This window comes from Falco biarmicus, chromosome 4 (genome assembly GCF_023638135.1).
Source record: "Falco biarmicus isolate bFalBia1 chromosome 4, bFalBia1.pri, whole genome shotgun sequence".
NCBI lineage: Eukaryota > Metazoa > Chordata > Aves > Falconiformes > Falconidae > Falco > Falco biarmicus.
In genome coordinates, this window is record NC_079291.1 from 22990450 (window position 1) to 23053530 (window position 63081).

General features: G+C 41.6%; 3 protein-coding genes across 4 annotated transcripts; 1 reads left to right on the top strand and 2 right to left on the bottom strand.

The window, feature by feature from the left end:
- Positions 1 to 42701: 42701 nt before the first annotated feature.
- C4H7orf25 (chromosome 4 C7orf25 homolog) lies at positions 42702 to 46946 on the bottom strand. 2 transcript variants are annotated; one of them, XM_056336426.1, is made up of 2 exons: positions 46586 to 46946; positions 42702 to 44285 (listed from the first exon to the last, which is right to left on the bottom strand). In XM_056336426.1, exon 2 carries the CDS (start codon positions 44267 to 44269, stop codon positions 43001 to 43003), a length of 1269 nt encoding a protein of 422 aa, XP_056192401.1. In that variant the 5' UTR covers positions 44270 to 44285; positions 46586 to 46946; the 3' UTR covers positions 42702 to 43000. The 2 variants fall into 2 exon arrangements, with proteins under 2 accessions (XP_056192401.1, XP_056192400.1); XM_056336425.1 differs by lacking the exon at positions 46586 to 46946 and adding an exon at positions 46374 to 46539.
- A 1810-nt stretch (positions 46947 to 48756) lies between these two features.
- PSMA2 (proteasome 20S subunit alpha 2) lies at positions 48757 to 55131 on the bottom strand. Its single transcript, XM_056336427.1, has 8 exons — positions 55014 to 55131; positions 52653 to 52729; positions 51896 to 52028; positions 51353 to 51475; positions 50884 to 50965; positions 49723 to 49796; positions 49231 to 49288; positions 48757 to 49148 (listed from the first exon to the last, which is right to left on the bottom strand). The coding sequence occupies exons 1-8, from the start codon at positions 55052 to 55054 to the stop codon at positions 49032 to 49034; spliced, it is 705 nt and encodes a 234-aa protein (XP_056192402.1). The 5' UTR covers positions 55055 to 55131; the 3' UTR covers positions 48757 to 49031.
- Positions 55132 to 55324: 193 nt separating this feature from the next.
- MRPL32 (mitochondrial ribosomal protein L32) lies at positions 55325 to 60609 on the top strand. Its single transcript, XM_056336739.1, is given in 4 exon segments — positions 55325 to 55557; positions 55820 to 56001; positions 56589 to 56747; positions 56750 to 60609. Coding segments are annotated over 4 exon segments (561 nt in total). The 5' UTR covers positions 55325 to 55433; the 3' UTR covers positions 56846 to 60609.
- The last annotated feature ends 2472 nt before the right edge of the window (positions 60610 to 63081 follow it).

Sequence of the window (63081 nt, forward strand, 5' to 3'; positions counted from 1 at the left end):
TTCTGAGGCACTAGGAGAAATTAAAGCTCTTTCATAGAAGCAGAACTAACAAAGATTCACTTCTTATAGGCTTGTGCCTTCTCTCAAACCCCACTCACCTGCCCTCACAATACCACTGCTGGCAAAAGGGAGGATATACTTGGGCTAGCCTGCACCTTGCTGCACTCTGATTAGCCCCACAAGACACCTGCATGGGGGGGGAGGTAATTATCAACCAAAATATGTAGATGAGTTCCTATCTTTCCCTCAGAATTTTATCTCATCTGGGGGCTCTCCCCTCACTCCAGGCTTCTTTCAAGAAATTTATAAGAGATTTTGAGACTTCTGCTACTCTTCCAGGTCTAGAAGAAGCTGCACAGAGAACCTAAAAGTTTCTGAGAAGGGACAGGCAGACATGTGCTTCAGATATGACACATTTCTTTAAGAAAGCTAAGTTTTATTACGTATTGAAGAAACTCTTTTCACATTTACTTCATGGCCTGCTCACAGTCAAATAAAATGTTAAAGAAAAAAGATGTTATACATTGGGCTTCAAATCAGAAGCTATGTTTGAACCTTCCCAGAAAGCTATCTAATCACTTTCATGCTGTTCAGTTGTATGTATCCACAGAAAGTGACCTAGGATTCATCTCTTCTGGATTTCCTTTGTACCAGAAGAAGAATTTGCATTAATGAGGACACAGGGCAGCAATATGTCCACCTCTTCTGCCCCACAGCTTAGAAGTCCCTGAGCTATAGAGGCAGCTACCACCCTCTCACTACTGACAGCTATATTAAAAAAAAATAATAACCCAATAATATACCAAGGATTAGCACATGGTCAATGGTCCAGCCATACGGGCACACAGAATTTTGCAAGCCAGCCAGCTTTAGAGCCTGTTTTTAAAGCAGTCATCTTAGGGCAGCTGGAGACAGTATTAATGTTTGAAGTAAGTAATAGTTTGAGTAAGCTGCTGGCCCTATGCCATACTTTTTACACCTGTATATATAGCAGAAAATCAAATTCACTGTGTCCAGTACGTCTCACTTCGTACCTTTCACAAGCAACACAGAGAAATTAACATCCACCATACAGGTCACTTCCTTTCTCAGCTACAATGAATTGATTCATTTATCCAGCTCTCCTAATCAACAACTAGCTAATGTACCAGCAGACAGACTGAGGTTTCTATGCGCAGTGCTGACCAGATTAATTATACAACCACACCTTTAATACTCAAGCGTTTGCTCTTCTCCCCATTCCCTGACTGACCACAGCCTAAAATGCAGATAAAATTTAATTAAGTTTCCAAATGGTCTAATTCAGTGTATGAGACTACCTGCACTTTTGATTCCTGCTTTGTTTCTCCTCTCTCCCTTTTTATGCGTTGTATCCTTCTAAGAATTACTGGGCAAAACTCTCCTTTGCAAAAAAGTGCTAGGCCATTGGGATAGGATTAAAATCACATTACTCCAGGGCTGTTGCAGCTGAGTCTGTGAGTTTACAGCAAACTGCTGTTTCTTTTCTCACAGCCCCACAGCCAGGACGCTGCCGGCATCCCTCTGGTGAGGCACACGCTTTGCAGACGCATTGGCTCTGGAGCCCCACATTGAGCACCCATATGGTATTTAAGCATTACAGACAGAAATGAGAGAGCACTGCTACTCCAAGTGACCTAGTACCTGTGAAAGGCACAGGGTAAAATGACCTGCAGAGAACAAAATTCCTCTTTATTCACCTCATGTACAGCCAGACAGCTCTTTGTTTACTAGGACCCAAAAAGCACCTCAACCCTGACCCCCAAGCGGTGGCCTAGGAGGAAAGCTTGCTGCAGGATCCCCTTCCCAAAGGCAGGTCTGGCTAACCCTGTGACAGCAGCACATCCCGACCTTGACACCAGCCCCTGACTTACAAAGCCCACATATTGGCCACATGGGCTACAGCATGGCCATGGCTTCATTCCTCTTCTGGGACTTGTGCTGGATCCTCCAGAGGAGTCCCTGCAGCAGGGGGCAGCGGGCGCCCCTCATCCCCTTCCTCCCTCTCTCCCCTTGAGGGTCGCAGGGCTGTTCCTCGCACTTTTTACCTCAGTGCCAGCAGCATTCTGCCCTTTCTTAGCTGCACTGTCCCTGAGGTGCCCACTGTGTGCTGCAGAGGTGCCACTGGAGCCACCTGGAGCTGACTGTGTCCAGCACGGGGCAGCCCCAACCTCTACTGACAGAGACCCCTGTAGCCCCCACCAGCAGCTGGGCCTAGCCCAGGGCCAGGCTGAAGAGCAACATGGCAGATAGCACCTTTTTGGGGACAGGGGTATCATCAGGCCATTAGCAACAAAACCTGGGGAGCAGAGGGGTCTCCGGCAGCTCAGGCCAAATGCAGGCTCCTGCCTGAGGCAGCCTGCAGCCTGTCGGCACTCAGGTGGGTTTTTGGAAGATATGGTTAGAATCAGCACATATTCCCCTCCTTTCCTACCCAAAAGGTCAGTACAGAGCTTTCCTTACCATATAAACAAGTTATTTTGGAGAGGAAAGAGAAAACAGTGTGGTAACTTACTCTGGTGTGATTCAACTCCTTGCGGAGGTTTCTGGGAAAGCAGCCTTGCAAGAAATTTGGCTTTTTAGGGCTGAAGTAACAGGCAGTAATCAAAAGCAAATTAAGATGACCATCAAGCTAAAATAAGATGCTCCAAGCCACAACACCAGCAGCTCTCTGTGCAGGGACTGCAAGGCTGCTTGGTACCACACCAAAATCGGCTCATCTTCATCCTTCTGACTGCCAGATTCATCTCCCCTCCCAGCCAAGGCAACCCACCGAGTTCATGCCGTGCAAGCAGACGTGCACAGGACTGCTTCACAGCAAAGTCAGGCCTGGAAATCATTCCTCCAGCCCCAAGAGCAGCTACTTGAGCACAAGCAAGGCCATGTGGAGGGTGGAAATAATCTTTCCTACATGCTGTTCCTGGGCTCCAGGTAAAATCAAGTTCTGCCATTAGGGGAGAAAAAGAAACAAGACCCTAGCAGAGGTCATTGCTATAGGACCTCTACTACCATGCCATGCCGGTATGGATGTCATACACAGCTCTGTGCTGCAGCAGCCGGCTTCCCTCTCAGGTGCCGGTGGTCAGCAAAGCACCCAGGTGCTAACTGCTGCATCTGCTGGAGGTTTCCTCCCCTCCTGCCCCACCAACTTGCAAGCCAGGCACAAAAGCAAAGGCAACTGCCCTTGGGAAACCCTGTAAAAAAGGCACAGGAGGTCTCACAGGTGCAAAAAGCAGAGCCCTCTGAAGGCTGCTTTCCAGCGTTTGGCAGCCCTCAGCCCCCTCCCGCTCCACAGCTTGTCTTTGAAATGGGCTGATGACTGATTATGGGAATCTTCCCCATGCAGTACCCCCACACCATGACATCTCAATCATACTTCCATTTCTTTTTAAAGTAAAAAATGGTTTTCCTGGCCCAGTATGTTTATCAGTTAGAGTCTGAGCCAGTTATCTGCACAGGTTTACGGTATGCAGCCTAGAACCATTAGATTTTTATCACATCTTATGAAAATCATACACAGCTTACTCTTGTAGCTGTATATTACAAGGGAAACATGTACAGAGAGACTAGTTCTCCCTAGATTACTATCTCTGAATTGATGCTGTATGAGGCACAACTGCTTTAAAGGTTATAACTGATGTAATTTTTGCCATTACAGGTAATTTATGGCTCCTGTGTGTCTGACTTGTCAAATCATCTTAGAGAGATCAAACAGGGTCTGTTTGTCATATGCATTTATCTAACACTTGTTCCTCTGCAAGCTTCAAAACGCAATAGTTATTCTTTTCTTGGGTGTCAATTTTCTCCAGTATATCTTGCTTCTTAGTCCTTGTAAATGTCCTCCTAATGCAAAATGCAGGGGTGCTTCAGCAGCAAATATGAGCAATGACTACCTCTCTACCTGTATTTTTAAAAGGGAGAATTTTGTTCTTAAGCGGTGCTCCAGTCCTTCAGAGAGGTCTGAAGTTAGGCACACAGATGTTTTGAAGCTCCAACTGTGCCTCAAACCTTGGTGCGTCATTTTCCCCTCAGCTTTGCATAACTCTGAGATGATTTCTGCCGCTGAGAAAGAAATGCTTCATGAAAAGTCCCAGAGAACAAAACAGCCTTTCATTAGGTAAAGCAGGGGGATAAAACCATAGCTGTGTACATCCTCAGCCCCTGCCTGCACATCAGCACCTGCTTCACTGCAAGGCTGAGGAGTTAAGGCCAGCTCTCGTGTCCTGCCAGGTCTCCATTCTGCTTCCTTGTCTCACTTTGCTGGAAGTCATATTCTGCTTTACATGCTTGAGGGTAAATCCCAATCATGCATAAGCTGCAAAAAGTTGTGCTCGTTCATTGCTTACTCTGCACAGGTTTGACAGCAAATGGAGCAGGCATTAGGGCAGGCAGGGAAGTGCAGGAGGGTTCAGTGGCAATGCCCACAGGGCAGCCGAGAGGAACACGAAGTTCTCAGCCTTCTGCCCACACCCTGCTTTCTCCTGTGCAGACTCCTTGGGATTACAATATCTCAGAGGGTATGGGCAACAGAGGCAAAATGTTAGCCAGATAACTGGAGAGAGGGATGAGAGGCACACTTTTCAAGAAGCCTGGGGATTTTGAGAAGTGTCAGTGTACATGAATCTTTCCAGCAGAGCTGAGGAGATAGAAGAGGCTGTGTAAAGGACTCGCTTCATTCTGATTCCCCGAGCACGAATCAACTGGAAATGAAAGGATGTGCCTCTGCATCAGGCACAGGAATCTCTGGGCTTACAGAGGGGGAAAGGCACAAAGGAGTTCATCGGCAATGTGGCTTCAGCACCACGTGACCCCACTACATTGGCACTACTGGTGGGGAAACAAGCCATAGGGGGGCTGAGTAAAAGGAGAGTCGCCAGTCCCTGCTTCCCTCACAGCACTGCAATGCACCCTAGCAGCAGGGGACAGCGCCTGCTCTGCTCCATGGACCCTGCTGCCCTGCTGTGCACTCATGTCCATATGCGATACACCACATGTCAGTAAGGTAAAAAAGGTAAGGAGCGGAGCAGCATTCAGACACACTCATGTTTCACATTTATGGACCTTTTACCCGTTGTACTGTCAAAAAGCTGCATTTCTTAATCGCTATGAAGTGTGAAGTGTCTGGAAACACACAGCACGCTCACTAGCAAGGGAAGAACTTCAGAGGAGCCTTGCCAGTTTAACTCTACATTAGGTTTTACCTTCCCACCAGGTACAAAATGGAAGGACATGCTTAAGCTGGCAATATGATAGGAATCCTAGAGATAGATAAATAAATAAAATAAAACAGTAAATGTATAGGTACTGTTTCTTTATTCAATAATAAATAAAGAGAAAATAATAAATTGTAATTTAAATAATAAATAAAAAGAAATAGAATTAGAAGAACTATAATTTGTTGAAGGTGAAGTCCTTTGAGTAAATTAGTTGAATTGGGTACCTTCACTGACACATAATTTTTAACAGTGTTTACAGTACAGAAGTTTTGTGCAGCAAATGGGAAATATTCTGAAAAAGTACAAATAATCCTTCAAACCATATATGAAGAACAGAATTTCAGCTGCAAACACACCAGAAACCTAGGGTTCTTAAGATCCAGTGATTTGGCCCAATAACACAGAACATATCTGAGAAATGCCAGTCTTTGACGCAGAAACACCTAATGCCTGCAAAAATATTCCTCATATCAGGGAAAAATTTGGTGTTGCCAATTGCTTGAAATGGCTTTAATGTAATGTAGAATTAAAGACTGACAATCTTACATAGCAATAAACTGAATCGCACCTGCATCTTATAAATGATTTACATATCTTTCTACAGGAATCACACAAGTATGTTAGTTGCAAAACATCACTGACAACCTCTTAGTTTATAACCGGCACCCTGTGGGAGACACTACCTGGCTCTGTGGACATTCTACATCCACACCTTTGAAGCTTTCTAGACTATTTGAAAAAAATTCAAGTATTTATTCAGAACTCATTAAAAGCCTAACAAGTGTTATAATAAATAATTTGCTTCTTCACAGATTAATTTTAACACTGACTTATTTTACCACACTGATAAAATCGATCTCCATCTCAAATATTATTCAAGCTACCTCAGGATATGCCACTTTTTTTCCCCCCAAGTTTGTTTTTTTCTTTTTTCTTTTCCTTCCAGTGTCTTAGATGAGGATCTCTCTGTATCTCGGCCCCAAGCTTCATGCTATAGCAGTCTTGAATGGCATATCAGAGCCTATTTCTGAGTACTGGAACAATGTCTCTGACAATATGTGTTAGCATTCTGGCCCCTTCCTCTAGACGAAATTTCTATGTGCTTCAGACAATAGACAATGTTAGGAGAGTTGGACAGACACTAAAGAGCAGTATTCATCTGATCTCGGAAGCCATTTTGGTACTGCAAGCAGAAGATGATAGAAGGCAGAAATACAAACTAGAAAGGAGCTGTAAGGCTGAGGATTTTGTGAAACAGGAAGAATATCTTAGTTCTTCCGGACAGACTGACACATTCAACAAAACAAAAGGCAAAGGTAACAGAAAACAACAGGCCCAAGAATCATGGGTTTGAGCCATACTAGTCAAAACATCAAAATGTATAAAGAGTACAAAATAATTTCACTTCCTCTACCTGCACAATGCCTGCCTCTACAACAAAACACCAAAGAAAAGAAGAAAAAAGAAAAAAAAAAAAGAAAAAAGATGCACAAGGAAGACTTGTTCATTTGTGAGCATAACTACAGCTTACTGAATCTATTAACACTTGCTGGAAACAATCTAATAGGAAAATGAAAATATGTGGTTTATAAAAACATACTGAGGAAGGAGCTAGTGCTCTCATTCAGATAGAATTGATTAAAGGAAATCCTTGTATTATGTCAGACGGACTTTACTACTGTGATAGCTGAGCACAACAGTCCTCGATAATGGACTTCATGCATATGATAGAAATACCAAGTAGATACAATGCAGTTGATACCACTGGCTTTAATTGACAGCATTAAGTTTCAGAAAAACTTTACCAGTTTTCACTCCAGAGAACTAAAGATTGAGGACTACCCGCAATCTTATGGCTGGGTGCTGTGCTGGTTTGTGTTCAGGATAATCACCACCAGAAAGCCTCTCTTAGATGTTTTACAGATATCAACCATACAAAATATTGATAGAGAACCTTAGTAGCATGTGGCATCCATACCATAAGGTTTTTTGATAGCAACAACTTCAGAAGCAGAAAACAGTCCCTCTTATTAAAAGTAATTTTTTTTGTTCACCACTGAAATATTTACAACTTCTCCACAGACTGACAGGCCCAAACAATTTACTCTCTAATCCTCCTACAATTTACAGAAATGCTTTGTACACTATTACTGCCATAACCCTTTGAGAAGCTGAACATTAATTTAAGTCATGGGTATACAGGAATTTCAGCTGCCTTATTCATTAGTAGTGGCAAGGGCTCATTTTCTCTAAAAACATCTTGACAATTAAATCTACTGGAAAAATATACTTGACTTCCTGTAAAATAGTACCTTTTAAAAAAAACCATTTCCATGAATTAATCCACGCTGTGAAGGTTAGAGACCTTACTCTGAAGGCACTTTTGTTTTAAATCAAGGGCTTTCAGTCTGTGCTTGATGGACTTATAATACTCTATGTGGTCCAAGACAGTTGACTAAAATAAGCTATTTCATATGTGCTACTCAGATCTATGTATGCAAAAGTTTATAATAGGAAACGTGTGAATCTGATAACCAAAAGAGTAAAACTTACTGATTTATGCCATCAACTGGAAGTGTTAGTACATTTTACAAATCAATGCCATCACATTAGTCCCTGCCACATCAGCAATAGTTTATTGGTAAAACAGACAGTGCAGCCTCCACCAAGCCATGCCAGAATCACCATCTTGTGAGTTACTACTACATCGGAACAGGGTAACAGGAAGCGGGGAAGACAAAACGGCAAGGAAAGGCAGTATCCTGTGGAGGAAGTCCTCTCTGACTAAATCTCAGCTGCTATCAGAACTGGGGAGGAAAGCAGAAGAGAAAAAAAGCAATAGGAGCCACAGCATGTGTTTCTGGGAAGAAGCATTCCCATTTCATTCTTTAGGTGAATTGTGACTTGTCAAGTTTGTTATCTCTACTAAACTGCAGCTATTTTGTTACCTTGATCTCCTGCTCCTTTCCTTAATCCCACGTTTTTGCTGGCTTTGGTCCATGTGTCACAATGGTTACACCAGGAATGTCCCTGGCAGTGACCCTCCTCTTTACCCAGTGAGCATCTATGCTGTTGAGCATCATTGACCTGCCTGTCTCAAAGGGGATCTACAGGAAAAACCCTAAAATTAGCAATAAATAATACCATCCTTGCTAAAAAGACTCTTTTTCAAACCCACCCAGCCAAATATAACCTAATAAGTGTCTGAAGTATTAGCACAACCTTAAAGAGTTTCTACTAAGGGGAAGAGACTTCTTAGCAGTCTTGCTGGTTACTCATACAGTCATATTGAAGGGATACAGTGCAGTCCTTTGCACAAGCTAGTTTGCACTCACAGCTTCTTCCAGAAGCGTATGGCCATGTCACCCGGAGATCCAACACAGGCTGTTAACACTCATCTGAACTCAGTAATTATGGTAGGTCTTCCTGCCCTCTCCTCACACTGCGGCACGTTACATGGTGCAAGCACATCCAGGGCATCCCCTAACTCACAGGGCAAATTCTGCTCTTGGACCTCGACTGGTAGATCCCAGCGTGCTCAGAACAACTGTGCCAATGGGGAATTTAAACTTTGTTACACTTCTTTTCTCCAAATCTCAGTTTGAGAATAATTCCTTGTTTTCACTTTGGAGTGGTACATGTTCCACACAAAACCTATTGCCTCCTTACATCCACCAAAACTGGAAGAATCATTATTTACACTGAATAGACAATCCCTGGACATTTTACATCCCATTCATTTCAGCATGACATTCCCGTGAAATAGTACAGTTCCCATTTGGGACTGAACAAGTTTCTCCCTGCAACTGGCTACTAAACAATGACACTTCTCCCACTTAAACTCAGAAAACAAAGCCAATGCAGCGACTGCCTAGAAACACACTTGAATTCCACAAACCCCTTCCCCGACACCTATTGGATACAAACCCCAGAGGCTCACAGAAGAAATATCAACTACTCCATCCTGAAATTTTACACATGTGTTTGTGTCTCATATTAACAACATTCAAAAGAAATTCCTAATCATTCTGAGGACTGAATTTCTTAAACAAAAAATGGAAAAAGGAGAATATAAAACATGAAGCAATTTTTAGCCTACAGAGAAGCACCCCGGAGAGAGCTGTTTCCCCACCAACAGAATTTCAAATCTAAATACCAGTATTTCTATGCATTCGTTGTTTGGATGCTTGAAGGCGAAAGCTTAATAGAAAACTGACTGAAGTTTGCCCCTTTTGCCTCACAGTGAACAAAAAATATCACTGCCTGTCATCTTCTGTGTCTGGCTAGTCACAGGCATCCAACCACCAGGAAATAAACTGCAATAAATCATGAAGCTAGGTTAAAAATCCACCTGATTTCCTGAATTCCAAGCATAATAAAGGTAAGTGGGATTGTCTAGGTATTTCAGTTTTCAGCTTTTGTTCTTTTGACCTCTAGGGTTCTTCACTTTTCAGTTTTTTCTCTGCAAGTCTGAGGACTAATAATTTCTTCAGTAGATCTGGATATTTAAAAGGCCGGCTTCCTATGGGTGCAAGAACTTCATTACCACCCAGTTAAGCTGTATACAACTGTTTCTATTTTGTTGTAATGTACATTTTTGCATTACAGAGATCCTCCAAAGATTTATTACAACCTCCCTGTTTGCTTCAAGTGCTCTAAATGGTTTGGCTGAATTTCTCTTCAGGGATTTCTCGCAGGGCACAAATTCACTCTCTGTGGGAGCAGTGTCAGGGAGCAGCATAAGCAGGGCTGTCCCATGAGTGGAGATGAGCCAGCAGCTGCAGGGGACCCAGCACAGGCCATGCCCTCCGTGATAGGGTGCAGTCCCACAGGGTTTGAACATAGGGCAGAGCCAGGCAGTCATAGCAATGCATCCTATTGACAGCCTTGGACAAGGCAATCAGCCAGTTCCAAGGTCCATCCAGCAAACAAGGGTAAGAGGTAGGAATGGAGGCAAGACTACAACATGGGTCTGTCCAGATGGCAAGGTCAGAGATTGAAGTGCCCACAGCATAGCTCAGGCAAGGACTGAGTGCCAAGCCCTGAGCTGAAACAGGGCTCCTGGGCAGAGGGTAAAAACTGGTTGGGGCCAGTAAGGCTCATTAGTGCCCAAAGGACCCTGACAGGCACAGGCTTCGGGGGAAGCTCAGGCACAGTCCTGACCCCATGAAAATGAAAGAAAATACTGCAATTGACTTCCATGAGGTCATGATGTCTTTCTTTTCCAGGTCCTGTGGCATGCACCTCAAATGCCCTGGGGTATCATATCAAATAAATAGATAAGAGAGATAAAAGTTAACCAAAGCTATGCAACACTCAAAGCACTGCATAGTCACAGCTGTTAAGGATATTAGCACTGTATCAACCACTAACAAAATGAAAATTGCTGTTGTGTTTCTGGCCAGCACTGGAAGGTTTTGAAGCTTTTTTCTAAGGCTTGCTGCCAACAGTGCCATGGGAGTGCTAACACACTGCCATTTCATTTCAAGGCTAATATTGAAATATATTAGAAGTCTGCATTTATACAGAGCTATAAAGGCCAAAGAAAAGATCCCTCTTGCTCTTGGCAAGTTTTGGATCAAGTAGCAGATGCATGATTTTCATGTGCAAGAGTGATGTTGCCCTCTGCTGGGTAACCCACAACCAGATCAAAGACCTTGCTCTGGAATATCAGCAGATTCAAGCAAAAGCACCCCCTTTTTTTTTAATACTAGAATATTTGCAAATACCAGGTGATTTAGGTTTGCCACACCCCAAGGACAAAGAAGTAGCCTCTTTTTACAAATGAAGAGACAGAGGGTACAGGAAGGACGCAGTTTCAGTCTTCATCTCTATGTAGAATCAGTGCAGAATCAAGCCCATCCAACTTTTCCAAGGTCGTGTAGAAAATCTGTAAGACAGTTAAATAACAATAAAAGAAAAAAAAGGAGGGGGGACAACACACGACTACTCCATGCTTCATGACTCCCAAGTTTTAACCACAAGATTGTAAGAAAAAACAATCCTTCAAATATTTACATTTGGTCCTTAAAACCTCCTGACACCAATTATATACTGCAGGCTATGTCTACATTAATTCTCACCTATATTCATTTATTTGTTTTTCCTCCTTTCATGGAATCAGATTTAATTTTTCTTAAGTAACAGATAAACTACTAGTGTCTATATTATCAGCACCCTATTAAGAGCAGGAATCCAGCTCGATGCCACTGGGACGTTGTAACATTCCTATCTCATCAGCGATCAGACTAAGGTCTAGGGAGTGAAATTTATCAAATCCCATTGTACAGTGTATCTGGAAGGATGATAAACATGGTTAAAATTCATTTCACCGACACAGGTGCTTATGTGTATTTGATGTCCTTTTCCTTGGAATGGTTAGACAAATTGCACGGTTCCCTAAAATGAAATTCAGTCTTGGATTTTATACAACATGCCCTGATAATACAAATCAATATTTTGACAAAACATATTTTTGCCTGAAGATGAAGTATAATGTATAATGAAATACATTTAAGTACTTCATAATTTATCCTGAGAGCACAATGCATTTGACCAAATGTCATACATCATTCCATAGAAAACTAGGTGGAATGTATAATCTATACTCCTTTAAGAAGCAAGTGCATTGAGAGAGTACTCAATATTCAGAAAACCTTTAAAATTAAGCATCTGTGTGCAACCTCTTAAAGATGTGCATTGTTCTACACGATTTAACTGCAAGATCACGGTTTTTTTTCAAATGCATCATGTTCTCTAATTACTTTCATTTTTAAGATGGAGTACATTATCTTCCGTGTGTCAGCTTGCTCTTGCCATAGACCTCACAAAGCTTGTTTAACACATATACTATAAGGGGAGACAAAAAACCCCCAAGAAGTTTCTGTGGACCTTTAGCATGCTGTGTGACTCTTGCCCAATGTCTATGATGAATGAGAGGCTTTCCTCTGGAATTCCCATGTCCTAGACTCATTTGGGTATTTACCCTCTCAGAGCTCTCTCCCTATAGACCCCTTAGCAAAAATTTCACAGACAGCAGTGGCACAGAGAGAAATTTAAAAGTTGGTAACTTAACATGTGCCAATTCCTAAATCCTGTGCAGCCCAAAGACATCAAGAACATTTAGGAGCCCAGTTCTTCATTTTGCAGGGAGATGTGACAACCTACGTACCTTAATGGGTCTTGGCATCAAGTACTATCTGCATGGTCAGGTAAATATATGAGTAGGGATTTAGCCTTTAACTGAAATATGAGCCAGACGAGGTATTATTTAATGGGAAGCCTCAGTAACTCACCAGACAAGACTCACTGACACAGAAAATAAAACAAGCTATGTATTTTGCTTATTAAGGTCTGTTCCATGTAACATGTCTTATTGCAGTCTTATTTTCTGCTCTCTTGGCTGAAACAAGCCTGGCCTTTAGTCTTTACAAGAGGTTTATCAGAATTCAAGACCTAAGTGCCCAGGCCATGACCATTACATAAGAATTTTTCCCACTGAGGCCAAGACATGAGCATGTTCAGGCAGTACACAAAGATCTGTTGCTGAAACGTTTCCCACTTGAAATGTAATTGTTCTCCAGTTAGGAAGTAACCACTGAAAAGCAAAATCCTACAGATGACACATTGAGTTTTATGCTCACAGAAGGTTAATATATTTTCCATCCACAGTGGAACTGTTTGTAATTTATAGGCAAAAATTCAGCCTTAGTGTAAGCAAGTGCAATTCTTATTGATCTCAATAGGAGATGCACTCATTTATAGCACGACTGGTTTTGGCGTCATGCCTGTTTAGTATGAGAATGAATAATATTACAAGGCAGGGCATAGGTTCAGTATGTGTTGAAAGCTTTTGCATGTGAATATTAAAATAGCCTGTCTCCACAATAGCAACTATTTTGGGCTGGAGAACACAACGTGCCAATCTGAGTTGCATAATGCTTTGCATATCTCAGGGTTCGCTACTCTGAATAGTTCCATACTGAATGGCTGCTTAATCTCTCTGGTACAGTTACTGTATAGATCCTCTATCTAACAGCACGATGCAGTGCTTTGCTCAATAGATGAGTCCTGTATTCACTCTCAAAAGCACAAGCCAGCCTGCAGGAGAGACTGAGGCAGAGGCTTCACTTGGAGAGCTTACACTATTTTGGTATGAGTTTAAAGAAAAACACTCACATTTTTTACACATTTGGTTTTCATTTGTTTGAAACAGTTTTGTAGCCTAATAAAAAGACCTACAGTTTCATAGAAGTAAGTTAACTGGTTGTCTTTGGGCAGTAGGAGATTTTTTCATTTATTACTGGGTTATTTTAAGGTTATTAACTGCAGTCAGCCCATGAGCTCTGTTATAGAACTGATTTGATTTAGGATTATTTTTTTTAATTACACTGTGTTTTATTAAAAAAAAAAACAAATGTCAGGGTGAAAATATTGGATCTATGGCCTTTCGTATTACACCACTTTGGCATGGAAGGCAGAGCACTGTTTGTAAGTCATCACATTGCCCACTGCCTGCCTGCTGCCTGCCTAGCAGCAGCAAACATATCCAACAGCAACAGAGATGCAGGGTGCTGGTGTTCCCATTCAAGCTCTCCTTCCAGCAGCAGGAAGGTACCTAATTTACCAACGCACTTTCACCTTCCAGCAGAAAGAAATCTGACAGCCTGATCTCACCTTCCAGCACTCAGGCCCAAGGGGAAGGCAGTTTGACTTGTCTAACCTTGTGTTTTGGCAGGGGGACAGTAAGGGAAGTAACCTGTCCACTACCGCCTTCCCACCAATAATGTACAGACCTCAGGATGGCCATAACTTACCCAATTAGCCACAGCACCTGCCATCCCCAAAATATACTCTGAAAATTTTCTGAAATGGATGATCACAGAACACAGCTGAGGAGTAAAACACAAGCATTTTTCTAAAGCTCAAGGAAACACACACATGCTGTACTCTAAATATGTTTACATTACTGTCTTCTTTAAGACAGCACATAAAAGTCACTATGTGTAAGCATAAAACACTGGCAGCTAACATTCACCTCACATGGTTACACAGGATAAAAAATATATTGAAAGCTTAATTTCCAAAAACCTAAACTTTTTTAATTAGACTTTTCCATATAATGTATATTATCTCAATAAATTCACTTTACAGTTATGACTAGAGTGGCTATTCAATGTTAAGCTGTATTAATTCAACTGTACATCAAGGGACAAATTAAGATGAGGACATAGTCCAGATAAGTAGAGTAACAGCCCTGGGAAGATATACAAAAAGCTGAATGTTTTGTTCAAACCCGTAAAGAAAAGAAAGAGAAGAGAGAAAAAGAAAAGAGGAAAAAGAAGGGGGTGGTGGGGAGGGGTGGGATGGAGCAGAAGAGAAAACAGAAAAGGAAAAGAGGAAAATGAAGAAGGGGGGGGGGAAGGCAAAGTCACCCAGGGTCTCCTTAACACGGAGTTCAGCCACTAAACCCAGAGTCATGGATCTTTTTTGCTCCTGCCTAATACAACCCATTTTTTGGTGCTGCTTTCTCAAATCCTGTCCTATCAGGCAGCGTCACTGTCACCTCTCAGTAGCGTTCAAGGAAGCTGAAGGGATTTAGTTCCTAAGCCAAATTCATGCCTTTGAGTCACACTGGAGATGAATCTAGAGGAGCACTAGACTAAAGTGGGAGAATTATACAATCCCTGAGACCACTCTCAATTATACCTAGATGTTTAAAAATATAAAGGGATTTTGAAGTCTAGATTTTGCCCTGGCCTATGGGAGGCAATGGAGAGGGTCAGAAAGGACAGAAAAGACCTATTTTAGATGAGAAACTGAAGACCTATTTGCCTTAGTTTTAAGTGATGATTTTTTTTTCTTCTAATGAGAAGTTACTTTAGCTAAGTAAAAGGGCAGAAGGCATACGAAACTCATACCCAAACCCTGAGACCCCTCTCAAGTGAACAAGCAACCCTAAGGCAGATTATCCTTGATATCTCAGGGAGGGAGGGGTGTGTGTGTGGTAAAAACATAAGTGACAGAGGGTTCTTAGTTTGTTACCAGAAGGGTGGACTCCAAATCTACTCTAAACATGCCAAATACACCCAGCGTGATAGGCAGCAAGCTCTACAGATCTGCAAATGAGTATCGGCCAAGTATACATAGAATACAGAAGGCAAAATCTCAGCAGCTGGAAATCAATGCAAATAGGGCAATCTGCACTTGTGGATACTTGGGGCTGTTAGGGGTAGGTTGAAAAGTGAGCTATTACACATAGCATACACGGTGTCCACAAATGTCATGTGGCTTCGACACACTACAGATTAGTCTTATTCAGAGCTAATTACTCATCATGTGGATCTGAGGGAATTTCCTGTATAAACATAGTCTGTTATGCTGAAGAGCCTGCTCCTTGTCCCATCAAAGACAACAGCAAACTTCACTGACTTCAGCCAAGCAGTAACAAGGTTGATAGCTGCAGGCTTCCTTAAAGCATAAGAAGCTTTAGCTGTGAGTGAAAATCAGGACTTGCTGTATGATATACTGAGCATGAGACAAAAGGATGTTTTTCTTTGCTGGACAATGGAAGCCCTTCTTTTATAGCAACTGAGTTCCGTATCTGATCTGTCCAGCCAGAGTTTTAAAAAAATCTCACACATGCATGTCACAGCTATTGAATGATATTGTTTAAAGCTAGAAACTGTGAGCTGTTAGTCTTTAAAGAATAGGCAGACAGGCAAGAAATTCCACCGAGTGATTTATAAGCAGGTGGAAGAGAAAAGTGGAAACTTCTGTGAATCTTGGTCACCATCCAGCATAAGAGCCTTATTTTGATGGAGGGCTCCCTCTTCTGGATTTTGATTTCCCAAAGTCCAAACCAGTTTATTTTTTCCAATGCAACTGAAAGGTGTTTTCAGCTAGAGAACCGATCAAGGAGAGAGCCTCCATGTGCTCTCGCAGCCCAGCAGTCCCTCTGCCGCATAAACTGAGGGGCTCTGGGCTTTGGGCAGTGCATCCAACTGCACCTGCCCCACAGACCTGCCTGAGATAGTGGGAGCTGCCGCTGAGGTTTGTGTTTTTAATTTGCATATTGAAATTAATAGATGTCCCAGGCACAAGATCTAAACGCAAGTTTTGGAGAACTGTATCACTAAGAAATAGCCTTAGTAGTTACAGTTCCTGGGAACTCTACTTCTGGACAAGAATACCTTCAAGCTAAGCAGCTCAAAAAGAAAAATATCTATTTGGCTGGAAGTTCTCCAGTGACATGAAAAATAGCCTTTTAGTCCCTTATACAAATCAAAATAGTCTTACACGAAAAATCCTCCCTAATCTGTGGGGAATTTCCTCCCCCATAGGAATTCCTTCTAAAAACAGACACTTCCTGAATGGCAGGTGGGACTGCTGGAAACTGAAACTGCAGCTTTGAGTAATTTACATTTCTTAAAGAGAACAACCTTTTCAGGCAGAAACTTGCTTCAGTGAAGATTTTCCTTTAGTACAGCCAGTGTTTAAAACCCCAGTGCAAATACATCTATAAGACCATGCTACAGACTGTTACTGTGGCCAGAGGGGAATTCATTATTTCAGAATAGGGTAGGAATGCAAGCAAAACTCTGAGTTTTGCTGGAAATGAAATAATAGCAATAATAATACATACTGCTTTGTGGCCTGAGAAAGAGTCACATCTCTGATTTTAGAGAATGAGTGCAACTGTGTGTTTTATTTAAACAGAATCATTATCCTATTTGAAGTAAATTTAGCAACAAGGATGTGACAAAAGCTATGTAATCCTTTGTCAGAGAATCATATACTGTTCTTCCAGAGAGGTGGCAGGCCTTTGCCATCTAATGTTGCTACTGCCCACAAGACACTATTCACCTAGACCAGCTATTCCCTGGCACTTTTTTCCTGCAGAGTAAGCAAACAGCAATCAGCTCTGCCAGCATTTGGGGTCTACAAGATCCACAGGCCATTTACAGTGAGCTCCCAGACCAATCTGCAAGCCCCTCAGACCTCAGTTTGGGAACCACCAACTCAAAAAGCCCCATCTGATGCCAAATGCCTCCTGCCCTAAGTGCTCTGCAGCTACATTGAAGGAAAGAGTGCCAGCCCCAACAGGTTTGTCATTCAAAGAGATGAGATGTGTAAAGGTTATGAAGAAAAACAGAAGGAACGTGAGCTGCTTAATGCCAAGCAGTGAACTGGATGGAAAGGCAGGAGCAAAGTGTGGGCTTCTTGGGAACAAGCTCAGTGCTCTGCACAGAGCTACAGCCCTTAAACTGAGGCCACACTCACAGAAGGGGTCATAAAAAAGCATCCACCAGAACACAGCTACTTCAAGCGTATGTAGAAAATGATGCTTGGGGTAAGAGGTCCCCACAATTTCCAGCACTATGAAAAAATACAGGCAAGAACTTTAAGCCGAGTTCCTAACATCTAATTTATGTCATCACTCTTAATAAAGGTGTTGCTGGCTGGTTTTTTCCCTTTCTGCTGAACTGAACAACTATAAGTCTGAGGAAAATTGCCCTGTAGGGTTTGTGGGTTTTTGTTGGTTTGTTGTTTGGTTTTTTTTTGGGGGGGGGGGGCGTTGTATGGGTTTTTATTGCTATTGTCATAATAATGTGAACGAGAAAAGTTGTGTTGTATTCCTATTACTTGGCTTTGCCAGGAGAAAGATGACAGCAAATTTGACCAGCAATGTAACAACACAGCTCTTGATTCTGAGAGAATAATTAAACAAACATATAAAAAGCCCCACAGTTTTCTTCCTACAGTGTTGCAAATAAAGAAATAAGCTCATTTTCAGACTCATAACTTGGTTGTGTTACAACAGATTGTTTCTGAGAAAGCAAGCAAAGGTTTTAGTCTCTTCCAGTGCACCCTAATTTATCTTTAGTGAGGCTTTGTGTTTATCTTTCCTTGGAGCAGAGTTGCACAATACTACCAACTTTCACCAGGGCTTTGTGCTGCAGTCCTCCTGTGTGTAAGAGTATCTGCCTGGGATGCACAGACCCTAAAGTTGGCTCCCTCCAGAGCAATGACAACATTAACTATTTGACAAGCTCTGTAACACACAATATAAAAAAAAATAATCTTATTAAAACCAATAAAACAAATTAATGGGCATCAGTCACGTGTTTAACTCTCCCACAGATAAAATTGGAGAGGACATTCTTCATCTTTTTCTTTCAGGACATCTGCCTCCATCTGTATTTCAGGTCAGCCAGTTTGCTGACAATGCCTGGTAATACACACCTCACAACAGGAATCAAGGCAATTCTTAAAATTCAGTAGTCCTCTCTGCTGGTATCTCCAACTTCTGACCAAGCTGAGTTTCTGACAAGAAATGAGGTTCCCAAAAATAACATGCATTCCACATCACCTCTCTGGGAAGCTATTGTGCTGCTTTCCTCCTGCCCTTCCCCAGAAAAGGACAAGGCACTGACATGGGAAAATCCTACACCATATCCATTAGATTAGCAGGGGGGTTTATCATCACTATTCCTGAGAGAAACACAGGAGTTCCATTCTGTCACACCCAGAGAAGCATCATTCAAGAATACAGTGTGGGGTTTTGCTGGCAAAAAACTTCAGGCTGGCAAAAAGGCCCTTTTAGCTGCAAGAAGAGCTGTTGAGTTGTCCCTTATTCCTTACAAGGTTCCCATTAGCTATGAGAACATGTGCCAGGGAGAGGTGGTTACTCCTTCCACATCTCTTCACAAATCCTCCTAGTTCTCTATGGCTATTAGTGGTGATGTCCATCCCCACCCCTGCCCCTGGGTGGGCTCTCACTTTTTCCCGTACCATCCTTGTAACAATTCCGTCTTCATTTCTTCTGTTGTACCCTCCTACAACAAACTTTGCCAATAGTTCCTAATTTCCCATGCTTCTCTCCTCCACTCCCGCAGTCATCACCAACATTGTCTCCTGGTCTCCACTGGTCTGTGGCTACATCCTCTCTGTTGCTTAGAGACCCCTTTCTGCTCTTCCCTCATTTACCTCAGCAGGGTAGAGCAGGGCACTAGGAAAACAGAAAGCCAGAGAACTAGGAATACTGTCTTTTATGCCCTATATACCCAGCATCACCAAAAGACATGGGCCAAACCATCAAATACCATCTACCACCATCTGCATCCGCAGCACAAGGGCTGTCGTGGCCCCAGAGCATCACAGCAATGTTATTGCTTCATCTTTGTAACAAAGGTAGGGATTTGGGAATTTTTTTTTTCTAATCTATTTTATAAAATATGACAAAATAGTAGCTAATCTGTAGCTTTTTTTTTTTTTTTACTCAAAACAGGTACTGATGCCACAGGAGCTAAAGGAGCTGCTTCAAGTTATTTGCAAGATGAAGTAAAACTGTCTCTCACTCTACTGCAATCCTACAGCCAGAAATGGGGCTACTGTTCTATAGTCCGGCAGCAAACCTAGGACATAGGAGTAACACAGAAACTGGTGGGAACAACCCTGATCCTTCAAAATGGTAGAGTGCAGGGATATCAGGACACTGGGAAACAGAAGGCAAATTTAATGGTGATACAGGAAGCAAATGGGGAGGGAGGTGGAAGCAGTAAGCAGCCAGCAGAACAGCTGCATGTTAGAAAGCGTATATGAGGCTTGAGTGTAACCCTGAGAGCAGCCATCCCTAAAACTAAAAGAAAAAAACCAAACCCAACCAAAATTAAAAACAAGGCAAAAAGCATTTTATTACATCTTGGGATTTTTTAAGGTCTGAGTTACAATCTCTGAACACAGAAAATCAGTAGTCCTATAGCCATGTACTACACGTACCATCCTCGCTAGTTCAGGTATCCACATGTTGTAAGGTGTCATGAGAATAGGAATGGCTTTAGCTAACAGATTCCTTTATGACTGAGGGAGTAGTAGGTCAGCATCAACCTGACTTTCCTCACCACCTTTCATTGGACCTCAACCAACACAGAACTCACACAACAAAATGAAAGACAAAAAACCGTGGGCTACTGTATGATCTCCAGGAGGGGGGAAATAAAGGGACACAAAGACGCAGTGAGAATTGTTAAGATATTTAAGAGACATTCTTCAGCTCACCATTTTAGAAACTTGAAACAAAGAATGCGCATTCAGTCCATGGACAAAACCCAGGCACAGGAGAAATATCGAGTCACAAACCAGTACATTTTGGAGACAACTGCATTTTCCATTTCAGACACCAGCATTAGAAAGCACTGGGCAGAAATCTCAATAGCAGGGTAGAACACGGAAATGTGCTTTTGTTTCCCTCAGAGGAGTAACTCTTAATTCTGGAGATGAGGGCTAACTCTTTCATCCCTGCTGTGATCTTGGCTTTGCAAAACTCTTCTGCTGCTTGCAGCAATGGAACTAGTTTCCAAAAAAATGCATGGTCTCTCTTACAGTTGATGTATTAGTACAGATGAATCCAGCATTCAGTACCAGACCTGATCCTAGGAAAGGTGCCTAGCCTCCCTCAGTGGGTATGAGAAGTTTCCCCTGCTGAACTGCCCTTTGCTTATATTTCTATACATTAAGAACAAGTTCAGCCAGGGACTTCAGCATGCTTTATAGTAGCTAATAAGATTGGACTTACTGTTTTCCACCCTTGCCTGGTGGCAAGGCTGGTGGTGCTACACTTTAATTCCCATTCTAATGGAGAGAAAGCACAATTTGCTAGGCAAGGTGTGAAATGCAGAAGGTTCACCAGAATATTAATTGCCTGTAGTCACCCTTAATTCCCTTAAGGTGGCCTGCACCAATTCTACTAGCCACATAAAATCTTGAGACTCAGTCCCTGAAACTGTTCCTAGCCACTCTGCTGCTTTCTGCCACCCTGCTTAAAGCCCTTTAGGACACTCAGGCCAGGCATCTTCTCTGAGCTATGTTCCAATATTCCCAGTTACCTCGCAGAATCACATTTTGAGGTAAGAGTATGACATAGCACTTAGAACAGAGATATTCACTCTTTACCACCTCTTTAATTTCCCCCTAAGCAGTTAGCTACTCATTTCAATAGAAAGATTTCTTCCCAACGGGTGAAATGAGGAAGTCACTTCAACAGTACCTGGTACAGTGAAAAACAAAGCAGAAAACCTCTCCAACTTCCATTTTTCTTCATCATCTCTGTATTTTGTGCCTTTCAGCTTTAAAACCAGCTTGCAGGAATGCTTCTGGACATCCGTCATACATCTGGACTTCTATCATTATGTCTATCATACACATAAAATTACATTCAAATATCACTACGGACATTGTATAGTCAACCACTCCATCTTTAGGAAGTGGCAGATCTATGATTTTCCTGTGTGATGTTTATACAGGTCCTCTGAGCCATGCAACTACACAACATAAGTCTTCTGCTTCACCCAAAGCCCATGACATACTGTTGAAATAGAGAATGGCTATTTGGCTTTACCACTATTATTCAGTTTGTGGCATTAAAAGCACACCCTTCCCACTGCTGATTAAGCATGGGATTAATGAATCCTAACAGGCTTTCCAACAGTACTCATCGCTCCCTTGTGGGAGTCCTCCAGCACATCATGAAATTCCCTAAAATACTTGCAACATGTGTGTTCATCTCTCAGTTCCACAGCTGAGAAATAGGGAGGTATTGAAAATGTACAAGTTATCACAGAGATCCAGAATTGTAAGTACTGGATACAAAGCACAGACTTCTTTCAATTCAAGCACTTTGTTAAACATGCTTTCTGTGCATTGGAGGTCATTTCTGTGCATTTCTGCAGGTCAGCCCTCAAAGGTACCTTTGGCAGACATAAGGAAAGAACCTTAGTTTGAGACAGATGTGGCTGCATAGTTATGACACCAAATCTTTGTCTCCTTCATGTTCCTACAGATTTCATACAAGTTGCAAACAACAAAATTGTTATTCACTCACCCCCTTGCCATCAGGTAATAAATGAGCTCAATATCCTGCAGTAAAAATAACCTGTATAATGTAATTTAAATGATAGCATTACAATCAGGAGTCAAAGTGAAGTTGCAAGGATAAATTCTGACATCTCATAACTTTTGACTTTACAAACATATTAATGTTTTATGAACAGAGTTTTTTCTTTATAAGTTTCCTACAAAATGAACAAACCAAAAATACCAAAGCTTCTTTATGTGGCACCATACCAGCGCCTATAAGAGCACAAAATTCAGGTGCCGCACAAGCCACTCTCACTTGTGCTACCCAAGGGAGAGAGAAGCAGTAAGAAAACCTCCTGCTAGTGCTACAGGAGGATGAGAATGTGAGTTTCTCAGCCATTTCCAAAAGTCAAAGATAGAAATTCTGGGTTCTGCCCTGGGTGTTAATTCAAGAGTTCACAGACCTCCTACCCGGGGTCTCCCACCATTCAGTTCAGCTTCCCCACAGGGTTACCTCCAACCTGTCCCTGTCTCAGTCCTTTCTAAGATGGGGACACAGATCAGCTTTCTGGGAGTGCATGACTTTTTTTTTTTTTTTTTTTGCTAATCCATACTCTTTTCTTTGATACTTTTCCCAGTTCGGATTCAAATTTCTTCTCCAAACTCTCAGCCAATTGCTCTCAGTTCATTTCCCTGGACCTCCAGCAGATGAAGTCAAAAGACATACTGGTGGATCTCTGACTTGAGAAAAGAATCAGGTGACTTAGTTCTGCCCACATAACCATCAGATAGCCTTTCAAAAGGACAGTGACAGCAAAGGTAAAGGCTGGGATCTGGGCACCTTCTGGAAATCCAAGCAGGGAATGAAACGGAGGCCAAGAAATCCACAGTAAAAATAGTTTTTAATAAGCCTGAAAGGGGAAGGAGAGAAAGTTTCCACTGCTTTGAATAAATCAGACGCTTGCAAATCAGAGAACTACAAGTGGCCCAGGTAATCACCTGAACCTTCTCTTTTTTTAGGTATTCATTACAGAAATTGCCTCCAGAAAGCCCCTAAAAACTGTGTTTCCCAGATACAAGGCTTCTGATCTGCATGGGTCTAGAGCAGCTGTTTGTAAAGGGCAATTCTACCCAAGCAGCATGTCTATGGTGTTGAATGCAAACCAGTAAGAGCAAGAAAACAGTCTTATCCCAAAACCTAACCCTCACTCATATTTGCTTGATGGAGCGTGCAATTTGACAGTGCAGCTACAGCAACTTCATGGCTGGCTGCTGCCCCTTTCAGCACATAGTCCCTGTCCTGCCTGTGTGCTCCCACCGTCTCACTGGCACTGGCTGTCTTCTTTTAGTTCCCTGAGCAGTTTCAATAGCGGATCACACAGTCTTGCACTAAGGCAAGGGTAGAAACATGCCTGTGATGATGGGAAATGGGGGAAGCAGGACCATCCATCCCCTTTTGGGAGCATCTTGTTGCATCTGCTTACAAACCTGCTGTCAGACCTAACCTTGAGTTCCATTACAGTGCCTAAAGTGCTTGGGATATATTTCATGAAAACAATAATGTAGGATTATTTCATACTATATGTTATAGAGATTTAAAATAGGGCTGTTAGAACTCTACTAGAATGCAAACTGTTTGAACTGATTAAAAACCCCCAAGAAGTCCTACATCCAGTTTCAATTCTACTTCCCAAATGGTTACCAAGCTTAGACTCTCTAGAGGTCAGCACAGTATCAAAAATAAGAAGAAAAAAAAAAATCCTTGTTTGATTGTTGTGTGTATACAGTGGACTTCAGTGAGAAATGCTGGAATAACCTTATTTTTGGTTAATAAATTTTCAGAGAAAAAAACCCATAGCTTTTTTAATGTAATATAAAAAAGATTGAAGTGATGGTGTCATAATTCCCACAATACAACTTTGTAGGAAAGTGACATTTCTAAAGCATTTGTTCATAGACAAGAATTAATAGTGCCTGTACTGTCCTGTTTGCCTGACTTAAGTGTCCATTTCTGTTAAAAGACTGGTGCCATTAACAATTAATCAGGACCTGCCAAGAAGTCAGATCCTGAAGCCCTTACTCCCCTTTGTTTTCTTGACATTCAGGGATATTTCCCAATGAATTTCTCAAGATCCAAGAATTTTGTTTGAGCATAATTGTGGCAAATTATGTAACAAATTCCCCTTTAGCCATGTTAGGAAAGATGCAGTAAAACTGGAATAGCATCGAAGCATAGAGAAAAAAGTCTTCCTGTAGAGCTGCAAGGAAAAAAAAATAATCTAAGAGTTTAGCAATTAAACATTTACATGACAAAACTGACTTCATGGGGGACTCCAGATCTTCCACCAATGTCAGTGAAGTAGGCAAAGCTGCTAGGCTGGGACCTTCCAGAAACCAACAGTAGGCACAATTTTTGCTTCAATATTCATTTGTTCTATAAATTTGTTGAAAATGTCTGGACTTTTACATTTCCCCTGGTACCTCTGAGAAAGAAAAGAGGGATTCATGATTTTCCAGAAGATAGGATTCACAGGATTTTAAGCATGTAAAATAATTGATGCTTTACAAAAAATGGTAGAAGCCAGAGAAACACACAAACTGCACTCCACATCTGAATGTAAGCTACAGCTAGCTATGGTACTTCCTAATCAAAAGGTTGCTAACAAATCATAACAGATGTAGCTAGGACTGCCAAGTTTGAACCTAAGTGTCAGGGCTGAGTGATGACACATTGACTCACCATGTTAGCTGAAGTATCGTCCTTATAAACAGCTTTAGACTCTCTTTTATGTACATGTGACCAAGTGTAACGGAGTGTCGGTAGAGCAAATGCAAACAGCACTGTCTTTCATTAAAGCAATCACATACCCAGACACAAAATCCAAGACTCTGAGACCTCATGCGAATCTGAGTCCCTGGAGCATTTGGGTTTGCTGAGAAATACATATAAATATTATAATCTGTGACAGATATAATCTTGCTCCAATACTTTCCACTTTATTTAAAAGGAAAGCTACCTATTCTGTTCAGCCCCACAGTCTGGAAGTTACAAAGATAAAAGGACCTCTCAGCATGAACAAACTGCAAAATGTATTTGAAAATAAATTCATAATGACAAATGGCATTAAAGAATTTATTTTCAAATACATTTTGCAGCCGGTTCATGCTGAGGGGTGCTTTTATCTTTTGAACTGGATGCTGCTAGGCTGAGCAGAGATCAAGAGTTTCCTCTTAACTCTTTCAGTATCACATAAACAGCAGAATCCATCAGGATTTTCTTATAAAGTACTTACACCTGCATTAAACAAACGTTGCATTACAGGGGCTCAATTTCTAGTCCCAGGAAAAGAACCACAGCTCTCCCAGCCGACCATGACACCTACTTTAATTAAGTCAAAGAATCTCTCTTCCTTAATATAGTCCCTTAATGCTTTTTCTCAACAGAAATCACAATTGTTCTGCTAACCTGGTTAGCCACAAATCGCAACAGCTTTACCTACTAAGTAAAGCTGTGTAGGACCAGAATTTCCTGTCTCCCCAGTGGGAGTCAGAATCTTGCATTACAAATAGCTCTGCTGTTGAAAAGGGAAAGGCAAGCTCTGCCTCCTTCTCTGGCATCCATTCTGCTTTGTGTGCCTCAATCTTTATTGCAACGCAGTCACTTTTAATGTCACGAGATAAAGCCAGGTTGCTCCTGAAGTGTAGTCCATCCTCCACACCTGTGCCTTCCTACAGTCAGTACTATCCTTTCCCTTTGGGCATTCACACAACTGCACAGTGAGCCAGGGCAGGAAACAAACCCAGCAGAAATCAGCCTTTCAGTCTGGAGTCCTTTTTCAGCAAAATAGTTCCCCTGGCTTGCCTGAATGCATAGCCAGACAAATGTCACGTAGGCAAAAGTCAGAGGGTGGGAACAAGAAGTCAGGCCTAGGGGTATGCTGGAGAGCTTATTTGCAGCATTGCCAATTTATGTTGGATTTAAAAAGTAAATGTATAACTGCAGGCGGAAATACAGGTATAAGAGAAGCTTCGATATCAAATTCTAAGAGCCTAAAGAAAGCTGAGATGTGGAAGAATATACATTACCTAGGAGTATGTACCACCTAGAGGCTGCACCGTGGTGCAAACCTGTCCATTATTTCCATTCCTGGCCTCACACTGTTAACTATGGAAAGTAATATAACCAAACAACAGAGAACAAGAAGGCCCTCCAGAGAGACAGACCCTTCTCAATGTCACTGGAGTGATCAGGCTGTAAAATGTAATCCTGCCTCTGTGAAAACTCCGTTTCGCTTCCTCTCTGGGCAGAACAAGGAGAAAGTGAAATCATCTGAAGACAGGATGTAAGTAGTAAAAATTACAAGAGGAAAAAATTCTGAAATATTCATTTTTGCCCAGTTTGCTCTGTCTCAGGGAGGGGAGGTCAGAAGAGGTATTTTGGATCACTGCATCCCACCCCCAGTTATCCCCATCAGATCACATAATCCCTTTCATATACCTATCATGTCTCATCTTAAACATTTGTTCTTATGGTTCACTATTCCCCTCTAAAGGCTCTTCACAAAATTATCCTCCTTCTCTCTTTTCCACTCTAAATGTACATAAAGCTTTTTGTCCCTGTGCCAGCACCTAAAACAGCTCTTCAGCTACAGTGTTTACCCTCCTGATGTGTTCACAAGCGGCAAAACACGTCACCTCCTGCCTTGAATTTGTTAGGCTGAACAAGCCAACATCTTCTAGTCCCTTCTCACAAGACAGGCTCTTCAGTCCCATGATTTACCAGGACAATCAGGAACTGAGGGAGCTCGCCTAGGGAGGCTGTAAGTCAGCAGTGGGGCACCCCAGTGATCAGGCATAAATGCTTTCCCCGGAAGCCAACAGGGCGCAGATAGGCAGGAAACCACGCAGGCTGCCCTGCCTCCCTCTTTGGTGTCTATTAAATGTTTTGACACAGTAACACAGCAATGTTGAATGTTTCAGTGCTGGCAAATTAATATTTTCCAGCAGAAAACTATTCCACCCAAAAAACTCAACTGGCTCCATAAAAACTTTAAAACATCTCAATCCCAAAGGGAAGTCTGAGAAGAGGGAGTGAAATTTATGAGCTCTACAACCCACCTCTCTACTGATGGCAGGCAACTAGTAACCAAAGTATTTAAAGAATCAAGACTGGCACAACCAATCCATACATTTCAGGCAGGAACAAGCAACAGCAATACCTTTGAAAACCTTATGACTATGCAGACCAAAGCCAGAGTGAAACATAGATCTCAACATTGTACAGAACCTATTATTGCCTTAGCACAGCCTTTTTGGTAAACATCCCAAAAGAGATGATCATTGACTTCTTTACTAAAATATCCCTCCTCTCCCCAAATAAAAAAATCTTTCTCGAAATGCAGTAGAAATCGGGCAGTGATTTCAAGATGGATGGCCTGCACCTTACAAGAACATCCTGATGAGGTCTCTCACTCATGTGCTGTTTAGTGGCAAAAGTTTAAAGCAACCCTGTTCTTCCAGTGGACTCACTATGGATTAAAACACATGTTGAATATGTGCAAGCTACCCCTCTGACTGCTGAGACACCCTTCCTACCCATCCAGTCCTGCATTCACAAAGATAAACAGCACATATCATGACTGCAAGCTGAGCAGGACTCATGGGTATGCAAGCCCACATCTAAGAGAATATCCAAGATGCTAAAGAAAGCTCTTGCTTGAGCCAACAGCTGCTGTGCTCAAGGGCTGCTGATATGGAAAACTTGTCAAGAGTGACACCAACAATGAAGTTACGAAGCTTGAGCAAAGGCACATACCAAAAAGGTATTCACAGAGAACCAAAAATGCTGCGTGAACCTAATTTATTGGTCTGATATTTACCACAATAGGAACATTCTAGAAGGGGAGGAAGATGACTTCTTTGCTCACATAAGATTAAAAACAGGCAGAAAATATGAGCTCTGGCACTCCTCGTGGCTGCTCTTATTGAAGTTGATAAGACAGCTTCCACTAGCTTCATCAATACTGATTCCTAAAAGAGGGAAAGCAATTCATAATAGACCGTGCTTCCGTGGTACAAGAAAGATCCTCCTGTACATGAAATCTATGACTTTATTATGCTACTCACAAACCATTTTTAAAGCATACAGTGTATTTCTGAGCAACATTTCTGTTTGTTCCTCTCATGAGCAAAAGTGATATTCTTGCAGGCAATGTTGCTTTGCTGTATTAGTATTGCCAGCAGTTCGTGTGTCACACAAAAGCTTAAAAAATATTGAGAGCTACAGAACCTTGAAATATTTTGAAAAATTGAAAGAAGAAAAAAATAAAATCATTTTGCATTGCATCTTCCACATTCAGCTGAGATGATGTGTTCTCCATGGCTCCTGCAGAAGAGCTGAGGTGCCTCTGCTAAGCACTTTCATTTTCTCAGAACCTGCTGGAATTAGATACTACAGTGAAAACCCTTTACAGAGCAGGCAAACTCTGGTATCTGTGCCGCTATGGCACTTGTTGTTCCATAGGTCCTTCCCTACACAAAGCACTTGCTTTCAGAGAAACTCCCAAAGGCAGTGGGAAGCCATGACATTACAGGGTCAAATATGCAGCTGGGTAAGCCAAAGATCTCAACAGGTGAGTAGGGTCACATTATCTCTGAGTAAGCATTTTTGCCTTCTGGCAGAAAGAGGAGAGTCTGAAGTTTTACAGATAAGAAAATACTTCTATCTACTCCATCCTGGCAAAGTTCAGGTGAGCTCCTTCCCTCTTGACCTCCTTCAGATGACTCTCCATGAAAGGGAGACTAAAGCTGACATGAAACGGTGACAAACATGCATCTACAAAACAGTGACAGGAGAAACAGACACAGAAAGGAAAGGCCAAAAGGATGTGACGTTGTTGGGACATGAAAGGACATGGAACAAGAATACAAAATAGATCGTGGAAATTATCATGTTGATAAAAACAGGAAAAATACCCAAGCCTGCATCTGCTACTAAATACTCTACCAAACTGAGGCATTACTTAATCTTATTTGTCTGTCTTTCCCCAGCAGGATATCATTGCAAACTGCACATCTGCTTTGCTGGCTCATACTTTCCTGCCTGCTCTCAAATGCCAGCCCTTAGCACTCTCAGCAACCAAGGACAAGGCTGGGGTGACATGAGAGTTTCCACTAAAACAATGAGGTTTCAGGGGAAGCCCTGAACGTGCTTCTGAGCTGTAACCCTGCAATCCACAGCTTGTGTTGGTGCTGCGTAACCCACTAGTGCCAGAATCTGCACAGGGGCTTTGCTGAGACAGCTTTACTGCATCTGGCCTAAAACCGCTACCATCAGCTCCATTTGGACTAATTACTGTCAATTTGGCATTACACAGACAAAGAAAAGAGTAACTACAACCCACCATTTCAGTTTATGCCTTTCCAGTGAGTTACAGAGCAACTCGATGAGGTCAGCTGAGATGGCAGAGCAGCTCACTGCCACTGACATGATGCCATGTGCTCCCACTGCTTCCCTACATCAGCTCCAGTGCTCATCTGACCTCTACTGAGGTGGTTTAATTCTTCCATGTAGCAAGAAAAGAAAGTTTTCTGCCGCATCAGCAGAACCAGCTCCCCAGGAGGCAATTAAGCCCCATTGGTAGCAAGAAAGAAAGCACAGGGCACAAGGGGAGAGGGAATCAAGACTTTTTTTTTGGGTGGTATCTCTGTTTTGTTAGTTAAGCTGGTTGAAAGATCTTTTATTATTTTACCCAGGTTCAATCCAGGGAAATCGCAAGCCAATCTGATTTAAATTGTACAAATTGCACCTCTCAAAATTAAATAGGAGCTTCTGTAAAGATTTTTATATCAGTTCAGATGTAAGAATCCAAATTTACATCATCAAAATTAGAGTAACCCCCAATAAAGGGCAGGAAAAGTAAAGAATCATGTGCTCAGGCTTTTACTTTTCTTCACTCCTAGAGCTAGTACAATTAACAGGAAGTCAAAGTGAAGTTCTTAAGTAATGTGGAAGCTTTCTACAGAGGAATCAAGGGCTACGCAGCTTCATATGCTCCCACCCTACCACGTCCTTATAAACTGAAAGACTGAGCAGAAAAGGCAAGGTATAAACCATCTTCCCTGTCTTTATGGCTTTAGAGGAGCTGCCTTATCTACAGGCTTTTCATTACATTCATCCAATAATGTTACATTAGGTTACATTACCTAATGACAAGGTGATACAGCAGCAGGTTATTAAATAGAGAGCACACGATTCTCTTTGGAAGTTGCATGAAACGCTCCTAGGAGATGACCATTTCATTAAAACAGAACCAGATCATCCTCTTCTACACATTCAAGTGGCTTAAAGCTGCCTTACTTGAGCAGTTGGATATTCTCTTTACACAGCAGACCTCGGGGCTGATTTAGCCAGTCAAACACCAAAGCCAGCTCTGAAATGTCTTTAGAAATGAAGACACATAAAAGACATGACTTCTGACAGATCTTCTGTAAAGATCAACTCTCCGCCTTGCTATTGACCATGCATCATGGGTTAATTTCTCAATCACTTCATCCATTTTTCCATCATTATCTCATGGAAATCACCATCACCAGATTTTAAGAAAGTAAAAAATATAACGGGATTCCAAAAGCACTTAATGCTATGTGATAGAATCAGACAACCCAAATAACACCTACAATGATCAGAAACAAACATAGGATTTGGGTCTTCCCAAACACCTCACTAATGACAGCTAGAAAAAAAGGCTCTCTGTGGGCAAACTGTCCAATAACAGCTTACTGCATGCCTTCTTTACCCTCCCTGTGATAAAAGTGGAGCACAACTTTGTGCAGGGCTCAAATGAGGACAGCTGGACCTGGTTCAACTTTACCATTCTTGAGTTGAACTACATTGAACTGTAGACATGGCCTACAAAGAACACACGCTCAAAGCACCAGTTCCTTCTGATCTACCACAGGTACCTTAACTTTCCATAACATCTTTCTCTTTCATGACTTCCTTCACCTCCTCTTCATGGCTCCAACCTCTCTCCCCTGCCCCCCCCCCCCAAAAAAAAAAAAATCTCTGGAAAAATGGAGATAAAAAATTTATTTTGAGATATCCCTGAGAAGCATCAGGGTACCATTCATTCAGACTTGTAGCCTTGTCTGTGCTCCAGTATCCCCAGCTGCAAAGTGATAAAAACTTATTCATCTTTGTAAATTACATTGGACTTCTAGGGGAAAAGGGTAGCTGGGTACCAAGTAGTGCTGAAAGTCTGGCCTGAATCACAAAACATTATTTCAGTTATATTTAGAGCTTCTGATATGTAACTCAGCCTACTCTTATGTATATGCAAAAGATCCTGACTTTATATTTTTTTCCTAGATTCTCCAGAAAAGGCCAAGATTTGCCTTCTTGACAAAAAACAACAAATCAGCTCCAGAAGCTTGTTGGAACATTAAGCACTAAGTACAGTCCACTTCTTCCTTTGGAATTTGACTTGGAAGAAACAGAATCTTTGACTTTCCTTTTCTCCCAAACTGATCTCCATTAAAAGGCAAAAAACTCTTTGTAAAATACAAATAAAGTACCTGAAGGGACGCTATCACAGATCCTTTTCCCAAAACATAAATAGTTATATCTGACACAAGATGCCCTAGGGCACTTACAATTCTCAGCTCACAAGGAAAGAATTTAGCATCCTTCACCTTTCCAGAAAATCTGGTCCTTGCTAAAAAAAAAAAAAAAAAAGTGCTTGTTTTTAAAACAGTAGTTTCTGTCTTCTGTTGTGCAATCTAATCTCACAGGTCTTCAGCACTGAGCCTACTCCTGTAAATTAAGCTGTTTCCCAAATAACCTCCTTTAATAAGATTGCAGAACTAAAAATTATTCTGCCTCCTGCAACACCTTAAAAAAAACCCAAAACCAACAACACAACAGTAGAAGAATTTGCTTATTTTTGAAACAGTGATGAAAATAACCAGCTACATTTGTTTTTAAGTGTTCTGAAGCTGTTTCAAATACTCAAATTAGGATCAACATCTTTCTCTCCTATACTAGCCCAAAAAAGGATCCTAGTCAATACATTCAGCATAACCCAGCCCAACCAACGATCCACCTAGCCCTGTTTGCAAAGGTGGCCATAAGCTGATGCCCAGAGAAAAGTAAGAATTCAGAAGTATTTATATTATATGCAGGTAAATACATGTAATATGTCCCTCCAACTAATATTCTCTCACTTCCCAGCTATTTATGAGGGTTAGCAAAAGCCAGGCTTGACAGTGGTACTCAATGAGAGGATGAAAGACAACAGGTGTAAATCAAAACAAGGTAAGTTCACACTGAATATAAGAGAACATTTTTTCACCATGAGGATGGTCAAGCATTGGAGGTTGCCTAGAGAGGTTGTGCGGGCTCTGTCCTTGGAGGGTTTTGAAACCAAACTGAATAAAGCTCAGAGTAAACTGGTATGAGCTAGGTGACCCTCCTTCCAGCAGGATATTAGACTAGAGACATCCTGAAATCCCTTCCAAGTTGAATTACCCTATGATCCTATTTTTCATCTGAGGATCTCTTGGGCTGGATGTTGCTTCCGTGTATTTAGTTACCATCAGCTTTACTTTTATAGGCAGTGTTCTCTTGAGCCTGCATAAACTTCTGACAACTAGTTTTTCCACCATCTGACAATGTCCCTTATTCTGAACCTAGCTCCACAGAGTTTTATATGATGGCCCCAGCTTGCTTCCAGGTGAAAAAAAAATACAAAAAAAATCAGCTGAGGAAAGCAGTAGATTTCTAAAAAAAATATTTTAGTATCATTTATTCACAATACTTTTAGTACATGAAAATGCTTTTAATAAATACCCTGCACTACATTTCCCAATTTGGAGATGAGGGGGAAGGGAGGCTACGTATCACAACCTGCTTCAGTTACCATTACTTGCTGTCAACACCTCTCAGCACGGTGCCTGCCTGCACTGCATACCTTTGGAACACTTGCACTGGATCGTTAAAAAGCAAAGTAAGTGTTGACTTCCAGCCATTGCACAGGCACAGAATTGTAAGGAAGAATTGCTTGTTTCACACCTACTAGAGTTCCAGGTGCCAGTCTCCATGTCAATCAAGGCGCCTGGACTGAATGGGTACAGAGAAGGAGTGAAGTTGTCCCTCCACAGAGATGGTCTAAAACAGTATCATCACAACTGATCCTACTCCAGGGAAGAGCAAACAGTTTCAGTCAGTATCAGGTTTCTATCAGGTATCCTTCAAATCTCAGTAAATTTAAGTTAATTCAGAGTTCACTTTTATTTTTCTGACTAAAGATGCTCTGTGGATATTTGCACAGCTTTCCATCTTCTGCACACGAGTGAGCCGAGCATAGCATACAAACAGTTTATACAAACGTGCCTGGTATGCTGTAACCTTCTGCATGTTAAGTGAGACCAAACATCTACCACCGCACAGAGGAAGGCGGTGATCCATCTCCATAGTTGTAAAGTCATGTTTGTTTCTCCCTGAGTCCAGTATCAATACATAATCTGGACAACTGAGACCCAAGTGACCACAAGGCTAAGAGGAATTGCTGGATAATCATGCTTAGGTTTCTTTTTAAATCCATCAGGTTTTTAAATACCACTCAGTTCCCTCACAGTAATTCTAGTGATTAGTACCTAAATCATTAATTTTGTTTTGGCATCAAGCCACAGTCGCTGGTTATGCTTCTGTCCATTCCATTAATGACTGCTTTAGGATCTAGCACTTTTATTTTTTCCCCCTCCCCATGAAACTGCAAACCATAAGTCACTCCTGTATCTTTCTTTTTGATAAAATAAATAGATTGGGCATCTGAAAGGATTTCTTCCTTCATAGGGAGGAATTTTTTCCAGCAATAAACATTTATAGTTTTTTTTCTTTACCCTCTCTGACTTGGTTATACTCTGTAATTAATATTTGGACTGAGGGCCATGTTCAGGCATTTGGGGAAAGAAACAGTTCAAGAAAGATTGTTTTCGAAGACGTAGCCTCCATTGCTTAAGTACAGCTTTTATTCCTTTATCCTGTACATGTAACTTGCCTTGATGGCTGGGGCTGATTGAAAAAATTGTCACTAAATGCAATAAACCTGTAACACACCTCTGTTCTCACCATTATTTATTCTTCAGGATTCTCATCTAATTTGTTGATTCTTTCAGCAATGTTAACTGTATTTAATTTCAGGTCACTGAAGATACTGAATAGTAACAGACTCTGTTCTAAAAAAAAAACCAACCACCAAAAAACAAACTAAAAAAACCCACCAACACCCTCCAAAATAAACCCACCAAAACACCAAAAAAACAAACAGTAAGAACTCCTACTCAAAATGTATCCCCTGATTACTATTTGAGATTGCTCCTTAACAATTCTTAACAATACAACTGGCAACAGTGAAAAACCAGTGAATCTAACTTTGTCTCCAGACAAACAACTAACCTGCAATGCTGCCTTAAAATGCTTAAATTCAATTATGCTTCCAAGTTGTTAGAAACTGGAACAATGAAAGGAGCAGAAGAGATTTGGGAAGAGCGAGATGGGCAACTTTGCTCAGTGAGCCCTGTGAGAAGGGAAGATAAATACTTTAGAAACATGAGTAACATGACAATTTCTCTCTCCTTGCACAGCAATAACTGAAATTTCAGTAGAGTATTTTAGAATATAGAAAATATCTGTTTCAGTAGAGTAACTGAAATTTGTTTGCTCTTTCTTCACAAACAGCAGGCCCACCGCTACCTCATGAGAACAACTGTGCATTAGAAAAATATTTTCAAGAATGAAAAACAAGAGTTCTTAGTCTCTAACTGAGGAATCTTGCTCATTGCAAATAGTTATCAGCAGATTTCTGACCCTTGCATCATGCTGTTACCTCTTACAGGTGACTCAGCGACAAAGTCTTCCATTCACATTTGAAAAAAAAGAAAATGCTACACATCAACCTTCAATTGAAACAAATAACACAGGAGAAATTTACTGCAGCATCTGTAGGTGTTCATGGGCATCAGTTTTTCTTTTTCACTTGAAGAAAAAAATGAAATCCTTCTGTTGCACCATAAAAAGCTTGATTAGAGGAATAATGCCTCAGGCAAACCCTAGAGGTAGAAGCAACTTGAAAGAAACACTGTGCTGAAAAACTAAGTTGATGCAATATTAAACAAGTGAAATCAGGGAAATGGGAGGGGAAAAAATAATCTTAGAGAGCCAGATTCTAAATTCCTTTATGTTGATTTGACATGAACCTAATTCTGCTAATTACTGCAGAATTGCTAGTTATAGCAATTACACCACTCACTCATACAAATGTAATATGCAGAATCAGGCTCACAGTTCTCTATCTGCATCACAGAGTTGAACACACAGCCCTGAGGTCCACCACTCCCCTGGCAGACCCTGAAGCATAATTAACCTTGTTACACTTGCCACAATTTCCCAGGGTCTTGCCATGACCCACCTCCCTGGTTAGCGGTAATGGGGAAGGTCATGGGGACCTGCATCCATGCAAACAGAGCATCTTTTCTGCATCAGAAATGCTCCTGGAACAATGATTGTGCCTTGCTGGCTACACCAAAGGAGCTGGCTCCTCTCTGGAGACTTGTCCGAACCTCTAAAATGCATCACTTTGGGGCTGAGATATGACAGGCTAGATACACACATGCACAAACACACAAGTATTCAACAAGGAAAAAGGAAGGTTTCACAATGAAATGCTCATCCAGCCTTGACCAAAACATGACAGTTCTTTCACGTTGTTATTACTTCCTTAAAAAAAAGAAGCCAGCTGCACATTTTCTTGTCCCACCTCACCCTTCACCTGTTACCATGAGGCACATTCAGTTTGTCAAGTGTCACATCAAAGGATTTTTGAAGATTCTCATTCAAAACTAACAGGATCAATTGCTTTGAGAAACCAGCATTGCCAGAGGCACGCAGTGACACCACTGTTGGTGCTCCTGCAGTCTGGGGCCACCACTGCCCCACCTCTCTGCCCTCAATGTCCTTTACTGCTTGCAGTAAAGGTTATCTCACCCTGTAGCAAGGGCAGGAACTGACTGATTACAAACCCTGATGGGTCCTAAATTCATTTTGAGAATGTAATTTGGAAGTTGCTTTTTGCAACCTGTTATTTTCGAGAAGATGCCAAAGCGCACAGAGATATGAGCTTACCTTTAAATACCCGGGGCTTTCTGTCCAATACGTACTTCAAGTTTCACTCTAAACGCTTGTGCTTAACGTTGCATTTAGATAACCATGCTGGAAAAGATGACGATCCTTTCAGCACTGCTGGCTCTGATTCTGTTCGATCTGGTAAAGGCAGGAGGTGAGTCAAAAATGTATTGGCAAATCAGTCTTTGTCAATTTGAAATGAGATTCACATTCCAGAGTGCACTTGTTCCCAGATTTATTTTTCCCTCTCCTCAAACTCCTGCTTGGTCTCTCTAATCTATAAAAGCAGCTATGAACATGTTAGATAGCCCTGTAAGTAACTTGGCTTTTCAAACCATCCTCCTCATCGACGTAAATTCCTTTCATTTTATTTGTAGATATCCCTGTGCCTGAGGTAACAAGAGCAGAGCAAAGCAGAGACCCCAGCGTGGAACCAAGCACAGAGCTCCCCCTGGACTACAGCAGAGACCGCTACAAGGAGGAAGGCACAGAACAAGCTGGGAACACTGGCGTGCAAGAAGGTGAACAGGCCACTTGGGAGATGAGCGGGGAGCCAAGTACTGAACCCACCCTTAAGCCGAGTGTGGAGCCAAGCACTGAACCAACTCAGGAGTCAATCACTGAAATATCTGGTAAGACTCATTTTGTCTTTGATTGTCCATGTTATTGCTATCCTAATTTTGTTACTCCAGTGCCCCTACCTTTCCTGCACTCATGAGGCATAATGTAAAAAATATTTCTTTTCCTTATAGTCTGTGTCTGGTAGGCTCTCTGACATGACAGAGATCTAGCCATCTTCTGCTCCTCTCCTCCTTCCAAAAACATAAATAAATGGCTAGTAATGGAAAGGAAGTTGAGACTCCTTAAGATGAACAGTGTTATTATGGATAAATGACTTTCCAGCTGTATGTGAAGTAAGGGGGTCGCACCCCCCCTCTCCATGAAAGAGGTTTTTCTTGTGGATTTAATTAATGCTGTCTTATAATGTGCATTCTTGTTGTAGGAAAAAAAAAACCACAAACAACCAACCAAAACAACAAACAAACAAAAATCAAAACCAAACCAGATTTATATGGTAGAGTTTAATTGTTATGAAGGCCTGTGGTCTGCCTCAGTGACATTTCACTCTGGTAAACCTCATCTCCATAAAGATGGGCCAAATTAACCCCTACAGAAGAAAAACCTGAAGAGTCGTCAGAAATTCAGTGCCTGCAAAGCAGCAGAGGGTCTGTCATATCATCCGTCTATAAGGAGCTCTCACCTGCAAGGAGGTTGTGCGATACCTCACCCAAAGATCTCATTTTGAACAGTGCCACATTCAAAGGCTCTACTCGTTGTCCCTTAGAGCTATCAGTACTTCTCCAGAGCTCACAGCAGGGCACACAGCATGGAAGAGGATATGCCAAAAAATTACTTTTCCCCCACCTTTGCCAATTTTGCCATGATTCTAGTCTGGCTAGCAGGACAATCTGACATCGACTTAACCTTCCATATTCATTCACTCATGTTCACATCAGCTGCCTCATCTTTTGAGAGTGTTTCACCTTGTAAACATTTCCTTTGAAATGTTTTTGCTTCGATTCTCCCACTTACTGACTGTATTTAGGACTATGTCTGTGCTAGGAAAACTGGAAATCATAATACTACGTCCAGTGTGATTTCAGAAAATGGAGCAATGTCTTAAATTAGTCAGCATTACTACCACCAATGCAAGGAAATGCTATGGCAGTTTACAATAAGCTCAAGAAATTCCATAATTCCATCACCTTCACTACTGTTAGCACCAGGGCAGTGTTAAGACCTCAAATACTTCAGTAAATGGAGGTGATGAACCTCAGGGAAAAAAAAAAAATACTATCAAGCACTCATGCTACTTGCTTCTCTAGCCCCTGGATTTTGGTACCTACACTGCAGTGTAAACTTCTGTGCCCTGTGTCTCCATGTTTCTTATTACCACAGTGAGCTGCTTTATCGTGCACTCAGCCTCATTAATGGATAAAGGGACACAGCTTCATTATCAGATGTTGTTAATTCTTTTGCCTGTTTTTTATTTTATTTGGTTGGTTTGGTTTGGGGGAATTGGTTTTTCTTTGTGATTTTTTTAAAGAAATGTTAATATAAGACATTATAAGTAAGGATCTTTTAAATGGACAGAAGGACTTTCTGAACAACGAAGGCTTGAGGAGGGGTGCGATAGAATGTAGGAACAATCTTAATTTCCATGGTGTTCATAGGAAACAATTTGCAAAGCTCCAAAGCCAGAATTCCAAGCAGTTCTGTCACTCGAAGTAGTAGTTCTACATTCACTTTCTCTGTTTTTACTCCAGAATGAACTGCAACATTAAAACTTGATGGAAAAGCAACAGCCACATGTACCTACAGAGCTGATTTCACCATAAAAGAACACATAGACAGTGCCCGCAGCAAGCTGGATGGCAGAGCAGTTCCTAAAACCACAGCTTGCAGAAAAACTGTAACCACAGCCTGCAGGTCAAGAATCCAATCTAACTCTTGCTTACTTTACCAGGTTGATTAGGTAACAGGTGACCTGTGCTGTTTTGCTTGCATGATAACCTGAAATAAAAAATGTCATTGCAACTACATGCTCTGTCATTGTAAACCCTTTCCTCGCACCACTTTAACAAAAAAAGATTTTAGGGTATTTTTTTCGAAGTCTCCTCCAAAGTTATTTAGAACAACTGATGTTTGTGTTTTCTAGATTTATTTTTGTTGCAACCAAGCCTACATTCAGTTTTCAGGAACTAGGAACGGGGTTGTGAAAGTTTTCAGACAAGCTCCAGAAGAATTCAGCAGACTGCTTTTAAGTCTGCTGAAGGCATCACCAGGTGAGGGGAACAGTTTGAAACACAACCTTTTTCTGACAAAACCGTAGAAGCTAAATTAGACACACAAATGTATTAACTGCTTAACTTACCTATTGATTTCTCATATACAATGCCAGTACTTTGTACTGCCTGACATCAATCGCAACGTTCCTTGTTTGGTAATCTTACTGTTGGAGCAGAGAACAGGCTGAGCGCTGCACAGAAAAGCAATGCTGGCTGTCCTCAGGAGACCATGGAACCCTACAGAGGTAACATAAAATAGAAAGTGCCAGAAGAACAAGGTTCTCCAAAACAGTTTGGGAATCCATCTTTGCCAAAGAACATCATGCTGACAAATTCCATGGGGAAAAAAAAAACAAACAAAAAACCACAGCAGCAAGGGAGATGTCCCTATCCCTGAGTGCCTGGAGCGGTGTAGACAAAGCAGTTGTGTGATACTGGAAAGAAAGGATAAGCAGTGTTGGGTTTGGTTGTTTTTTTTTCAACTTAATTTCAAACATAATTAGGTATCTTCTGATTACTCATTTGTAAAGTCATAAATAAGGGAAGTCCCATGTCTTATCCCCCATTTGTGAAATTAAATAGAAGCTCTAAATGCACCAAACCAGAACACTGGTTTATATATGTAGATCACCAATATCTTAGAAGAAAATACAAAAGCCACCAGATATGACAATTAAAACACATTTTGGTTCCAAGTCAGCATTCAGTTTCAGGTTTCATCTTATCAAGCAATTCTTACACTCTGTCTGCATTGCACTCCTGTTTGACCAATAAGCCAGAAAACCATTGTAGGTAAAAATACCTTTTTTCATTAAAAAATAAAAATCCACGTTCTGAACTTTTATTGCAACAGGGAGACACATAAAAAACCTCTCAAGGTGCACACTGGCATGGAGATAATTTCTAGAGTTTTGTATTCCTAAAATATCACTTATTTGGTCATAGAAATCAGTAAAAGAAAGAAAATGGATTAAATAATTAATACTGTGTTGGGCATAAATGACTGGTAATGAAAAAAATTATCACATGATGGCTCCAGATACAGAGGCTTTTAAACAGAGTAGCACTTAATGGTCACACAAAACAAGTCAGCTGGCTCTGCAGCAGCAGGAGTGAAGAAATACAGCAAGTGGAGCTCACTCACTTCTAATCTACGCAAACACAAGTCACTTGCTTTTCACTCCTTTCTCTGGGTCATCTACCATGTCAGAGCGCAGGTCACTGCCCCCTCATCCTTGGATTGGGGAAACCTCTTTAGAGGGTGCCCAAGAGGCTATTCAAGAGGACTGAATGGGATACAGTCTCAGAGTTGTAGCAGGAAGCAGCTCTCTCCTATTTACTCGTTCAAAACCCTTATCGGGGCAGAAAGGCTGCAAGCAAATTAAAAGTAGCCTAAATACAAAGGATTAGTTCTTAAAAGGCCATAATGAATTACAATGCATAAGTGCACTGTTACCATGCACTTACCTTGAAGTATGTTCTGTAAGACTGTAAAACAGCTTAATCAGTGATGAATAGTAAGCTGCCTGTTGGGACCTCAGCTTTTAAAGCTCTGCATTGCAAACAAAAAGGACTCCTCTCACCCAGGTTGTTTGTTCATAAATTATTCACTAGGTGGTTTCTTGTACCTTCCTTCAGGACTTCTGGTACCAGACACACACAGTTTTGAGAGACACACTTCATTCTTATTCTCCACAGCTTCTCCCACCTGTATTTCCACACCTACCACAAAGGAAAGACATCACACAAGTGCCCAGGGTGATGTCCAGAGTAAGAGCTCTCATGGCAGAAATGAAAGGCACCTCTCCTTCCAGCTGTTTATAGCACTGTAACATTTCACCAACATCTGTGGTTGTGGTCTGGTAAATCCATCGTGCCACGATAAAGCAATTATCTCCCTAAGCTCCTGTATGACGGAGCTTGCACTGTTAACTACCAAGGCAGACTTGTGTTTCTGTAGCACAGACAACTTATTAGTTATTTTGTTTCATTATGTTGGCCCCTTTTCCCTTCAGAACTTTCAGAAAAATTAATGGATACAGTGGGGGATGTATCCTGCCATGAGGTTTTGTTACACTGTGTCAAGACTGTAGGAAATAGCTAGATGGTTTTGTTAGAACAGCTCACCAAGGGAGAACTGTGAAACTGGCAGGTAGAAGACTGGATGCTGAAGCAGCAAAAACCAAAATCCAGTTCCACCCACATTAACAAACCCCATGAACCACCTCAGTGACTAGCAGAAACGAGGGCCAGGTGAAGAGCAGACTGCCCTCTGCATTGTAAACAGTTACAAGTAAAGACAGGCAGCATGAGGATATTGGTTAACTCCTAACAGGTTAACTTACAGGCATAGTAGGAACAGAGCAGAGCAAAGGTTATACCAACAAAAAGTATGCTTTTGCTCCTTGGAGTTAAGCTTACTCAGCTGAAAGAGGCATGCAAAGTGGTTTTGCTGGCATGCCAGTATCTTTACACCGGTCGAGTGTACCAGAGTACCAGAGACAGAAAGAAACAGGTAGAGACTATAGCTAAGGGCAGCACCACAATTACTTTCTACTACAGGAAGAAATTTAGAGCAGCGTGGCAAGAGGCAGGAGAACATTCTTTGCTTGAACTATAAACTGCACAATGATGCTATCCTTTTGAACAACAGCCTATAACACATTCAGTGGGTATCTCTTTCACTGACCTGATAAAATATATCACTCAGGGCCAAGAGGTTCACTGACACCTCAGTATTTTCCACTAGGAACCTGATGCAAATTAACATCAAATAGCAAGTGCTATCATGACAGCATAAAGGAAAACATTAGAAAGACTTCTAAAACAGCAACTCTCTCCTGTGGGGGTGAATAATAATAAAAAAATTATTCTACACTTTTAAGTAAAACCAGCAATTACAACAACAGTGAAAAATCTTCTCTCTACTATAGGGCAAACTACCATTTAACAATCTGCCCCACAAACCTCCTCCACCGCCATGCCAACACTAAAGGACCTCTGTGAGGCTGTTTCAGGTAATCCTCAAGCAACCAAGCCAAATTCAAGTTACACAATGAGTCCTTCGCAGAGGGCTCACTAATATCAAAAACTACCTGGATGCTGGCTCAGTTCAGAAGGATTCTGTTACTCGAAGCCTCAAGACGGGTTTTGCACCCAGCAAGACTTTGCACTTGCTAAGAGAACAGGGAAGCAGGTTTGCCTCCTTGGCCTGCTACTGCCAGCTGTCCAGCTTCACCCAAGAGTCACAACATATTAGTGCCAATAAACTCTGATTTCAACTGCTTTCTCCAGGTATTTCAAAGCTGTTGTAACAGCGTAACATGGTGTACACAGAGGTTCCTTTCAGTAAAAGAAGGAAGGTTTAATTTGGTTTCTATTCACGGCTACTAGTCACGTCTTCACAAAACAGCATACACCCAAAGAGGTACAGGTCTGTACACAAGGTACCTCTGAAGTAACAAACAATTCAGTTGAATAGGACTGGTGAAAGAAAGATTTAAGTTCCACTGAAGCCCTTCTAAGGTGCTGAAATTAATCTCTTGGAAAAGACAAAAATGACAAGGGCACAACAGCAACTGTGCTTTAAATGAACTTTTTTAATCAGGATGGATACAATTAATATACTGCAAGCCAGTTAACAATTTTCTCTGAAATCTTATTACCTTACTGAATAAATTAATGGCCAGCTGAACAAAAAAAAAAAACCACCCAAGGATTAAGTAAAGCTATTGCAAATCCCTTGAGGAGCCCTCCCGCTGCTACAGTTACTGCTTTCACTGATACACACCCAAAAATGTATTGTTATGATTCTTTCATTTCTCCAATGCCTCCACTGCAGCATCTGCAATATTTCAATGACTAACTCATTTAATGACTTACAGTCCATTATCAGGTGGGCAGCTCTTTGGTAAAGGTGTGGCAACAGATTCTTTGCTTTCTGTCAATGCTCGTGGCTGATGGACAAAAACACTGAACCTGACACCTTGGTTAGCCGCTGCCCTCACAAAACCACTGTTTGCAGTCATGGTGATGGCTTTTAAAGTGTCTCCTGTCCCAAAAATGGTTAGAGAACGGCTGTTGATTTTTGAACTAGCCACTAGTCCTAAGGCACGGTCAGACGGCTGATCTGGCACCACATTAATTCTTTTAATAAGCAATGCAGCTCGCTCTTTCTCCCCACGTCCTCCCAGTGTTTCTAAGATGGACTGAAAATCTCTGACAGCAGATTCACAGGCGAAGAGCTCTTTCCCCTCCATGAACTCCTCCAGCTGAGGCAGGACTCTCTCCTTCCTCTCCTGGGCTGCTTGCTCCGTTAACACTTTTTCTTTGAAGATGAAGTAGCAGCCACCATAGCTCAGAGCAGAGACATAGGTTATTAAGGTAGTGATGTCCAAGTTAACTCTACTGCACGTGTTTACTTTGATCTGGGTTGGAAAAGCAATGCTAGCCACTAGATTCTCCCGGTCTACTCTGGTCACCTGCAGGAGTTCAGGGCCTTCTTCATCTGATTCACTGGCACTAAGGTGCTTGTTTTCTGTAGATGGCTCTGCCAGTGAATTCACAGCAACAACGTCTCCTCGCACAGATATTCCCATCTCCTTGAGTCTCTCTGCCATAGGACTGGACACACTGTTGTAGAATGCAAAGATTATGTGGGGATTGCTGTACTCCACTGGCTGCTGATGGCTTGCCTGCAGGAAGTCCTCTGCCTGCTCAATGATGCTTTTGTCACCATACTGGCCTCTCCCCAACCAGATGTTATGCAGAGCCTCAGCCTTCCGACCAATGGCCTTCACCCACGTGTGACCTCCATTTGCAACAACATCTACCACCAGTGTCTGTTTGTCTCCAAACCTGTCCTCATAAGTAAAGACATGCAGGACACTGACAACGTCCTCCAGGTTCTCTGCTGACTGAATAATGGCTTGGAGATGGGTAAGGTTTGTACTCTGCAGATGGGATTCTTTAATGGCCACCTTCCCTGCCTCCACCTTGTGTAAGAAGTTTAATTCGGCCTTCAGTTTGCCACATAGTTTTGCCCCACCTTCCACTTTCCTTTTCTGGGACTTGGAAAGGGCTTCTGCTCTCTTGATCAATTCTTTGGCAACAGCAATTCTTTCACAAAGCAGCGACTGCACAGACATGTTGGAAACATTATTCCTACCAAGTGACAGCAAAAGAGAAAACTGTTATTGCATGACCAAGAATAAAAACAGTCAAAAGAGGTCTTTGCAACAGTATACTCTGGAGCTTTGCAGTAGATTTAGTGCAATAGCTACCACTATTGTAAAGCACAAGCATCAGGAACCTCAGCACAAGTTCCACTGAAGAGTTCAATTCCTTTCCTTTGCCTCTGGGGGTCCAGCCTGCAGCCTCAGAAGACCTCTGTTCTCAGCAAGGGAGAACAGCAGCTTTCAAGTCTCCACACGCCCCTTGTAATTTTTTTGCTTTTTGCACACACACGTGAGCCCTTCACCGAGTTAGTCACTTAGTAAGACCGCAACTCTCACAGGTCATTTGGAAAAGCTGCCATTCAGAGCAAAATTAGAAATCCTGTTGATGCTTTAGGCAAATCTTGCCTCTCCCTCTCACCACAGTTACCATTAACATATAAAAACTAGCCACCATGCTTACAGGCACACATAAGAACTGTGAAGTCTGGCTCCCAGCAAGTATTTTAACACAGCATAGAGGAAACCCACTGTATTTTACAATTACAGGCAGCACAGATCTGTCCTCTCCAGCTTCCAACCTACCCTGCACAACTCAGTGAACGAGCCCCTAACAACCTCCTGGCAAAGTTTCAACAACACACAGCATCATAACAGACTACGATTCATAATTCTAGAGCCAGGAGGATCTAGAAACCTCTGCGTTTTCTAGTTCTACTAAAAATTTCCTGTGTTGCATCCAGTTAAGACTATTCCTTTGCATCCATATTACTTTAGTATGCATTCCTAAGAAAAGCATGATAGGAATTACTTAACTGAATGTGGGCTGGTTTTGAAAAATATAGGATTCAATACCACACAGAAGACAATTACCACTTTTTATGACAGGCGGTAAACTGCCACTATGAGCAGTGAAATGAATCAATTTTGACTCCCAAGTACAGACACATGCTCCTGTAATCCTGTCCCAAGCTGAGTGTTGAAGCAAACTGGCATTAAAGGGAAAGACAAACACATCTTGGGCTGAAAAGGAGCAACAGCATGCGGCCTGTGTCCTACCACAGGCTCTGCCTGTGCAAACCCTCAGCCTGGAGCTTCAAGCAATTGAAAATACCCTTGCATTAAGCACAAGATCAAATACAGTCAGCATTAACTGCTATTGGCATGGTCAAGGCCCAGCATCCCCCAGATCTCCCCCTTCTTCTCAACTAAGCAGCCTAACGGCTTCCAACATGTCCCACCGGCTCTCTCCTGGGTCAGGGCAGCCACTGGCATCAGCCCTTCCCTCCAGAGTCCTCACCATCGCCACAGGTTTACTCTTATACGTAAAACGAGTAAAACCCCGCGGTTACTGCTTTGGCACCTCTCACCACAACACTTTCAATTTCTACACACATAAAAAGTCTTCAAGACAAAGCTTGCTTCCAGTTTTTCAATGGAAGTAAGGAAGAAACCCACAAGCCCAACTATTACTTCAGCACAACTGCGAGGGGGCCTCACTACCAAGCACAAAGCCTCAGAAGAGGAACTACTCCTTCAGATGAAGGGGGGGAGGGACGAAGGCCCTAACACAAACGCTCGCTGTTATACGGAGCCCGCCAGCCCGCTCGCCTCGGCCCAGGCCCAGGCCCAGGCCCAGGCCCAGGCCCGGCCCCTCATCCCCTGCGCTACCCCGCGGGCCCGCACCTCCCCTCGGCGGCGACCGCCGCCCCTCCCGCCCATACCCGCACGCTGCCCCGCCCCTTCCCACCGCTCCGCCATCACGTGAGAGCGGCACCGGGGAGGCCGCGGCGCCATCTTAGGTGAGGGCAGGGTGCCCTCGGCGCTTGCCCCAGGCCCGTCCCGGCGATGCGGGCGGACCCTCGGCGGCCGGCCCCGGCGCGTTGCCCTCAGCCCACACGCCTTCCCCGGCAGGGCGGCAGCGGGACTCGGCGGGCTGCCCCCCCTCCGCAGGCACCCCCGGGGCGCTACCAGCCGCCAAGACTCCCCCTCGCCAGACACCCCCGGGGCGCTACCAGCACCTCTCCGGGCGCTCCCGAGCCCCGCTCCCTCCCCGGTACCCGCAGCCCGTACTTACAGCCCGGCGGCGGCCACCTGCGCCCCGAATAGCGGCAGGAGCCCCAGGCCGGCGCGGTTCGGCCCGGCCCAGCACCTCCCGCGGGGCCGCCGGGCGGGGACAGCGCCGCACCCGCCTCGCCGCCGGCGCCGGCCCCAGCCCTCCCCGGCGCGGGGCCTCAACTAAACACGTGTATTTCATACCGACAAGCCTTTAAGGAGCAAGGACATTACCTGAGGCCGGAGACCTGCCAGCCTCGGGCTTTAACTTCCAGCTGGGCAGAAAAAACCACGGCGCGTTGGGTCCGCAAAGTTCAGGTAACATCGGGCCCTGACACCATCCGGCGCCAAAGGCGAGCCGGTGCCCGCCGTGCGTTACTGCATCCCCGCGGCCTCCGGCCTCCCCCCGCTGCAGCGCTGCTCCCGGCCAGGCTCCCCTTCCTCCGCCTAGCCGCAGCTGGCCACCGGTGCTACCGCCAGGAACTCTCTCTGCTTGTCCCGATGACTGCACACCACCTGCGAAGCGACAGTAGCCAAATCAAGTACAAACCTGCACTTCTTCCTTCTGTCGTATTGGAACCTACTGAAAGAATGAACCGCATGGCATAGTGATACTGCTCCCAGATCCCGATCCTACTAGTTAAATAAAGCCCAAGGAAATTCTGTTCTCTTAAGCGTCCCTGCCCTGATTCCTCCTAGCAGATCAAGATGCAAATCAAGAACATTACCTCCTTTAAGTGACCAGTGTCTCTTTTTCCAGCTGACTGCATTAGGAACAAGATAAACAAGGCGAAGTCCTACTTGATGGCCAGCTGAAGTAATCAAGCTTTTGTAATTTGTTGTTTCTCATAAATGAACTGTATTTGTCAGCTTTATTCCCCACCTGCCACACTTCATGCAGTGATTTTATAAAATACAAAGCTAGCATCGTATAGCTAAAAAAAAGAACTGCACTTTTTGAAAATGACCGCAACATCAGTTTGTTACTTCATTGCACTAGTATCTCTCACTGCTGAAGTGAGAAATACATTTCCAAATTAAAATTACTATTTACTTAAATCCCAAGGATTTTGAAGAGATGTAAGTTAGTTCCTTGCAGTTTAAAGGCTCCCTTTAAGTACTAGATACAATGTAGTTACTATTCTAAGCAATTGACATAACCATTTTCTGAAGTACATAACCTACATTTTCTCATATAGAAAACTCCTTTAAATATTTATATAGCATTAAAAAACAAATGGGTATAAATTTTCTAAATTGAAGATGTAGCAATATAAAATTCTCCAGTTTCAACTCCTAGCTGTTTCTCTAGAAGAATCAGAGCATGAACTGGTTTTCAGAGTAAAATACTCGAAAAGTGATCTGGAGTGTATCTTAATGCATTGTTTGGACATAGCTTTTATTTCTGACATTAAGAAAAAAACTTCATTTATGGCAAGTGTCAGAAATTCTTATCTAATGGTAACATAAAACATCAGACAACAGACACTGAAAAGAACAGATCAATTAGCTTATACACTGCTTACTACAGACTAACTACATAACTACAGCTGGCTACCATGTAACCTGTCAGGCTGCTCCCATACCTGCTTAACCTTAACTACAAGCAGAGTGATCCAGCTATTACTCCCAGTTCATTATTGACTGCTTTAAAAGAAAATAAAATCAGCAAACAGTAGAACTGTTAAAAGCCTGCTTTTAAAAAACAGATTTCTGCTGAAAATAGTACATATATTTATTCTGTTTCTTTTGCAGTAAGTTTTGTGTATCAATATAGCCTGAATTACTCTACACATGTAACAAATGTATTGATACAAACACCCACACATTAAGTGTTCTGTTCATTACTGCACCTTTAGGGTTACCTTGCAAGTTGGAAAATACTTCAGCACAATTCAAGGGATAAAGTAATTACATTATATATTCTCATCTTGCTTTGTAACTCCTGTTGAATTTTTATTGACTGTGATAAATAAATTTAGTTTTCAGTTATTACTTCCATTATTTCTAACAATATTTCAGGGTTGGAAAAGTGCGATTTCTAGGGCCACAAAAATAATGCAGTAGAAAACAAGTTCTTGAGACACAAAGACAGAGCAGAGATGCTCCAGTAGATAGATGACAGGTCACACTGAAATGGTTCTGCCTCTTTGTGAAAGTACATGATCTGTAACACCAGATAACACCGGTTTTGGAAGTTACTTAACATTTAAACAATATTCCAAAGTGAAAAAATTATCCTGTCCACTCAACATTTAAATTCTTTAAAAGAAGGTCTAACATGAGTTTATCATGGCTGTATGTGGAAGATTCTGTTTCCTCAACAATAAAGATACTGAAGTCTCAGCTTTTTGCAGATAAACAAGCTGTGATTAGAGAGACACAGACACACCTTCCCCCAGAACTGTGGCCTTCAAATTTTATTCTTTAGCCTTTTTCAAGCTGTCATTATAATTTTACATTTTGTACAGCATTTTGTGTACAAAGATTCCATGTATCAAGGGAATTACCTGTAATAAGATTCCATGTATTAGGACTGTTGCATTTGCATCCATGATATTTAAAAAATCTCTCAGACAAACCATGTACAAATACATATGCAAAAACTGCAAACAAAAACATTTAAGTAGCCAAAATTAAAAAGACCTTTGTGTGAATCACACAGTCTTGCTGGTTTCTACTAGGCTATTGCAGCCAAGTAGTCCTTAACCTCAGTTGGAGTTAGCCTCCTAAAACCAGCTTCATTACAGATGCCGACTTCAATGTTGTCTTCTGTCATTTGCCCTTCAAAGCTCTCCTATTAAAGAAAAAACTGTTCAGTGAATCATATCAGTGATGTCATAAGAGTAATGAACTTACTTCTCAAGTATTTTGCTAACCTTTAGTGTTAAGATAGCTGTATGAATGGCATCTTCAAGCTCCAGATCTTCATTGTATCTGTAATTAGAAGTTCATGGGACAACTATGTTTCCAAATCCTAATAAACCTGGAGTTTCTAAAAACCCAAACACTACTAAAATCTTCTATTTCTTATACAAATATTATTTGTAAGCACTGTGAAATTAATAGTCAACGTTATTTGAATAACATATTTGAAATCTGAAAAGTGTCACTACTGTACAGAACAATATTTTTGCAAGTATGTTTAATATAGTGTTTATTGCACTGAAATAATTCTCTATAAACACAGAAGTTTGAGTTTAAATACAACAGATTTCCTGTGCATGTATAAATAAGAAACTGGAAGCATCTTATCTTAAGTATTTTAAGATTATCAGAACAAAGTTTTAAAAGTGTGCATTTTTTTGCAGTTTTAACATGGAACCTGAACAAAACAGAGTATCCTTCCCGACAAGTATCAAATATATTACCTTTTCTCAAGGAATGTTTTCCCATTGACGTAGTTTTTGCCCATCGCTGTTGCTTTCCACGCAAAGTAAGCTCCCTGTAAAAGCAATAATCCATTGAATTGTTCTGCGTGACTTGGTCAGACATGTATTCAGTTACTTGGTAAAAAGTATGGAAGCAATTATGAACACACAATGTTCAGAGAATATAGGAGACTGTTTTGGATCACATTCAGACTAATTTGATATGGAAACATATGTTGTGAAAATTCACAAAACATTTGTACAGGGTTCCACCTGTTTTCATCCTCTCACTACTTTGAAAAATTAATTTAGTAAGTTATTAGCATAGTTTTGATTTGGGATTACTTAAACAGAAATAGTACGTTTGCCCTTGAGAATGAACACAGTCAGATCTTTCCTCAGGTTCACCCCTTATATTTTTTTTTAAGATTAAGTACTGTAAACAACTTGCTCCAAATCAGCCATCTGATTTATCTTAGGTACTACTAGGCTATTTAGCCACCACTTCTTTCCTCTGGCATGAAGGCCATCAGCAGCTCTATGCCTCAATCAAGCTGCCTTACACAGGGCACCTGCATTTTGCTTTTTACATTTCAGCACCAGGTAATAATTCAAATTTCTGAAGCTTATCAATGATCACTACAATAACCACATTTTCTGTCAGATGTAAAGTATTACAACTCACACATGCATCAAAGGATAGTTTTTCAGATATGCAGTGCAAGTCACTTAGTATTTAATTACAGTGGTTAATTTAAAGCATATGCATTAGATTTCACAATGCAACAGAATTTGGCATAGCTTCCACCCAGTTTAGGGAATGACTATTTGAGCAGCATAAGCAGTCAATTTTTTTTCCTGGTACCTGCTGCACCTGCAGTGCCACTCTTACTGGCACTACCAACTAAGTGGGAAGGCATGAAAAAGGGTGGTGATACCCTGCAAAAACAGATGCCATCCCTCAAACAGGACAGGAACATGTAGGCACCTACAGATCCAGGCTTGCTCCAAGCACCTACTGAAATGGCTCATTCTGACTTCTGATGTTAAGGGATCTTTTGTTCTAGCCCTGCATTCTTACACAGAAAGTATTTCAGGAGCACATATAACGATTTAGATGTTTTATAAAAGCAGCAGAATTTACAAACGTAAGATACTTACGGATGGATCTGACTGAAATAAATAGGGCCGCCCTTCATTCCAGCCACATATTAGCAGTGATACACCAAACGGACGAACACCACTACAAGCAAAAAAAAAAAAACCTCAAACTGAAAAAACACAGCTGTTGTGTGAAATTCATTCAGTGAAACCCAAAGGTGACTGAATTATTTTGGATGCATTAACCTTCCCTCCAGCCCAGAGCTGTGATCAGGAATGACTGACTAGGCAACCAACAGTACAAATCCAAAAGCACGCTGCCTGGTCTGATGTGTGTTTGCAAGATATGAAGACCCTATCTCACCTGCTGCCAGCAGTCCTCTCGCCAGCCTGCTTTTTGTGGACACTCTTTCCATTGAAAAACTAACTGCCTCTTTGACACAAAAAAATGGAATCGCTAGGTAGTTGTTATGCATTACATTTCAATGTTATCTTTCTAAGAAACTTCAAAATTCAGAAAACTACATACCCAGATTGTGTGTACTCCTGCATCACAGAAGCAATTCTCTGTACTAGCTGAGCTGTTGGAATGGGCTCATGATAAACCAAATAATATTGCTGGGCCAGCTTCCGAGCTCTGTGCACAAGTACTCTAAAAACAAAGACAAAATTAGCATGTCAAAGAAATTCCAACTAGTTGTTACAACTCAAACTGAAAACTCGTAATAAATACTGTCCTAAGGAGTTGATATATCTGGTATAACAACAACGTAAGAAAACACAGACTGTGCTGGGTTATCTTTATCAACCGTGTAATCTCTGAAATACTTAAAACTGAAACTACAGTTGAATTACACTGCTGTTCATTCCCTACTCACTTTAGATATAAGGTTATTTGACAAGGTATTGAATTATAAGGAAAAACTTAAAGTGGAATTTATATACATTGAAGTACAATATAATATTATGCCATATGTTTAGAACGAAACAGCTAATTGCCATCTGTTTCTGTTTCTTACATTTCTTGCATGAAAATGTATCTAAATGGTGACCAAACAAAATTTTGTAATACCTATAATCTGGACCCATACCGCTGTACACTAAACCTATATGTTTGGTAATTGGTTCTACTTTGTGGACACTCCTTTCATCATAAAGGATAGACTTCTGCTTCTTCTCAGTTGCCAATACCACTCCATTTGCAGCTGGAAAGGAACAAGATTTTTGAAATTCTTTTTAGTATTAAACTAAAATTATGGAAAGCACTCAAAACACAGAATAAATTTATCTGACTGTAAAGAATTTTTCTTCTCCCTTTTTAAAAAACCCTTCAAGTTTACAACCACATTAAACAGAGATACTTTGATGAATCCATTCAACACTTCGTTTGTAATTTTAAATAATTATACAGCTCCCAAAACCCCATTCTAAAGATTCTAAAGCACATATTCATAACTGAGCAGCTGAATTAACTTTTTGTGTAATTTTTATATATATGGACACACAGTTGGACTTAGTTAAGAGACAGGAACATTAAAGAAAAAAAAAAAAAGATGTCTACTTCTACCAGTTGACTGTCTCCAAAATCACCCACACAATTCTCTTCTCCTAGCATGAAGCTCTATGCTTCCTTCCCTCTTATTGAGTTGCAGAAGAAAAAAAATAAAATTAAACCCACTATAACAAATGAAAACCCACTGAAAGAAAAAAATATGCAATAGAAGGCAAAATGAACAAAGACCCAGTGCATCATCGAAACTATTTTAGTTCTCTCCAACGATACTCAGAATCCTGAATCCTTTGCTAAAGAAGTTATTTTCTGAACATACCTTTAATCCCAACCGATGGAGCTCCTGCAGCCACTGCAGCTAAAGCATATTCAATCTGAACAAGCTTTCCAGAGGGACTAGAAAGGAAAATGCAAAAGTAAACAATTCTGACATGCTCAAATCTTTCCCATGACTTTTCTGATGCTAACTTGTTTCTCTAAGCTGCTTTACACCTAGTATCAGCGTATTCTAATCTGATTTAAAACAAACCACCAACTAAAACCCTGCAAGTCTGAAGATTCATAACAGTTTCTAAAGGAACTAGACCGGTTCAGCACAGAACTCACTGCCACACAGTACTACTGGGATACTCATACAGCACCTGCCTACAATCCTGATGAAAGCTAATGTGTCTCAGATCAGGAGCAGTGACTGGGATGCAGGTTGAAGGGCATGTCTGTTCTCCAGCACTACACCACTTTAAACAAGTTTTCCACTCAGTAGGGAAAATCTTCAAAGTGTCTCGTGACTTTCTACTGAAATGGCATTACATTTGGTATGGTATATACCATACATACACATGGTATGATTTGCAGAAGTTTTCAAGACAGTGATGCCCACTGCTGAAAGATACAAGGAAAACAGCTACTCTTTTTGCCTGATAAGCACAGACCAGGTCAATGGCACAAGATAGAAACAGCTCCCGTTCCATCCGCGGGCATTTTGTTTTAATGATCTGTGTTGTTCTAGTAATGGGTGCAGAGTCATCAGAACAGAGCAGCCAGTATCAGCCTAACAAACTGACTCATTCAGAATGAGGGGGATCAAGGGGTCCATTCTTGATCCCCAGGGAAAAGGACAGCACAGAGCAGTATTCACTGGACAAGTGATTTTGCAAGTGGGATCTATTCTCCGGGCTGTATTTGAGACACTGCTGTTAATAGGTGCAGAAGTAAAATAGAAAGTTACATAATTCAGTGCTTAGAAGAGTTAGAAAAAAGCAAGCAAGCAATAATCAATTAGTATAGTTACTTATACACTGAATATTTATATTACTGAATAAACAGTGTATAAAGGTGACAAAGTATTAATTCTATCTTCTCTGCTACAAAACACTAACAAACCATAGCCATAGTTTTCTATGCCAGTAATTAAAATATACAAAACATCAGCAAAATATTTTAAAAGTAAGTACAAGCTAAAATAAATAATTATTAGTACAAGGAACAGGTGAATGAGGGAAAGCATAAAGAAGTGTATTCTCTTCCATGTGAGTATAAAATCAAATGGTTTCATGTTTCAGAGCACGTACTGTTTCCATACAGTACAAAATGTTTGTAACTCCCTTAGGAAACCATTTCCAAGAACAAATGAATTCAACCCATGTAAGTAAAGCAGTGTGTTCAGCTGCATCCATCCACTAAGAAGATTCTTTTCCTCATTTTAGATTGTGCACTGCTTCAATTGCTTAACATCAACAAGCCTTTTGTAATCTACTTCGCAATTACAGAGCGTTACTCTCCTCTGAGATTAAGGGGACGCTTTACCTAAAACAGCACAAAGATTCTTGCATTCAGTTTTTCTATGTATAGCTATAATGTAATTCTGGATAGCTTAATAGTTAGTCAAAAAAAGAATGGAAAGTATTTTTCTCTGAATTAATCTTAAGCATATGTATTAGAGCAACACTTCAATAGGTACCACTCCAGTAGCATATTCATTCTGTGCGTGCAATCATCCCACATGCAGGCTGTGCACAAGATAAAGTGCAAGGTGAGCACTGCCTGCAAAGGGCAGCAGGAAGGGAAATAAATTAGTTAAAACTCATCTGTAGGCTTCTTTCATTCCCATGTCTGCAAGGTGTATTCTGAAGCAAGCTCTCAAAATACCATAGCTCAGCTACCACCACGCACTTCCAATTAGCTCAGAATTATGACCCAGCCTAAAGCATGGGAGGGGAGGGAACCCTAAGTTCCCTAAACTGTTTCACCAAGCACCAGGCGCCACCAGTGAGGGGACCGACCTGAGGCTGCCCCACAGTGACTGTGACTTACAGCAACGAGCAGCAGCCGCACTTGGGCCCGAAGTCAGCGGTGGAGATGAGGCGGGCCCGGCACTCTCACCTCAACTCCAGCCCCTGCCCCCACTTGCGCCCGCGACCGTTCAGCTCACGAAGCCCCCTGGAAGGTGCATGCCCCCCTCAGGCGAAGCCGCCCGCTCCCCACCGCTTTCCCCACGCCCAAGCCCCGCGGCCCCCCACGCTCGCAGGCCCGGCTCCACGATGACTCTGCAAAGTCCCCGCTCCGTCCCGCCCCACCGCCGGAAAGCGCTCCACACGGAGGCTGTGCGCCGCCCTCCCCCGCCAGCCTGCCCGCCCGCCGAGAGCCCGGGCCTACAGCTTTCTCCCGCCGCCCCGCGTACCTGAACGTAGTGAGGGAGAAGCTGTAGCCGCGCTCCGCCATTTTAGAAGGCTCTGCTCCCCGCTCCCGCCCCCGTTGCGGAGGCGCAGCCGCTCCCCCCGCTTCCGGCACGAGGACACAGCTCGTCCGCTGATTGGCAAGAAGGTGGCGAACGGCGGAGCATGCCTGGAACGGCGCCGGGCCAGCAAGGGGCGCGATTGGCCAAGAGGCATGCAGTGAGGCATGCTGGGAGTTGAAGTCCTCGGTGTGCCCCTGCGCTGCCGTGCCCTCCTGGCAGCGAGGGGCATGCTGGGACTTGAAGTCCCGGTCCGCGTCCCTGCAGCGCTGCGAGGAGCGCCGGGCTCGCGGTTTCCCAGAAGGCTCAGCGACAGGTGCGCATGCTCAGTGCTCCTCTGAGGCTTTGGCGGTGCTCTGAGGGGCTATGGTGGTTCAGGTGATGTTTTTTTCTCCCCTGCCGCGGCTTCGTGGTCTCCTTCAGCGCTGCTGGGGACAGCTGGAACATGGCCTCTTGCCGAGTTTCTGCAGGAGCCAGAGCCCGCCCTGGGGTAGGTATCGGCCTGTTCTCTCGTCTGAAGGAGGGCGGTGTCGGGGCCACGGGACTCATCTTTACCGTTTAACGGCTGAGGCAGGGGGGCTGGAGCAGGAAAGCACACGCCCTGGGGATAGTGAGGGGATAGGGTGGGAAGCGTCGCTGGCTGCTCTTACCTCCTCACTTTGGGAGTGTCAGTTGCATCTGTGTCTTATTTCCGCGGTTGCAGGCGAAAATGGGGCTTGCCTGTAATGAATTAGCTTTTCTTTTTCCTTCAGGACCAGCACTAGCTCTCCAAGCTCCAGCTTTTCTTCCACAACCGGTAAATGACACCAGTGAAAGTAATGAGGCGCCAAGCCTGTTGGATAGCATCTTGTGGATGGCGGCGCCAAAGTCGCGGCACACCATTGAAGTGAATCGCTGCAGGTGAAGAAACACCCCTAAGCTTATAAAAGTAAAGGTAATCACCAAATTTCTGCAGGCTTGCCACCTTACTCACTGCAAGTAATTTTCTTAATGGCAAGTAAGCATGCTGGAGTAAGATTTATGCTAATCATTGTTCATCTTACAGTGATCAATACTGAACAGAAAAAGCTTTCTGGAATTTGTTTATAAATAAACTTAAGAGACATTGTAATCGTCAGAATACTTTGTAACAGGTACGTTCATCATGCGTGACAGTGGTCTGTGGTTAAATAAACAGTGACAGTTCAGGTGTAAGCCAACAACATGTGAATTTTAGCTAAACAGCTAGTATAAATGGAAAAGTTCTGTACTTTCTGTGCATCTGAGTTGTTAGGTCTTTATTCTTCCAGATTAGGCATAATGATTTAGGTATTGACTTCATAGGCTATTTTTAGTAGTAAGCATTTGGCATAGCAATACATTACAGAAAATATATTTTACAAGGAAGAATACATTTTGAAAAGACAATTGAATTTTTCTCGTATTTCATTTAACATTTTTAGTAGTTTGTGATTGTTCCCTGTGTCTTTCATTTCCATTGTTCAAATTACATAATTTCCTCTTTCCACTGTCTTTTTTTAGAGGAACATAGATGTTTGTCCTGAGTGTGGAAACTTGAAACAGAAACATGTCCTGTGTGGCTACTGTTATGCAAAGGTCAAAGAAGAAACTCAACAGATACGGCTGGAAATGTGTAAAAAGGAATGAGGACCATTTAGTGCTCCAACTGAAGAGACAACAGAGTCCTTTATGATGGAGAAAAGCCCACAGAAAAAGATGAAGGCAAGCGGATCGTTGAAAGAGCCAGGAAGCATCTGTCTTGGTTTGTTCAAAATTAATGCTATAGACCTAATGCTAACAAAACCAGTTGCCACAGCAGGAAAGATCATGATTTTAAAGAATGTTTTCCTCATTCAGTGTTGATACAGAAACCCTATGAACTTTTGGAAAGCCTGCTTGAAATCATGTCATGCCATAGAAATTTGCCGTCAGGTGTTGTTTCTATAGCATGCAGTGGGAATTACGTCTCAGTGATACATCATAGCCGCCAACAGTTGAAGAGAAATCAGGTTCTGCATTGGGTTTGGACTTCTGCATACAGTACACTGAGTAATTTGTATGCTAATGGTTCTATGCTGGTTTTAGGTGTGAATAACACTTCTGTAACAAAGGGAAAACAAAGGAAAAAGGGGAAAAAGGTATGTTAAGTTTAAGGAAGCCTGCTTTCTGATTTTGGCTGCTGCTTTTTGGGAGAGGGGGAATAAAGTTCAAACCCAATATGGATTAGATACAAAAGATATTTACAAGGAAAGATACAGTTGTCTGGTTATTTCCGTGGCTCTTACAGAATCTGCCTGGATTTCTCCCTTCAAAGTGCCCTTGGTTTCTTGGGCAAAGTAGCAAATCAAAATTTTGGATGGAAAATCTGTAGATTTGAGAAGAGTCAAAGCTGATCCTTCGCAGCCATTGCCATTAAGTAGTCTGGGTGGTCTGTGTGTGCTTGGAAAACTGCAAAGAACAGTGAGCAGTTCCTGCGTGTCTTCAGTCTTCTGCAGAAAGAGGGCAGCTGTGCCCTCTAATGTCCATTGGTACTTCAGTGGTATGGTTACAGCATCTAGCTGGGGATTTTCACTGTTGCATTTAAGACTGTTTTGAATTTTAGGTTGGGACTTACATACATAAACAGTACTGTTGGATATTATGGCTCAGCTATTTCCTGCCAAAAAATGCAAGCGTGCCCCTAACCCTGGCTATGTTGCCTCTGTGTCTCTTAGGCACTTGAGTGTATCTGCTCCTTGTGCTGGCCTTGTTTGGGGAGCTATGCTTACAGAGAACTGATCCCTGGCTTTCTACAGCTTGGTGTTTAGTGGGTACCTCCCTGTAGCTTGGCTTGTGTGAGGGTCCAAAAAGTGGCACTGTGAATGGGAACATGAAAGTGAAGGACACAGGAACACACTTTCTGGAATAGCCTTTGTTTGTATGTGGGTGAGCCAATTATGCCTGCTCAAGGATGGGGCTTGTGTGTGCTTTAATGATGCACTTCTGTGTTGCTTGCTCTGGATTCCATGTTCTGAAACATAACTGGTGGGAATAGATGTTAGTGGAGATGTTACATTTCTTCTGTAGTCTAAAGGAACAATGAAAGCTGCTAAGTGTAAATTGATGCCATTTAATTGATAGTGTCCAAGCAAACAATATAAGCTCTTTTGATTTGTCCAAACCAGGATTTATTCCAGTTGTATCTGTTTTACACTTGTTCAGAACTGAAGCCAAAAAAAGGTGGCAAGCAGGATGCGGAGTGGAAAGCTTACTTTTGACAGCTGCATGGCATGAGAGTGACATGTTGGAGGTGAGGTTAGCCAAGCAATAAGGCAGATATTTTTTCCAGAGGGAAAGGTGTGTCTGTATTTCAGGGAGAGGTGGGGTTTTTTTGTTTCATTGTCCATATATCATAGGACCAGTTACACCTTACTGTCTTAGTTGTTTGTTGGGGTTTTTTTTTGACAAAGGTTCTGTAGAGAAATAATCTAAATTAGTCTGGGATGTTGAGAGTCATAAATTAATTTCTCAGTAAAACAGAAGTATTATTTAAAGAAAAGAAGAAAATTATTTTTCTCTATGAGAGAGGACATGTGCTTTCTGCTAATGGAGTAATAATTATAATTGGTAGTATATTGCATTAGTTTACCGAGTTACAGGATCAGTGAAGCAATGAAGATGCTTTACAAATAGAGTTCTTATGAAACATGAGTGAAGTTAGGTTGTGTCAACACTAGAAATTTTAAGATACTTGCCAGGTCACAGTTAAGTAATGATTCATTTGACAGCCATAGTGCTTATGTTAGTACTGCAGTTGTGCAATCTGGACAAAAGGAGATGCTTGGTAATGTTTCATAATGGTTTCTGAGTAATTGGGGCTGGGGGGAAGTAAAATATCTGGTATTTGTGATCACTAAAAGAAAAATTAGAACTGACAAATATTGAAGATTTGTATGTGCAGTTCTAGTACCAGTTAATTTTTTGAGAAAGGAATTATCTTCAATGAGAGTCAGAACAGTTTAGTGGGAATGACGTTCCTTTCAAAAGAAAAGGAAAGCTGACTTTCATAGCTTCGTTTTATTAACAAATAATAGTTAAGTCCAGAATTCCTCTACAATATGTGGCATGCTCTGTTACTTGAAATAAACAATGTTTATGTGTAATTTTGAAAGAAGTACAGATTGCAACAGTGATAATATATAAACATACACTTTTGAAACAATGTAAAGTAAAGGTAACAAAAAGCACGCTAGTTGTTACAAGTGCTATACTCCAAAATCCATTTTAAAACAAAAAGTATGTTTGTTTAAAAACAAAAAGTATCCCAAGGCATACCTTGGGAACTTCACTTTGATACATTGGGAAGCTGCTAGTAGTTGAAAAAGCCATTCTGTTTTGTCTGAAAATTTCATATGATTAAATACACGTTATATTTGATTATGCTTTTCTTCTATAATGATCTTATGTAAAAATTAATTTATTTTATATTTTAGAAAGATCCAGGAAGATTATGTAACATCATAAAACACAAGAATGCCAGTTGCGAAACGATTTTGTATTCTACTAATATCTGCGGTGATAGAGGTGATCTCTGGTGGTGATCAATTATGATATCCATAGAGGCTGATAAACTAAGTTTCTCTTTAATCTCCCATTTAGCAAGGAAATTTTAATAAAGGGTTTCTGCACAGCCCTCATGTATTCTTATTGAACACGCTATGCCAGCAAGAGCTGTTAGTTCATATAAAATATACTTCTTTAAAGCACTAGATGGCAGAGGAGTATAGCTTTCTGGTGGGTGCAAAGCAAAAGGCAAAGATCACTAGTGAGATGGGAAACAGTGTCAGATTCAAGGAATTTGCACCTGTGTAAGCAAAAATCTGCAGAAAGACCGAATTTGCAAAGTACAAAGAAAAATATTACATTTGTTATGGACATAAACTAATCTATTGTAATTCATTGTCCCAGCTAAATTTAATCAGATCTATATTAAGAACTTATGTGCTGGCTTTTCTGTATATTTATGCACTTCTGCTCTTTGTTGGGTCAATTACTTGAAACTGCACTTGTACCTATCATTTTTCCCTAATAAGATAGTGGAGCTCTTTTTACATCTGTTTTACAGATGGCTTTCTATGCTGCTTGGTATGCCTGGTATATTCAGGTAGTTGACATTTTATTTATGCAGCTAGAAAGTCCTGCAAATAATAGGTCTGGCGGCATTCCAATGAATTTCAATGTGTAACTGCCTTGGATTTGTAGTCATAAGGATCAATTTGCAAACAGCAGGCACAAAGTGGAAAGGAAAGAAGACCAATGTGGTGTCTAAATGAATATTAGTTGCTCGGAAGGGAATAGAAGATTGTGTGCCCCATAAAAGTTTTTAAATGTTTTGCAAGTGCACCAGTGATAAAAGTGTATCTAAAGATACATCTTTAGAACTTACTTCTTAATTAGTATTTAAATAAGATATTAGCAAAAATCCTTCTTTTACCTGACATGATTGCATTATGTAATTTATACAGCGAATGAGGATCAGTAAATAAAAGTTGTTTCCAAATAATTGGCCTAACTCTTTACCTGCCAAGGACTTTAAGAATGGGGCCAAATGGGAGGAAAATTAATGAAAGGAATGAGAATAAAGTATGCTATGCAGCAGTGATGGATCTAGTTTTGTTTACTCTGGAAATTCTGTTGAAGTTGGTGGAGTATAATTCAAGGCAGAATTTGGTCCAATGTACTGAAACCCTGGACATATGGATGTGTGCAAGTATATATCTCTTTAATGCAGAGCATGTACCTGTGAAACTGCTGCTGGTTACCAGCTGGGTTGGGTTTACAGCTGAAAAGTAAGATTGCATTTAATTGATATAGTAAGTTGAGTCTAATCAGTTGATACTTTTAATTCCTTTCAAATATCCTATATATCAGTTTCCCCTGGTTGAGGACAATATACATATTTAGAAGAAAGGGTATAGGATTCATTTAATATTGAATGTGCTGGAGAAACATACGAAAAGCAAAACTGAAATTGCTCTGGAGCAGAAGACCCAAACCAAAAGCTTTTGTGGCATTATCAACATCCAGTATTTGTCACGAATTTATCTAAAGCCTCACTCCTGGATCACATGATTTTTTTGAATTTTTTTTTTTTTTAATAAAGCAGCTTTCCTCATTCTAAGATGGTGGGTCAAAGACAAGGAAGCAAAGACTTGGAAAATCACTAGGCAGAAAACCGTTCCTATATTATTACTATTTTAAGTGTGATACCTTTTAAGCCAATGCTATGATTCTGAAAACTTGGGGTATAGTTAGTGTGTCCTGATCATCCAAATACACAAGCATCTGACCCTTTCCCTTGATTTCTTGAAAGGGCACAGACTTTTCTCTGCACGATAGAAGGTGGTTCGGATGGAGTTGTTCTCACTACACGAGCATATGGAAGCGTTCTGTCTAACAGGACCTGGGTATAAGCATGATTAATCCTTTATGTGTCCTAAACTTGAGACCAGCTCATGAGGCTCCAGAGGAACAGGCACATTAAATGTAGTGTGTTATATGTGTGGGAAGCACAATTAGTCCCTACTTATACAGCTGACAGATTTACATCCATTCCCAAAGTATCCTAATGCTGTTTCTCTTCCCAGCTCCATCACACAGGCTCATCGTCTTGTCTAGCGATATGGCTTACTGCCCTATTTTCTGTTACGGCGTAGCTCTAGAGCACGTTATGTGAAATACTTCCAATAGAACTGAGGATTTTGTACAGGCTGTTGGAAAGATGTATGTTTTATTTTATAATCTGGGATTAATATTAAATACAAAGAATAGTGGTTTTAAAGAAGCTATACCGAATAGCTTAAGGCTCACAATGGACAGACCATTTTGTTTGTTCCAAATATTTCACAATTCACAAAGTTACTACTCGTTCATCTTTTGACTGTTCCTAATCAGTCCTAATCAGACCAAGCAAAGCATCTAAGGTGTTTTGAAGAATAACATCAGGATTTGGTCCAATTAAAGGTACGTAACTGTCACTCTTACACAGGATAAACGATACCTTGATCTTCAAGAAACCATTGACTTCAGTAGCATTTCTTTAAAGGAAATTGTCATTCCAAGTGACTGAGAGGCAGGCTGTAACGCATCGAACTGTTGTATTACAAAGTCACTTAATGAGATCGTGAAAGCATTTTTTAATTGAAATAAAGAAAAAAAATAATTAAACCTGTTAGTTGCCAACACCCATCGTGATACATACTTGAGCCCATGAGTCCAGTTCTGCCACAGTCATTTGGATATGGTCATTTATGAACAAAACATGTAATCTTTTAGGGGTTTGGGAGAATACTGAGATGCTTGAATTTCTCTTGCCCTAAATGAATCCTCTTCATATATTTTTGTCCAGCACAGAGCAGTATACCACAAAGTTACTAAGAGAAAGAAATGGAGGAAGGGTTGGAGGCCAAGGAGGTACAGTTATTGGCAAGGGCATAGAAGTAAGAGGCATCCTGTTGCTGTGTATGTAATACAAAGAGTGCAATAGGAGTTTCTGCAAGAAACATACCTACATTGTGCAACTGAGTAAGTAACTGCAAAGTATTCATGTGTGTGGCACTGCAGAGATGGATGGCATAGCAAACGCCGCCCTATCATGGATCACTTTCATGTTAGCAATTTATATTGGAAGCTAAATGGCACGGTTCCTTCTTGACAGGTGGCAAACAGGTGCAGAAAGAGCAAATGAATTCTTCAAAATTGTGCCCTCAGTCAGTGGCAGAGGAAGGGACTGGAGCTATTTGCAGATTATCAGACTTTTGAAATCTCTGCTGTGTCACAGGTTAGGGAGTAATAACAACTATTACTTGCAGTGGCCATTAATCTAGCTAGGTTTTTGTTTTGATCAAGTAAACTGCTGCAAAGATGCTATATATCTGAACATTTGTTGGGGCATGGGCCCATGACAGCCTTTATCCAGAGCTCTTCAGATAAGCTGGAAATCTGGTTTATTACTAGATGATGCCTTCTTTTATCC

Bases quoted from the DNA above. Each gene is read 5' to 3' on its own strand.
- C4H7orf25 (XM_056336426.1), bottom strand. From the start codon at position 44,269: ATGTCTGTGCAGTCGCTGCTTTGTGAAAGAATTGCTGTTGCCAAAGAA.
- PSMA2 (XM_056336427.1), bottom strand. From the start codon at position 55,054: ATGGCGGAGCGCGGCTACAGCTTCTCCCTCACTACGTTCAG. The intron at 51,476-51,895 runs GTATTACAAAAT...CTTTGTTTTTAG, and splicing joins GGTATGGGTCCAGATTATAG to AGTACTTGTGCACAGAGCTC. The intron at 50,966-51,352 runs GTATGTAGTTTT...TTTTGCTTGTAG, and splicing joins CAGGAGTACACACAATCTGG to TGGTGTTCGTCCGTTTGGTG.